The 72,089-nt window shown below is 42.2% G+C and overlaps 1 protein-coding gene and 1 pseudogene across 1 annotated transcript; both read right to left on the bottom strand.

The window, feature by feature from the left end:
* Window positions 1-24,399: 24,399 nt before the first annotated feature.
* Window positions 24,400-71,461, bottom strand: PDXK (pyridoxal kinase). The gene is made up of 11 exons (XM_035546001.2): window positions 71,088-71,461; window positions 46,086-46,140; window positions 38,344-38,448; window positions 35,405-35,488; window positions 33,495-33,541; window positions 31,188-31,273; window positions 30,330-30,375; window positions 27,534-27,645; window positions 26,012-26,148; window positions 25,451-25,517; window positions 24,400-24,694 (listed from the first exon to the last, which is right to left on the bottom strand). Exons 1-11 carry the CDS (start codon window positions 71,178-71,180, stop codon window positions 24,582-24,584), a joined length of 945 nt encoding a protein of 314 aa, XP_035401894.1. The 5' UTR covers window positions 71,181-71,461; the 3' UTR covers window positions 24,400-24,581.
* Window positions 56,244-56,853, bottom strand: LOC118247763 (ubiquitin carboxyl-terminal hydrolase MINDY-3-like; annotated as a pseudogene).
* Window positions 71,462-72,089: the final 628 nt, after the last annotated feature.

Below are 72,089 nucleotides of genomic sequence, written 5' to 3'. Positions count from 1 at the left end.
TCTTGGTCTCTTCTCCATGCCTTGAATGTCATCTATTTCTCCATCTCCCCAAGGAGGAATCCCACAGACTGGCCACAGGCATCAAACTGAGCCCCAGAAGCCTCCCAGATCTTACTTCAGTGGTGATCAATTGTTTGCCCCTTGTAGTGTTGACCAGATCTGACTGCAGGCTGAGTTTGGACCATCTGGCTTGCATGATATGATCATAATGCTGTCCTTAGCTATTAAAATCATACTGTGTAGATACTGAAAACAATCCTATCAGCTTACACAATACGCTCTGCAGGGGCTCTGTGATTGCCACCAGCAACCTTCTCCTCCTACATACCAGACCCCCCAAAACACTAAAAATAAAAGGTTCTTAAAGAGGAATGAGTGCTACAACATCCTCTTGCAAGTAGGTACTCCCATACATTTGTGCAGTTTCTCCCTTCAGAAACATGCTTTCTCTGAAAGCAGGTTCCTACTTGCCCCACAAACCAAGGATAGCCAGGACCCCAGCCTTTGCTTTTGTTCTTTTCCTTGTTCCCTGGTTCTCCCCAACAGGCTGACTTCCTTTCCTTTCCCTGTGACTGGTTTGTCATGAACACATTGCCACAAAAACACAGAATGAACAGCAAAGAAAAGCTATTGCATATCACTGGGCCCTCTCCACCTTTCTGGAGGTGCACCAGGGGGTAAGAGTAAGGATAGAAGGGAAAGAAAGAAAAGGCAACAAATCAGAAGTTATCAATGATCATCACCTGAGGGAGCACAGGGAAATACAGAAAAGTGTCTGGCTCTTCAGAAGAGTATTCTTAAGCACAATGCAGGATGAACATGGCCTTCTCAAACGGAAGAAGAGAAGGCTCTGGGGAGACCTCATTGTAGCCTTTCAGTACTTAAAGGGGGCTTATAAAAAAGATGAAGAGTGACTTTTTACTTGGGCAGATAATCATAGGACAAGAGGGAACAATTATAAACTAAAAGAGTGTAGGTTTAGATTAGATATAAGGAAGAAATTCTTTACTCAGAGGGTGGTGAGGCACTGAACAGGTTGCCCAGAGAAGCTGTGGGTGCCCCATCCCTGGAAGTGTTCAAGGCCAGGCTGGATGGGGCCTTGGGCAACCTGGTCTGGTGGGAGGTGTCCCTGCCCGTGGCAGGGGGTTGGAACCAGGTGGTCTTTAAGGTCCTTTCCAACCCAAACCAGTCTACGATTCTGTGATTCTGTGACTCTAAATGCCTACACAAGCTGGGTAGAGGTAGGGGGGCTGGAAGGAGGACACTACAAGGGCAGCAATTACTAGGCATTGTGAGGAGAAAAAAAAATGTATTCTTTCCTCTCTATTTTTAAATGTCAAATTCAGTAGTCTATAATTTAAAAAGGAGTGTGTGCTGTACCATAAGGCCATTGGACAGCAGTGCTTTCCAAATGCACTGCCTCTGGGCAATAAGAGCCAAGGACAACTTCAATTATTTCTGACTTATCGGCCACAAGAGTCACAGTAAGGAAGAGTTGTGGAGTCACAGGAAACATATAGGTGGCATATGCTTATTATAACAAGATGTTATTGACCAAGGAAGCATATTCAGGAAGCCAGCCAAAAGCCGGCAGTCAGAGATATTGTGAATAAAAGGGGTGCATTATCCAGCTCCCTGCGCTCAGCCGTGGCGTGCTTGCTTGGAACAGAAAGAATAATTCATTCATTTATAGAAAGCCATTGTGGGGTCCAAGACTGGGGAAAAGATGTGTAGAAAATAACTTGTGGCTATTTTAAACTTAATGGTTGGTTCCCCAGTTGCTGAGCAGCATGCTGATGAGAATGACCTTATGCCTGCTGCCTTCTGCCCACCAAGGAGCACAGCAGGGGAACCTCTGAGACCAAATAATTGTCTCCTTGAGCTCAGTGTTTCATGTCAAAAAGTAGCAACTCTAAAATCATTATGTAACCCTCCTGCTTATTCCTGCCTTTTAAATTTCTCCAAGCATCTTCATCTGCAGCTACTCCATTGATTTTAATGCTGGGAAAAGGTGTCAGAACAACTGTAGAGGATGACATCCTTGATACGTCTGGTGAGCAGTACCTGTGCAGTCTTCCTTGCAGAGCAAGATCAATGAGCTTCCCCAAAGACAGATGAGAGCAAGCAGAGCTAATGAGGGTGGCTCACTCCCTCTGCTCACGCACTTCTTGACTTCTTTCCTGAGATTAAAAAGAAGAATGGCACAGCGACTCTGATAAATGTGGTTTTCGTGCTGCCTTATTTGCTGATGGCAAAATGCAAGAAGCTCAGCTCCTGGAGCTTCAGTTCCAGTGAAGCAGGCCCTTGGTTTGCTTTTTGCTATCAGGGAACTCCAATTTTTTAATTTTTATATTTCAGATGACAGTGTGGGAAATTTCTGGGAGCCATTTGAAATGCATATGGCTTCCATTTCACCTTGCTATACATTTTAGTAATGGGAAAGGGTATCGGAAAATAACCTATTCTCATACTTTGTAGAGTTTTCCCAGTTATGTGTATAAACATCCCTGTACCTGATCATTCAGTCTTGATCATTGTTTTGACCAGTGCCCACTGGAACCTGCCAGTTATGTGGGAACACCTCCACAGCTGTGCCTTTGCCTGCAGCTGTGGCTATTGACACTCATGCAGAGGTTCGTGATCAAGTCCCTGGAGAAATTCTCTCCTCTAGAAAACAAAAACATGCTGCTGTTGACTCAGAAGTCAGGAAATGGTTTTGAAAGGGTAATTTGATTTTCCATTTTTCCCATCTTTAAAAAAAAAGTCCTCTCTCCTGATATGTATTTTTTAATCAGAGAAGTACAGTTACTTTTTGTGTTGGTTATCACTTGCCAGGGTTGAATTTGAACTGATGAGAAGAGAGTAAAACACTTGATATCAGCTTACAGTGTATTTGAAAGATCATCTGTCCAAATGAACAACATGCACACACCTGATTTGATCAATTCACATTTTAGAGCACATGTGAAAGTTAGTGTATATATTTCTTAATTATTTTGCACATTGCATAGAACATTCACGTGCTTTGCATTATTTTCACAGTACCTGGTTTGTCATGCCTGACTTGACAAAAGACAACTTGTTCAATATTTAAATTATCTAGATAGTATTTTCCAGTAAACATACTGACCCATTCTCTGCTTTGTAGTGAGAATATTTGCTTTTTCCATAGAACAATTTTCTTTATGAAAATAATAATGTTTTATGTAAAATGCTTAGAGTTACTGGTTTCATTTCATAGAAATGTGCACATAAGTAAGATAAATGCATTAAAATGAATAAAACTGTTAATACAGCAAGAATCAGGAAACATCTAGAGACCTGCACATGGGCACAACTGTATATTTTTAGGAAATATAAGAAGCAGCTACAAAAGTGACTTTAAAACTTACAGAACTTCATCAGGAATACAGCTTTTGCACATCTCCTTAACCAGCCTAAAAGAGCAAGGATGTTGTAAGTGATCAGTGTATATCATAAGGTATTTTTGGTGGTAGGGAACTTTGCTTTGTATGGTGAATATCGTTTTATTTTGTTTAGTTAGCTCTCCTCCTAAGAAGAAATCATTTTGTACATTGAAATACTTCAACAGTATTAAAATATAAATCATCAGGCTGGCCTTGTTAAATCCAATGGCAGATTTCCGAGCCAGATCATAACAGGACTAATATTTCATTTACAGATGGAAAATGAAATCCATTCAGCCTTCAGCAAGCTATAAAGCACCTCTGCTTTGTCTCTGGCATTTGTAGGGACCTAGAAGATAAAAACAGTCCTTAGAAAGAAGAGCAGCAGTGAATCAGGTTTGTGCTGTGTGGCAAAGCGATGAGCACAGCCTGCAAGCTCCAGGCTGCGCGCACAGCCGGGCTCGAAGCAGAGCAAATGATGCTTGCTCACCCTGCCTGGCTGGACTGCCAGCACACAGGGGTCTGCAGAGGGGTCCCGTAGGAGGCCAAGGGCTCAGCATGAGCGGAAATGAGTGGAAATCCACCTCGGGAAGCCTGGGCAGCCCCAGGTGATTAGGCGATGGGAAGCCTAGGGAGCTTTTTGGAAATACCATTCCTCAGGAATTAAGAAAAGCAGGTCTAGGCACAGCATTCGGCACCATGGCTTTGGCAACTTCAGTGGCTGCTGGGGAAGAGAAATGGAGAGGGGTGTATCTGGCAGAACAGGGGCACAGACAGAAACAGCCCGGATGAGGCTCGTTTCCCAGTTAGCCAGTTAGTCTATGGTTTTCTGCATCATTATGATTTGCCAAAGTATGGGCTGGGCTTTTAAAAATAAAAAATTAAAAAAAAAAAAGTTTGAGCACTCTGAATAGAATACATGTTATTAAAATACCACCGGAGGTCACAGAAAAAGACGTTTCAAAGCTAAGCAGACTGTCCTGTTGCAAAAGCTTTCGGGTTTTGTAGCGCTGCCTCTGCAACTGTGACCGAGATACCGCTGGAGAGTGGTGTCTGTGGAGCTCATTGTGAGCAGCTTGGCAGTTACATGTGGTTTCTGGCAGGTGAACAAAACCCTTGTGGTTGGCAGGCCTCTCTCAAGACTGTGGAAGTCGAGGATATAAAAAGAACACTGTTTTCAGATTAACCAGAGAGACAGGGCCACACTAGCGGATGCAGAGCTGGTCACTGCACGGTGCAGGAGGGATGCAGGAGGGATGCTGGCAGAAGCTGGCTGAGGTCCCTCATTCATTGCATCTGCTGCCTCTGTGGATCCAGAAGAAGGTAATCGAGGGCTACTACCAGAAAAGCAGAAAGCCTATGTGAATGTTCTGAAGTAGGTGATGTGATGTGAAACATGTTATGAGAGTACTTTTCATTTTATATACAGCTCTGCAACAAAAGCTTTTACTTTAATCCTCTCGTTTCAAAGTGCCTGGGGTAAAAAACAGTCTCACCCAGGTAAAGCTTCAGTTTAAACCAATTTTATGGCAGCTCCATTGGGTATTTAGGTCCAGTTAATTCCTTATAACATGAGAAAATTTTCAGTAACGTCTGGATTCCCTTCTTCCTGCAGGCACACACACCAAGCTCTGCCTATGTTCTCATAATAAAAGTTCAGAGCAGGTTGAAACACAACCTGCAAAACTGTGAGGGAGGGGGCAGTCTTTGATTGAAAATATAAATAAATATTTTTTTAATGTTAGCCTTTGCTCCAGTTGAACCCACAATCAGTTAATGGTAGCCCCCATCCTCAGCTGAATAGCCCCTACTGAAAACTTCAAGACCCTCTTTTCCCCATAAGAGGGATATATCATTGTCTCTAAATCATTTATTTAATGGACATAAGAGGAAAGGCTTGGTTTTTCATCACTGAGCAAAGCAGAGCACTACTAGGCTTTTGGATTGATCTGTCTTCCTAGTCTTTTTTTATCATTAGTTTTGACTGAGGCACTCAGGTTACTCCAGTTGTGAGAAGAAACAGAGAACAGCATCTCATGAATTTGCTGTCAGTTTATTTGTTAACAAAACCACACAAAGCCCTGCTCTCCCAAAGAAATCAAGTTTTCCTGCAAGCCAGACTAAATCCCTTCTAGCCAGCATCCTCTTCTTTGGGTCATAAAAGCTTCTTCAATCTCTATCAAACTCTTTCACATACTCATGTGAGCATGCTTACACATCCCATGCCCCGTGTAATATTCAGCTAAAAAAAAAAAGTCTACCCAAAGCACTAGATTCCCAAGCATTTGTCTTTAGTAAGCCCATAATGCTGACCAAAAACAGTTTTGCACAGTAAGTTCTGAAGAGCAGCATTTGAATTCAGATTCAGGAAGATGTTCAATCTGTACCAATGCTTTGAAGACAAAAGGTCTCAGCTCTCCTCCGTCCTTCTCTGTTAATGAGCAATGCATCAAGAGGCAGAGCGGTGACCCATGCTACCTGCCGAACTGATTACTGCTGCTAATGAGCAGCTCTGATTAAAAGCTGTTCGTTTCTGTGCATAGCAGATCCTGTAAGTAAGATCCTTAGGAAGATCCTGTAGTAAATTAGATTGTTAGTGAAATGATCATTAGAGTGTGTAGGTCGTTAAAGTCTGTTTGAAAGCTGCTATAATGGGGGTAGAGTTGAAAGTACTTTCAATTAATTTAGGGTCAAATAGTCCCTGGGATGTGAAAGTGATCTGTCACTATCTCCCCCAAATTATGCATCCAAGAAAAGGGCAAGAGCGGCATCAGGACTGATCAGATAGCAAACGGCGGGAGGTAATTAGCTGCCCCAAATTTAAAGAAGAGGCAGCAGAGAGCACCATGCATGTTCACATGAGTGCAGAAGGTATACAGGCGGTGACAGATGGGCTGCCTCTGCTCGGGTCACCACAGGCTCTGCGGTTCAAAGCATGTGAGTAACATTCAGAGCGCCAAACACCTCCCAGGGGCCGGATGGGGCTTGGATCACTTACCAACCCCTTGCACTTGCAAGAGCAATGCGAAACAAGAGGCATAAAACAATAACGAGCTGAACACCTTGTATCTGTAGGCACGACATAGATCTAAGGAGCATGGACAGCAGTAGCAGGGAGTCGTGCAAAACAAATTCAAAGCATTAGAAAGCAGTCGGCATGGGAGGTATCTCCAGTGAGTTGAAAACCATCAAGGAAACGGTGGAGAGCTAGCTGCAGGAGAGGAGCACTGCCTGCCCCAGCTGCCCAGGACGAGCACTTCATGGTGGAGTTGCATCTCATCCCACTGACTGTCCCCAACACTGCCCGCAGCACTGGCGTGAGCGAGGGAACCTTCTGCTTGCAAGGGAGCCAGGTAAGGGGGGGTTTTAACAGCTCGACTTGATGATCTTGGAGGTCTTTTCCAAGTTAAATGTGGATTCTATGATTGATTCTAATGAGCTCCATAGGCGTGCAAGGGAGAGAAACCAGGAAAACAGGGGCTAAAACTGACCCTTCATTCGTCAGGCCAACACTTTTACCATGCTGGTCCGGTGCGCTGAGTTGGTATGGACTCCAGAAAAGCTCCTCGTGCACCATGTATGTTTGAGATCTGAGGGCAGTGTGATTAAAACGCATAGATTTTGACAGATCCGAATGAAGTGGGTAGCTGTATCTCATGAGATAGCCCGGGGTTACAATTGAGGAGTCTGGGAACCTGTCTGAATGGTTAGCAGAGCATTGTGTTGAGGAATGAGAAAGCAGTAACATGTCTGTCCCCTTGCCTCTACGGAGGCACCCCTATCCTGCAGTTCTTTGCCCAGGTAACACATTGGTCCTTCCAATCTTACAGAACAGCAGGAATTTACTTGCACTAATTATCTGGATATGTTTATAAGTTCTCTGCTATGGCTAGATAGTTGCAGGAAGCATCTAAGACCTGAAGAAATGCATCTATAAAATCAGATGCTTGGTTAATGAGGTCTTCAAGAAGCCCAGCTAACAGTTATTAAACAGATAACAAGTTTAACGTTTAAGAGCACCAGTAACTAATTTATGTCTTTAACAAATTGTTACTAATGAGAAATTCCCATTCCTGTTCTTTAACTCAAAGTCAGTAGTGGAAAAAAATAATGAAAGCATATCACAACACCTTTGCACATCTCAGTTTTCAGTATGAATGCAAAGCAGGGAAGCGAGGAGGGAGGACAAGCAAGCATTGCAGGATTTGAAGCAGAATGAGGGGTGACTAGACACAGAGGAAAGTATGTGGAACAGATCAAACAAGACACTGCAGGAAACTTATCAAAGTATTTCAAAATTACAGTAGATAGGGTGATGGTGACTCATGGAGAGCAAGATCTGAGTGCTCCTAATGCAAATTACCAGCGGATGGAAAAAAATACATCCTCCAAAGGCAAAGCTGGTGGCACAGGGCAAGGAGCCCAGGGCGTGGGAGACCTGGGCAGTGCTGGGCTGAGCTGCAGAGACGAAGGCTCCCCATCGAGTTTCCCATAAAGGATGGGATGTCGGCCTGGCAAAAGGAGGTAAACACAGGTCTTGGGGCTCCTCATCAAATTTCCTTCTGTGGGTGGCTGGGGTGTGAGATGGCCAGAGCCAGGATCAGGTTGACAGGAATGTCTGGCAGTTTGGTGGGGCCTCAAACAGTGAGAGGGCAGGTCAAATGATGAGGGGAGGAGGCTCTTGTGGAGGCCGGTTTAACTCATGACTTTTCCAACAGAGAGAGAAACCGGTGCCAAACACTGGGCAGGGAGCAGACTGAGGTGAACACTGACCAAGCGGGACTGAGGCCTATCTATTTTCACCTCTCTTTTAATAAAATAAAATAATAAAGAAATATGCTAAACTCATGACATGAACTACATACAAATCACCTTATTTATTTATTTATTTATTTATTTTAGGGAAACAAGTGTTAAGACTGAACAAGAAAGAGGAGAGCTGGTGGGGACAGAGTTGTCACTATGAAAGCATCTTGGAGAACCAGGGAGGTTCATCAGTGTGCCGTCAATAGAAGTGTCTGTTGCGTGAGTGTAAGGGAGCAAGGCTGCAGAGCATTGATACCTTCAGGTGGTATTGCTAAATAACCTTGCAGAGCAATACTCCACATTCCTTCTCTGTCTTTTCAATGACCCTATGTGGCAAGTGCCAGGTGGTTGTCCAAAGGAGGAATTTGACCCTAAGCTACAAAAAACAACCTGCACCATGAACAACTCTGCCCTGCATTTCTTTAAAACCACTGGGATTCAATTCCCAAGTTATTGTTTATCTTGTCCCTTGCTCCTGGAGCAAGCATGGGACAAAAAGCACCCTTCACCTCAGCACACACCATGAGAGTTCAGCGAGGTAAGAGGTTTTGCTGCAGTCCCAAGGTCAGTATGAAACTGCTCCTGAACTGCTTGCATGTCTTCGAAAGTTTACTTAAACAGGGCACCATGTCAGTAGGCTAGTCTAGAGGGGGTGAAGAGCTTTCCAGACCTGATAGCCCTTGGGGGATGGAATAACAGAGATTTCTGCCCACTGGGCATCACTTGGGAAGCACCTGAAAAAGAACTGCTGCATACAGCTGCAACACTTTCAAGGGGCAGCGCTGGAGGTACCCTGCACATGCATGCACAGGCACTGCACCCTTGCAGCTCCTGCCTGCTCCATCCCCTCTCTCCAGGGCTTATAAAAGATTTCTCCAGGCTGATTCCACAGTCCTGAGGTGGAATAAGAGCCTTCAAGAAAAAGACAAAGAAAACCCCAGTCCTTTAAAAATGAATTAAGACCAAAATCAATTTATAATCATGAAGGTCGTGGGTTAATGCCTTGGATTATGAGTCACTTCATTTTGAAATGGAAACCACCATACATTTCTTCTCTCTCAGCCTTTCCTTGGCTCTTAGCAAGCCCACACAGAGTGTCAGCTAATTAAAACCATGCTTTGAGATGAAAAAAGGGTAAAAGGACTCTCCAAAATCCAAGCTCCGTCTTCCTTCCCAGCTACACTGCAGCTCCGGCACTGTGCACAGCACGTGGAGCCACATGGTGCCCTCAAGGTCAGCACTTCAGGACAAGGTCCACGAACTGCTGAACAATCTGAATTTCTTGACTGCACAGCACCCTCAAGATGTGTGTTCCTGGACTGCCACAGCAGGCACCATGTGAGTTTCGGGGTTTCCCATGTGGGATGCAGCTTCAAACAATTAAGCACATGCTCTACTTGTCAAGGTTGTATTTTATAGAGCGCTCACTCAAGTGAGTTTTTTGCAAAGGACAGAAGGGGGAGCCTTTTACTTTATCGTAATTTGTCCTGTTTTTCTGAATGTCTATTATAACAACAACTTGCTATTTTTAGATGAATTTTGTATAGTCTTGGGCAGCCAGCTAGCTAGAGCCCTTTCAGTTTGTTTTCCCTTTGCTCTCCAGGACTGACAGAAGACCAAAGGATGAGAAGGGTTTATCAGTATCAGCTCAACGTGACTATGCTGCTCTAACGATAACTCGAGAGTAAACCCTGGGCCCGGTCAGTAACACACACTAAGTTTTAAAGCATTCAGATTATCACTTGTGCTTGTTCACTTAAAATGTGCATTCACCACAGATTAACAAAAGTTAAGCAGTAACCAAACTGGAATAAAAGCACTCAGCTTGGTCCACAGCCAAACCCTTTTTCTTCTGAGGTATGGGGGCCTCTGGAGCCTTAAGGAGATTTGCTGCATGTTGATTCTATGAGGGGACAAATGTGTACCTATACACACACGTCACTGAGGTACATGAGTGTCCCAGAATCATTTGTACAGCTATGAGAGACAAAATATACTAATTCCACAGAAAATTGGAGGCTGCAGAGTTGTTACAGGAGAGCAAGAGGTGGTTAAAACACACACACACACCCCTCCTATTGATGACAACCAGCTGGGTGCAGCAGCACAGAGAAATCATTGCCAGCAGGTTGGTCTGGCCTAGCCTCGGCCCTGTGCTAGCCCCTCTTCCTTTAGTTGCTGTTCAGGTGAGGTAGATTTGAATGCTTGTGGTACCTCTGCACGGTCACCCCAGCACCAAACCCAAACAGCAGGGACCTGCCTGGAGCCTCTGTCCCACAGCAGGCAGATGTGTGCCCAGCTTGGTCCTGCTGGGTTCACAGAGTCATGGCATCATAGAATGGTTTGTGTTGGAAGGGACCTTAAAGCCCACCTGGTTCCACCCCCCTGCCATGGACAGGGACACCTCCCACCAGACCAGGCTGCCCCATCCAGCCTGGCCTTGAGCACCTCCAGGGATGGGGCATCCACAGCTTCTCTGGGCAGCCTGTCCCAGTGCCTCACCACCCTAAGAGTTCCCTGCACACCATGACTGTGGCTAGCCACAAAATAGTTCTGGAGGTGATATGGGTGGCTGGAGTAAGCCTGGACACATCTGGGTGACAGGGGAGGTTGGTGGGGGCTTTTGTTCTTTCACAGACTGAAAATAGGAGGATAATGCCTGAGCAAGTGTGCTGTGAAGCCACCAAAGATGAGCAAACCCAGGATTTCCTTGAGAAAAGAGGTTCACTCATGGGCTCCAAAATAAGGAGGGTGAGGGATGGTACCCCAGGCATGCCCTGACACCCCCAAATCCACCCCAGTGACTGCCACGTTTGCCCACCTGCTTGCAAACCCCTCATCTCTGTGACATTCAAGTGTTTTACACACAAGTGAGTTAACCTCATAGTTCTTTACGACACAGAAATGTTATTCCCTCTCTACAGGGGCAGAAGTATGGGGACACAGAGATGGCACTGGCTGCTGAAGATCACATAAATTTTACCTTCACTGGACCAGGACACTCTGCCTCTTTTCTGAAAGGATGCTGAAGAGCCTTCCATCACATCTGGGATGCTGTGTGGTAGCTCATACACATGCTTAACTTCGTGGTGGGGAAGAACCACTAACTTCTTGTGGGACTACTCATCAGCGTCAGTTCAAGCACCGCCTGCTATTTTTTATGAGACTTTGGGAGGGTAGATGGGGATGACCTGGACATAGCCTTTTTACCACGAAGGAAAAAGCCCCGCCGTTCCCACCTTTCCTAGATGATCGTGTGGCACAGGGGATGTTCAGCCAGAACAGCAGCACTGCCACCAAGTGCCGAGCCCGACCACACCGTTCACTCTATGGCATGATCAAGAAGTTACCAGCCCAGATGCAAGTGCAGTGCTACCATAAGAGACCAGGAAAAGGCAAACTATCTCATCTGTAGTATTTTGCAAAGCCATTAAATACATCACAGTAAAGGTCACTTCCTTTTGAACACTTGAGAACAAAACTCGGTGTGTTTTTTTTTTGTTTTGTTTTGTTTTTAAGACTGTTTTTATTCTTTTTTTTCTCTCCATTTCATTTTTGTCTTTTTAACACTGCAGAGATTTTTCTTTTTAGTTTTTCTTTTCCATTTCCTGTTTCCATTTCCTTTTGTCTGCACAAAGCAGGGGGCTCACTGTCAATGTCTTTATAGACCACCAGAACTCCTGAAGAAAGAACCTTCATGCTGGGAGTTGAACCTATCCCAAGGCCTCCCAGCAAGCTCATAAATTGTTGTGGGCTCAGCCAGGTGCTGAGGATGGTCTTCACCCATCTGTGCCTCACCTGAGCAGGTGAGCCTGGGAAGGTATGTGGCAGCTCACCAGCTTGCTCTAGAGAAGGAAAACAAGCCTCTCAGAGATGCTTTGAAGTAACATCCCAATACTTTTTTTTTTTTTTTTTAAGTCTGTGATGGATTTATTTAAAGAACTTTGCAGCCATTCTGACTGTTGTGGCTGTAATAAATCATAGAACCACCTAGGCTGGAAAAGTCCTTCAACATCATCAAGTCCAACCATCAACCTGACTTACTGAGTCCCATCACTAAGCCATGTCCCTCAGTGCCACGTCCCCATGTCTCTCATAATGCCTCCAGGGATGGGGACTCCTCCACACCCCTGGGCAGCCCTCTCCAATGCTTGACCACCCTCTCCATGAAGAAATTCTTCCTAACATCCAATCTGAACCTCCAATAGTGCAACATGAGGCCGTTTCCTTGAGTCCTACTGCTTGTCACCTGAGAAAAGAGGCCAACACCCACCTTGCTGCAACATCCTTTCAGGTAGCTGTGGAGAGCAATGAGGTTTCCTCTCAGCCTCTTCTCCAAACTAAACACCCCAAATTCCTCAGTTGCTCCTCATGGGTCTTGTTTTCTCATCCCTTCACCGGCTTCATTGCTCTTCTCTAAATGATCCCACATGCTCGAGCTATTCATCTCTGCCTCCTCCTGGTGGGAGGGCAGCCTCTGATGAAAGGCCCACCTTCAAAGCAAGTCACACCTGTGTGGGTTGGTTTCAGACCTGGTGATGCAGGGATCTCAGAGGCAGGGAAGGGACTTTGGCTGGTGAAGAAGGGAAAGCTCTCAGGCACGAGGCCAGGCATCGCTGCATGGCCCAGCAGCAGTGCCCTGGCTGAAGCCTGGGGCACCTGGCCTGATGTCCTGGTCCCCAGGGCCTGTGGGATGTTGCAGCCAGCCCTAAATTGCTCTCCCTCCAAACCCTTGCCCCTTCCTGCCCGTGCTGCTCCCGGCATCATGTGTCTCAGGGAATGGATGCAGCTCACAGAGCACCTGGAAAACAGTTGAAGCCTCTGGAATTACTCAATTCCAGGGAACAACATCGGTGACCTCCAAAAAGGGGCCGTAGATTGCTGCGGTGTGTTTGCTCGTACTGACAAGGGCACCAGTTTTTCTGCAGTAGTAATTTAGCCAAACTTGGTTTAAATATTAAAGACAAAACTTAACCTTTGCCAGCATTAGTAGTGTTGCTGTTTGGGGATTTTTTCACACTCGGGCTGCTGGCTGGATTGAGGGTACAGCTTCACAAACCAGCCGTAGGAGCACAGGATGGAGCTACCGGGGCGGTTAGTGCTGTCCCTGCACACGCAGCACCTGGCACCCCTCTTGTGTTGTGTTTGAAACAAAGCTTACTTACCAGAGGAAAAGCAGAAGAAAAGCCCACTGTGTTCCTAGGACAGGGACAAGCAGCCTGCTCCATGGAGAGGGCTCTGCTCCCAGTGGCTGCTGTCCACTGCTGGGACAGAGAGGTGAGGGATGCTGACGTCTTCATCTGCACCAGCACTCCCGGGGCTTGAATAGGATGAGCAGAAATCAAAGGCAGAACAGGGCCTTTATGTAGGAGCTAAACACCCTGTTCAATGCCGACTTACAGCCAGAAGTATTCCTCCCTCTCCTGACAGAGTCACTTACCTCCTATCGCTTTTCCCTCTGTCATTTTGTTCCTTCTCTCTGCCTGGTCCCATCACCACTCCTGAGTGCTGCCAGCTTCACTGCCTTCCCTTCTCCATTCAGACTGCTGAGATGACGAAAAATGTAGTTTCAAGACTAAGACATCAGCATTTGAACCCACAAGAGAGGAAGCACAGACAAAGTTTTTCACCTCTCAGCTCTCCAGGCTGGCTCAGGGAAGCATCTCACTGCACTGGTGACCTCTCGTGCACACACACCAGAGGGAGATGCTTCCTTTTCGAGGAGACGTGGGAGCTGAGTGTCTCGCATGGGACACACAAGTTCCCCAGGGGCAGTCACTTCCCCATAGACCCCACAGAAGACCCCTGCTGCAGAAGAGGGGCCTGTGGCAGCTCTGCCAGATTGCCACAAGAGGAGGCACCGCTCTTCTGAAGGCCCTCCTTACTTATTCTTCTGCTAAAAAACACTACTAAGGACAAAAGAATATAAAAGGGCTGCTGCTCATGATAGGAGAGAGCCTCAGATGGTACAGCGAGGACAACAGGGTTATAAAGGATGCTGGGTTAAGCACTTCCCCTGATGTTTTAACATCAGTTTGCGTATCTTTTCCATCCCATCCCTGGCTCTGCTCTCTGGAGCCAAGAGCTGGCAATGCAAACTGGGCCGTGGTCCCTTCCCCTCCCTGCTGCAACCGGCCCCCGATGCCACCAGCTGGAGGACACAGCCACGCTGGTCCAGCACATTTCTTCTGAAGGCTGTGCTGAAAGGCTGCTGCCGGCAATCAAGCCCATGCTGAAGCATGGGTTGGGGACAAGGTGAACAACCACCCAGGCAGCGGTGACAACAGCTGCTGCAGGGCCAGCACCCACTTCAGGGGGGATATTTCAGCAGGTCCCAGGAGTTAGGAAGGCTGAAATTCTCCAGCTGAGTTACACTGATGATAGCATCTGCAATTAATGCATAGAGAGCACTTTCTAATATTTTGTTCTTTCCCATGATGTTGGATGTCACCAGATAATTAGCAAGGAAATGCCTTGATCATTCAAGAGCACACCTACACCTGTGATTAACATTGAAGTGTCTGGATTTGCTGTGTAAATCAAGCAGAACAAATCAAAGAGCAAGACTAAAACAAGACAGGATCAGGAAGGGATGTGGCTGTTGTTGCAGCTCTCCTCCTGGACTGCTGTTGAAGAGAGCCAACCCAGCAGACTTTCCCCTTCAGAGGCTGGTGGCAGCAGGCCAGGCGAGCAACGCATTCTGCTGCACCTCCTGAAGGAGAAAGGCAAGCAGATCAGCAATGCTCTGCTGGATGCACATAGGGCTTGGCTCCACGTAACACAAGGGAGGTATTTGTGAGAGGGGGGCAAATGCTAGCATGTGAATCCCACAGTCCTGACCTCCAGGCAAGCCAGGCACTCCCAGTTACCTGGAGAAAGACAAACATCACCAGTGGAAAAATAAATAAATAACCATTTAGGAAAGGAAATTAATTTTATTGAAAAAAAAAATTACATTTCACTTGTACACCATGAAAATATTGAGTCATGTATTATTTTCATCAGAAGAGGTTAAGACTTCCACAAGAAAACCACATTCTTTATTACAGTGTTACTCTACGAGATGAGGCTCTGGTGGCATCTGCACTGGGCATTTTCACTAAACAGTAGAGCAGGACTAAATGTGCTTTGGGCAAAAACCCTAAATATTGCCCTCTTCCAGGTGTTACTCACTGTTGAAGACACGACACTCATTTGGTCAATATTTAATAATTTTGAATTAGAGACAAATGTTGGTATTTCTCTAGTCACTTAGATCTTACTGAAATTCTGTTATCCCTCTCCTCCATTTTTAACAATCTTTATTCGTATTTCCCATTCGGCCAGCTAAAAGCACATTGAAATGGCATACATGATGTCACACCTCATATTTTGGTAAGAAAACAAGACTGATAGGGCTACCTGGCACTAACAGTCCCAGTCCCTGGCAGTAAATTATAGCATCACGGGATGGTGCTCAGCTTTCCAGGACCTCTTTAGCATCACATCTTCAGCAACAAACCCTACAGCTTCTTCCCTATCAAGGCATGTATTCACAGTGTCTATTGGGCACAGGAACACAGAACAGGAGCACCTGCCTGCAAGTTGTTTTCCAATGCCAGTTACTACAGGCATATCGCAAGAAGCACGCTGAGCTCCAAGCCACCTGTAACAGGTTGTATCACATCGCTTGGCAAGGCATCTTCTGAAAATCCCTTATGAACTAGAGACCTTTGGTGTTGTGCGATTTAAAAATAAATAACAATGCCACGTATATTCCCAGATAACCTGCATTACTTATTTATTTATTTGACTATTTGCTAAGAGTAAGATCCAGAGATCCAGACCTGGACAGGTCTGATACCATGCAAGTGCTGTGACAGCAGACTTTAAACTTTCTCCACCTAGATGTAAAGTACTATGTTCCCTAGTTGGGTAACTGCCTTATTATATGCTATTTTCTACCCTGCTAGGCATAAGCATCATATAGATAATACAAACAGTCACACTAAATCTAGAATGCTTTTGTACTATAATGGTTTTGTGTCACAGGGGATGGGCTGGACTGAGAACACCAAACTTGGATCACTACATCTGTAGCTCTTCTTTCAAGTACTTAGCTGACAAGGACTTCTTTTCTTTACTGCTAACAGTGCAGCTTTGCAATTAGGCTCTGCTTAGCCAGCATCTCACTGTCTGGAAAAGAGGCAATCTTATTCTCCCCTCTTTTGTCCAGCTGTATCTTCCCAATCCCTGCCTTGCAGCAGCACAAACACTCATCTGTTCTCAGGATGAGAAAGTTCAGGGAGCTAAAGGAGCTGAAAGCTTCAGTTTTTTTGGCTGGATGAGCTCCCCGTTGGTTTAGCTTCTTCACTTCATTCATTATGGGGTCAGGCAAGGACTGGGGCCAGCAGAAGTGATGGGGGAAGAAAGTTAGGGTGCATTTGTATGGTGTAGCTTAACTGGACAAGAGAAAGCTACCAGAGCAGCTGATGTTTCTGTACCTTTCCTTTGCAAAGAACAAGAAAGTAGCCTAAATCATCTGAACAATTCACGTGCAGACTACAGAAGAAGTCTAGAGAAATCTCATGGTGAAGCTAGGTTCCTAGAATGGGGAGGAGAATGAGTCCCCTGCCGCCTTACACCACAGGCAGGAAAGCAGCGTGCTGCTCATCACGTGCTGTAAATTCAAAGTGCATAATCTGTGCTAAATCAGAGCTTTGGAACAGCATTCAGAAACAAACAGCCCAACAGCTTCAGAGCTTTCGTCTCCCACTCACTCAGAGCAACACCTCCACATTTCCCCAGGGGCGGGTGCACTCTGCCACCACCATGGGTACGGTGTACCCACATGTTCCCAGGGGAGGAAAACACAGGCACAGCCAGAGAAGCAGGCAAAACACTGCTGTTCCCTTCCCTAGCCTCTCCCCCTGACAATGCATTATCCGTCTAAGTGATGCATCTTTTTGCTAATTCAGCAAGGCAGAACCAGTACTTTTAACATACCCAGAACTTGGAAACTCTTGAGACAAAAACTTCTGATAAATTCTCCCCCCCCTTTTTTTTTTTTGCAGCAGTGCTTTACTCAGAAGTGTGGTGAGGATGCTGCCTTGTTTCTTAAAAAGATACATCATTAAACATGCTCACAGATCACCAGCTGTTGCGGTAAGAGCACATCGCTCAGCAGAAGGTCACACCCCACAGACTGATTTATGTTGTAGACTCTTGTAGGCTTTCTAGAGAATCCCCAAATGTCCAGCCACATAAATAAATAAATAAATAAACAGAATAGAATAGAATAGAATAAAATAAATAAATAAATTAGACTGAAGTGTATGCTTTAAGCCCTGCTCTCCCAGCCATAAGAAAAAAAAAATCAAGTATAGTAAGATAAAAAATAAACCGTGCTTTTGTTTCCAAACATGCTAGCAGCTTCCTTTGTGACTGAATGGGATTTTGTTGCTAACCAAACTCTTCTGAAAGCCAATGTATGTATCGAATTTAAATTCAGATACTTTCCTTAAATTCTTCATATTAGCACAGCTGACAGACTGGAGGAAAAAAATCTTCATTTTCGCCCATTTAGCCTACTCATCTATCTGTTGCACTCATTCAGCACAAGCAATGAAGTTAGCTTGGCCAGCTTCATAAAATATGAACAAACTAGTGCAGTTCCAGCCTCTAGGCTTGCCTGTTTACATGTTGCTATTAAGGACTTGTGAGATTTCCCAGTCCTGTTTCATTAAATAAACACATCCTTCACCTATTTTTAACCTGCCCTATATGTATTGGGTATATTATTCCGACTCAAAATCTAAATGCCATGCTTGTCACCACTTACCTGATTTTGTAATGGATAAGGTAGCAATATTTAGGGTTTTCTTTTTAAACAATGGTATCTACCATCCTATTGCCTCTCTCTACAATCAAGCGTACGAGCCTTACTGCAGAAAGAACACAACTCATAACTGCCAACCAGAAGATACACAAACACTACAAAAGCCTACAATTTCATTAGAAATTAAATCATTTGCTATTACACAGAACTTTGTTGTTTTTCTGGCATAAAATTCATTGAATTACTACATACACCTCAAGGACAATCATTAAGATGTGTAAACATACAACAGGTTCACCTAGTTAGTACAAAGCACCACACAAACTTTAAATACATAGAAAGTTTGCTCATAAATATTTATTTAACAATTCGGCACTAAAAAAATATTACTTAAAAAGGCATCTTTTATTAAGTTCTCTTAGTTTGTCCAGGGCTGGTGGGGTTGTACTATCCCTACTTTATTACAGCCACCTGGCCCTCTTTCCATGCCATTTTACTTTTCTGGAAGAAAAGCCTATGTGTGGCTGGGACCCAAAGCTTCATCACAGTCTAAAAAAATATAACTCTTTAAGACCTTCTGCTTACATCCTGAAGGCCTACACAACCAGCCCCCAAATTCTGTTCCCCAACCTCACCGCATAGCAAATAAAGCTTCAACACACACACACATACACACACACACAGAGTACATATATTACACTCCTCTACACACAGATTTTTCTAAATAGCAATGCAACCACAAGGGCAATAGGTAAGAAGTACACATGATTTCGGTGGTAACATATGGCACAGCCTTCTCATATTGCTGGTTTTCGCTTAATAATGTCTTAATAATGTGCTGCCTTATTCACTACTCTGCAAATTGTGTATTTATTACTATTACCTGCATTGTAGAGGCACTGATTCAGGAACGAGTGCTTATCAAGGACCAGACTTGGGAGCATCCCATTTGCCTCAAGATCCACTGTTGCTGGAGCACCAAATGGGTGGCTGGTGGCTTTGGGGCTGTCACCTGGTACCGGTCTCAGTAAAGCTGATGGGAGCTTTCCTGGGTTGCTGAAAGCCAAACCATGTCCTTTTCCTTTCTGGAAAATGTGGAAACTGGCTTGGACTCCTCCACCCCCACCCCGCCCCAAGATTGTACTGGCAATAGCAGCTACCTTGCATCCTGCATTCAATGCCCTGCCCTGGCAGTTTAGGGAACACCCCAAGTTTCTCACTGAACCCTGTGGATTTACCTTCAGCCTGCTCCTGCGCAGGGGCATAAATTCAGTTTTACTCACTTATTTAGAGAGAAGTGGTATTTTCAGGGTTGTGACTGAACACCTCAAAGCTTAGTTCCCATGGTTGACGTGTCTTTAATTGATGTGTGTTAGAATGCCAGTGGGCTATGGAACTGCACAGCAGTAAGTTTTCCATTACCAAAAGCAAATGTCTTTCAAAAAGGACAGCTCTTCTCTGAATAATTTTATCCTGGGACTCTAATAGGAGCTGAATGCCTAATCAATGAGTCAACAAGACTGCAATGGGATATGAAAGAAAGGGTTGTGTTTCAGCTTATGAAGAGATACTTTGGTTTCAAAGTGACCAATATCTGTAACATTTCTCTCACGGCTTCTAAAGGCATTATTTAAATGGACAAGGACCATGAGTCAGGAGAAGTGGTTTTCTTTAGTACAAGCCTAACTTCTCCAGTGGGCATAGTCATCTGATGTGGCATCTTCTCCAATAACCAGTGCTCTCATTAAACTGGATACTTGCTCTCCTCCACTCACAAACTGCCATAGCACATACAATGTAGAGCATTGATGGAAGCACTTGTTCTTACATGCAGAAACAGTTGTTTCCTGCTGTATACTCTTGTATGCTCCGATGAAAATTACTCTGTGTGAAGGGGTGTGCAGCTGAATTCTGCACAAGAAACAGACCTGGAAACAAACTGTGAACCTTATTTCATGCCCCTCTTCTCACGTGCTTTGCAGGAATAAAGAGCACGTCACAGAAAGGTCCTGCACAGGCAAGTACAAAGCATACAAGAGCTGTGGCCCAGACTGTCAGCAGTTGTTTTCCCATGAAACTTTTTAAAAGAAAATCTAAGACAAGGACGTTATTCTCTTCTCCAGACCTACTTCCTTACAACGAGATGACTACTGAGCACAAATGTACCTTCTTTCATTAAATATCTATTCTCTGTACTAGGGTATAGCTAACTGAACCTTAATTACATCCACTTACTCAGCAAGACTATCAAACTGTTCTTGATTTGTTTAATTCTGAAATGATTAACGTATTCAAAAATAGGACCTAACAATTTGTGTGTGCACAGTATATTAAATGTAGATGTTTTTATTACAATCTTCTTTGCCACATAGTTTAAAATAAAATATATCAATACAATCACCATAACAGTCTCAGACAACAAATTAACACTATCCAAACAAGATACAGTAAGATACTCCAAAAGGCAGTATGAGTAGCTGGAAACCTTGGTCCTCTGATTCTTTTGTACAGCACATTGATTATAGATTTTTCAATATAAATCAGCAAACAAACATTAAAGTTAACAATTTCATACTGCAGATTTCTAAAATGTTTATACCCAGTGTGAATAGCATTGATTCTAGCACATCTTTATGCATGTGTCTCCCAAAGAGGTAAAAGGGAATTTAAATCATGTAGACTGTATCTGGGCCCAGAATAGAGTAGATTATTTGTAAACAAGTTTTGGTCTTTCCTGCACAATGGCTCCACAAGCGAGTGCACTTGCAGTAATCAAAATGGCTGACCACATACACAGAACAGTTCGCCCCAGAAAAAAGGATCCAACACAAATCACAGTAAGTGGAGAGAAGGAACAGCGGGGAAGCCAACTGGATGCAAACACAAGCCGTTCACCACTCCCATGAGGACACACACTTCAGTGTCAGACGTATACTTGACAGCTAACTTGATATGTACACATGTCCTCCACACGTACACCTGGGAGTACAGACAGCAGTGAAGTAGGCATTCCCCAACCACACCAGTCTCAAGGCTGAGTGAGAGGCCTTGGACTAGTGGGTTACAAACACTCTTTGTGCTGTTAGGACAGTCACGGAAGCTTCTTTATAAGTTATTGACTCCACTCTCTGTGCTAAAGTGCTTCTTCTTCTGTAATCAGTTGGGACCTAAACTCAATTAGACTAACCATTTTTCTTTACCTAAGGATCTGCAAGTGGATCAGACAACCCTGATGAGTCTCCTCCAAGGCCTTATATAAATAGTGGGCAGCTGTCTAATACTGATACACTTTATAGCTGCACCGGGCAGTAGGTGTTCATACTATATAGATATTACCTGCAGGAGGAGAGGTGGGAATGAAGGTTGGACATGACTGTTCTGAGTCTTTGAATTTTGTTCTGCAAGCATTATGAAAAAGTGCTGTATAACTCTGAACCAATAAAAACGCATCTCAGTATTACATATATATACCTTGACATTTAAAAAAGCCTGTTGTAACTACAAAATGTCAGCTACAGAATATATTTACAGATATTTTTGATGCTTGTTCCAAGCAAGAGATGTTAAGCACAATTCTTCACTGAATACATAAACCTGACCTAATTTAGATCAGGTCAGTGGGAGTTTAAAACAGATGCCGCATGAACAACTCCCAGGGACTTAAGCAGAAGCAGCGAGCAGCCAACCGCTACAGAATCCAGCTAGTGCAAAATAGGAACTTTTGCGAATTGAGCACGTGAGTATTGTTATCTTTTTTTCTGAAGCTCCCCTTCCTTTATCCATCCTTTGTACAGTATGGCTATGTCACAGAAAGGTGTGAATTACTGGAGTGATCCTTCTTTCTTTGAAGATGTAGGGAGAGATCACAGCTGGCACATATAAACTGCTCCAGCAAACACCCCACTTTCTCTTTTATGGCAAGATCAAGGCTGATTATGGTTAACAGAGAAAACCTTCTTTGTAAGGTAACTTTGTGTTTCCTAAATTTCAAGCTTTTTACTTCAGAGAAAAACAGCCCTGTCTTTCTTGCAATTCCCTTGTGAAAATCTATTTTTTTTAGTGCCAGAAACAATTGTGCTGTCTCACACTTACTAAAAGGGCTTTTCTGTAGTACAGACTTATAGCAGGTAAGGTTTCTTTGACAGCAAATTCTGACAGTGCATAGTTAATGCTGCTAAAAAAAAAATTAAAAGGCCAATTTTGATTTTCTTTCTCCTGTTGATCCTCTGACGTGAAGAATTCAAGAATCTTGATATTTGAATATCTCTGAGGATGGTGACTCCACAGCCTCTCTGGGAAACCTGTTGCAGTGTGCCCTCACCCTCACAGTGATTTATTTTAAAATGTTTAAGCGAAATTTCCTGTATTTCAGCTTGTGCCCATTGCCTCTCATCTTTCCATCAGGCATCACTGAGAAGAGTCTGGTTCCCTCTTCTTTACTCTTTGCCATACGATGCAGACACACTGATAGTTCATGTCTTTTCACATGGTGGGTATCTGCCATGAGCTCATCTCTGTTATTGACTGCTAATTTTAGTGACTGTTCACATCACCAAAATTATTATTGCTAGGAAGTTACTTCATGGCAGTGGTCACTCTAAGCTGTGGCAGTAGAGTCATGTTTTGTAGGTCTTTTTCTTTTTCCTTAAAATTCTCAAGTCTTTTTTTTTCATTTTTAACTTCAAACTCATGAGGGGAAATAAAAGTATTAGCTGTTGAGAGTGAAAACTTGAGCTTTGCCTCTCATATTTGCTGCAAAATTTGTTCATCTCTTAAATTTCATTTGCTTCAGAGATACTGAAAACAAGGGATTTCAGAAGTGCATTGATTATGAAATCTTACTCTATTAAAAAATCTGCTGAGCTAAAAACAACTTTAAGGATAAAACACTCTTCTACTAGGTGAAGCCAATTAGCTTTGTTACAATGGCAAAAAATCCACAAAATGGTGGGATAAGTGAAGTCTGCAGTGTCAAAAACAATCTTCAAACCAGCTCTACTGGGGACTCCCACTCTATGCAAGTGACACTATCCATTAGGCAGGTATAATGAGGAAGAGGCAGGAAAGGTATCCAGGAGAGACCCGAGTGAGTTTCCTGAGCCTACTCAGGTCATCAAGAAAAACTCAGAGCTGCCCTTTTCTCTAACGAAAAATTGCTTCGTGTAACTGCAAGCCAAAATGCAGTTTCTGTCTATGCAATATCTGTCCATGCCATCTAAGACAAATAAAGCTCATCAGCAGAATTCTGATATAACAACACAGTAGAGTTCCTCTTTGGAGAAGCTAAAACTTCAGTCCCATACAGAAATCAACAGGAAGTACAAGTGGTCAGTATTTGTCAGTGCGTCTGCCCTACTGGCATAAGATGTGGCTGAGACATACAACATACTGAAATTAGTTAAGAATCCCATTTTGAAGGCTAACGAAGCAGAATTTTGAAATGAAAAAAAATTTGGGAGACAAACAATAACATTTCTATGATCTCTCATCAAAGCAGGTTGCAGAGAATTACATCAAGAACAAATTTTGTGCGTTTCTCTGAATTTGGGAAAAAATATGTTATGCTTCCCTGAATATGCAACTTACTAAGCCATACCTATTACCGTTACCACGTTGCTTCATTGATAAGCCCGCCTATAGTGCTCACTATTGCTAAGTGGAAGTGCCCTACACAGTCTGTAAATACATCCATCCACCCATGAAGAACAAACTAGGGTAGTCATCTTTCAGAGTAGGAGCTGCTTTCGCTTTTGTCCTTAAAGAACAATTGTCTTTAGTTAAAAAACAAACAAAGCATCAAGCCTGGCCTTGGAGGTAGAACTACAAACTTCTAATCAGTGCTACTGAAAAAAAGATACTTTTTTATTAATGAATATATTTCAGATTTTTGGAAGAATATCAGGGGGGCACCTGTGGACATTAGAAATTAGCAGCCAGTACCTGCAAAAACTGAAACCGTGCAACTGTTCACAAGACAAGAAACAGGAGCAGTTATCAGTAACATGAATGACACCTCAAGGTCACTTCAGAGTACTTAAATGCCAAACATCTCCAAAGTACTCCTACACACAACCAGAAATTTGTGTGTAGTTTTAACCCTGCTTAGTTTCGTAGCAGCTGAGATACTGAACACCAGAGTAGGTAACCAGATCTCTCCAGGAAAAGGGAGCATGTAGCCAGCTCCATTGGCACTAAATGCTGTCTTGAAATATATTCTCCAGTTAGTCAAGCATTCCGTTAGCAAATTCACATCTGAAGTCTTTGGCAAGGCAGGAACATTGTACTCTCTTGCCCTGGGTAATTACACAGACTAAGTGAATTTGACAGCCATTTTGATACCTGGTAATATGCGTCAATGCATACTAACTGTTTTGTTTTTGTTTTTAAAACTGAGCAAGGCCAGCACATATGTTTGAGAGTGGATATCTGCCTATGCTGGGCGCTATTTCATGAAAGTCAGGTTTCTGTCACAGATCTAAGGCAAATATTACAATTTACAGGAAAGAGATGAGGACATCAATACATTGTGCGTTATTGGAGACATACAGCCTTTATAACACGGTAGCTTTCACTATGATCTCTGGGTTTTCTATGTCCTTTTTGCTTTGGACCATTCTCAGTTCCAGATGGGCTGAGTTTGGTTTGTTTCCTTCTCCAGCTTGTGCTAAAAAGATGACATCAGAATGTCAGTATAAACAGCAGTATGAAAATAAACAAGTTGCATTGTCTGATACCCCATTATATTTTTTCTTCTCCACCCTAAACCCCCTTACTACCCCTGCTAAAGACTTCCAAAGTAGAAGATCAGCACTGTAATTTCTCAGCACCCCTGCTCTGCAGTACCTCTCTCCAGGAGAGGAATACATCTCTGCTGTCAATTACAAAGAGACAAAGACATGCTTTGGAAACCCACAATTCCCATCTGGATCTCCTTAAAAGTTGACAAACATGGGAACTCAAAGGTGAGAGAATTTGAAAAAAATCATTCTTCGCATGACCAATACATCAAACAGACTATTACTAGTTGATAATCCCTTCTCAATGTTAAGCACATGCACTAAAAGGGAATGTGAGCGAGCTATACTTAAAACAGGATCTCCTTTGCACGTGAAACTCAGTGTTTCCTCAAGTTGTTCCACCACTGCTTTGCAAAGCAGCTAAGCACCGTCAGCGTAGCTGTAGTCCCAGTGTAAGCTGAACAGTGACATCTTCAGTCTGGTGTTGTCAAAAACAGGGTTGGAGGACACAGTAAGAATGTGTACTGACAAGACTACCTAGCTCTCCTGTAGATTCTCTAAATCCTCTGAGTGTTTCCACACTGAAGGATACCTTTCTGAGTCAGGAAACTCGGAAAGCTCTATAAATGTTTCTTCTGATGCAAATCCAAACAGAACAAGGGATCAAGGTTTGAATAAATTACCTTTTGCACTCTTAATGGTCCTTTGCAGAACATGTTGCATGGCTGACACAGTCTTTTCACATGCCACCTGCACATTAACATAATATATCCAGGTTGTAGTAAAATTTCAGCTGCCCAGTTTAACAGCAGTGCTTTTGAAATAATAATATTCAGGCAAACACAACTGGCAAGACACAAACAGGGTGACAACTATGTAAAGCAGAGTTTGGAAAAGTGGGTTTAGATTCTCTTAATTCTCCCAAAACAGGTATTAGAAATCATACACCCATATCAAGGACTCTGTGTGCATAAGGGAAAGAAATTGGATAGGGTAAATAGTTTTCAGTGTTTATTAAGTGAGGATAAAAAGATATTTACTAATGTACATGCAGTCTCTCTTTCTCTCTCTGAACATCTTATTTAGCAAAATTATATAACTGAAATGTAATCATCTGAAGTTGTACAAGATAAAATCTTGTAGGAAAATGAAAATTCTGTTTTTGTTTTAAATAATGTAATAGATTAAAAATAATAAAAAGAGGCAGTCTAAACTTGCAGACGGATGAAAAAAATCTCTCATACCTTCAAATTGTTTGGATGCTTATGTGTCCAGGCCAAAAGCATAGCAGCAAACAAGTCTCCTGTTCCAACAAAGACAGCATCCACTTTAGGAGATTCCACTCGAATTCTTTGTGTCATCTTGGTACCATCTGCATTAGCTACAACACAGTTAGACAGTTAAGTAACAGACCCAGCAACTAATACGATAGCATTTACCATGATTTTAAAATGATAATCAGATTTGAATTCCTGTGTTATTTGGAATGTAAAGATGCTAAGGAGCATTGTAAACTTGTATCAATTCTATTTAAATGCGCAACCTTCCAAAACTTTGCTGAGTTGGGACAGCATTTACAATTTATATACTGTACATACTTCACTTAGGTGGGAACAGATGGCTGACACTTTCACTTTCATGAAAGACTAAGAAAGACTAAGAGCAGTTCATTTAGACTGCAGCAGCAGCTTGCTCAGGAAACCACATATTTATGGAGACTGCTGAATCCTAGGTGGGGCATACCCAACCAGAATCTAGAGAGAACTTCAGGGTTTTATGGAGTCACGAGAGCAGCTATACACTGCAGCAGAGATCATCTGATCCACGTGCCATACTGCAATCACCACTGGAATGATCAGGCTTACTCCAGCCCCGGCATGTACCAAGTGCTAAGAAACACCAAGTGGTTCTTTGTGGAGTCTGGATGACATAACAAGAGTTGTCTTTTTTTTTTGGGTCTCAGCAGTCCAGAATGTGATGCCCAGATTGATAACACATAGATGAACAATTATCAAAAAAGAAGAATGATTATAAAAACAAGACTATGCCACATAACTATGTCCTTTGCATGTAAAAAAAAAATCCTGTGAGAGTCCAAACACGCAGTGAATCTTTGTGATGATACAGAAGGGGATGGAAAGAAGAAGTAGAAGGGCATTTTACAACCAATGCATCAGAGCAGAATAACCTATTAACAGGACAGTGTAATTTTTCATAAAAGCTACTAAACCATCCACAAATTCTGTTTTATACCACTACTACTTGTCAGGAACACTATTAGGGGCTTTAGCAGCCCTGATCAATCTCACCTAGGACATACACCCATGCACCCTCTGCCCACTGGTCCAGGAGCTGCACAGAAACTCAGGCGTGGGCACTAGCATCCTCTCCTGAGCTAGGTTGTAGGTGTACCAGCATCCAGTCCTGCTGTCCTGACTTACTGATTAGATTTCACAGATTAATCTCTGAACCGATCTGTTTCATCTCTCTTCAATGATCACTGGACTGTCAATGGGACCTGTCTTGCCATCACCACCCCGTTCTCACTTTATTCAGATATGCTATGGTCACCCTCAGCTCCCAGCCTGTATTCCCTCATGGAGAAGCCCTATTCTTACTGCTCTGTGATGTTACTGTAGAAGTTCACTTAGGGAATTAAGCTCCTTCCATGCACTGCAAATGGATCTGATGAAACCACTTCTTCATAAAGCAGAGAACTCGTTTAAAAAAAAAAAGTATATTTTAATGAAGCAGTTTGCAACTTACATTTTCTGTGGCTTCCCAGGGCAATCAGGTAGTCATTTCCTAGAGGTGCCTGTAGATCTGAGCTTGTGATCACCACAGTCTCTGGTCCCATGGCATGGAGCATATCCATTACCTTCCCATGTGCAAAAAGGAAGGAATCAGTGACTGCAGTGTGTGTTGATTAAACTTTGCATCATTCAGAGTACTAAGGATTTTTCTCAAGCACCTTATTTTGGTATCTTTTGTAAAGAGAAAGAACAATTTCTACTCAAAGAACTCACTTGAATTAGGTGGGGTACTTTGAAATAGAGGAATCAAAACATTCATATTTAAATGCACACACTTGTTAAAATACTCAAGAATCTGTTTGTATTATCTTTGGATGCTCCTCTGAAAAAAACACACTGTTTCAGATCTGACCAAAATTTTTGTCTGCATCATGTTTTCATGTATCAAAAGTAGTATCAAAAGAAGAGAATGAATATACAGATACATGCACTCAAACTGGCATCTTTAAACACTTGCTAGAAAGCCAATAAATCCGAGCCATGATTTTTTTTTTAGCTAAGACTTTAATAGTTAGCAAAAACAAAGAATTAAAGAGCTAAATCAAAGGCACAAGTGTCTGTCTTAATCTTTGTTTCTCATTGTTTCAAACCCAAAATGTACACTGTCATGTACCTTTGCAGATATATTTCCTCCACATGTGTTCATCACTTAAAACCATCAATGCCTTACTTCTGACATCACAATTGGTTGCTACAGAAGTGATTTTCATTTCACAGAAGAAAGAATGTCTTCAGTAATGAGTTTAGCATAAAACACTGATAAAATATTAATTCTTCCGGAAGAATTTAACTAAAAATCCTCTCAGGCTAGCTATGACTCATGAACAGCTGAATGATAAGGACTTGTATCTGCTGTTTTTTAATTCTCTATTACTTTTTTTCTTGTCTCAGCCTCTAAGTTTCTTCAGCTGTCAGATCTCTTTGCATAGATGTTGATTGGGTTTTAAAGAAGCAGCAAGTCCACCAGCATATGCTGACATAATCAACCTGTGAAGTAACATTAAACTCAATTTCACTTCTCATCCACAGTTCACCAAGGACCTAGTCACTGGTATTTCTAGTTGTAGGACTCAGCCCCTTCTACACCAAAAGTAGGTCATATTTAACTAGATGTTAGAAGACTTTATTGTCATCACTAGTTTTGCTGAAGAAATCAATGAAAGCTTATCACCATGGAAATAGATGGCAGAATTCCTACCACCTCCAAAGGGGACAAATTCCAGTATGGATTATTACTTGGAAGGATAGACCTACCTATGATATGAGAAGAGACAGACACATTAAGATACACTATCCTGCATGCAACTGTTTTAAAATGTTTCCATGCCTAACAATAATTCCACCTTCTTACAGGGGATTTAAAAAAAAAAAAAAAAAACCATCATAAAGAAGAGCTAGCACACAGAAGTCGAAGAGACTGGCAGATAACTAACATCTAAAATTGTTTATAACATCCAACTCAAGCAGCTGTAATTTGCAAACCTAAAACTAAGAGGTGCTCTGGTAACAGTGTTGTTTTCAAGACTGTGGTTCCATCAGCAAGGACAAGAATAGAAGAACAGAGTTACAGGTAGCAGTTCGTAGGGTGAAGTACAGTTCATAGCCCTCTCCCAGCACAGTAGAGTAATGTAAAACTGGTGTGGAAGGGAGAAATTAAAAGAGCTCAGATCTTTGGAACTGCTTTCTGCTGTGAAGAGATGGTAATCTACTGACGTTTCATGATATTGCTGAAGGAAAAAAAACAATAAACACCAGGGCTGACAGAGCCCAGCTACTCTCCAGGGTGCCACTGCAGCTGCTGTTTGTTTAAAGATTTTGTATTCTTTGAAGTTCAAAATCAAACTGGAAGAAATAACATCAGTCCATTATGAAAGCACTTGGCTAGTCAGCAAAACAAAGAGCTCAGTTCTTTTTAAGAAACCAATAAAATCATATTTCTATTTCATCCTTCATCACCAAGCCCTGCAGCTTTTTACAGTTCTTCAGTTTGCATAAAAGGGTGAATCCTTACACCTCCATGCAGCACACTTGCAGACAGACCATCTGTCATCCTTGTAGGATGATGACAGCAGCTGTCGGCACTCTGGATGTGTCCACCTTTCACCAGGAAGGACCTGAAGGCCATCACTCCCATTCAAGTTTCTCGTCTATTCACTACTTTTGCAACCCAGGTCTCATGGCCTTTGAGTCAGTTTAAGAAAAAGAAACAAAACACCAGCAAACACTGTCAGGAAGAGATTCAGAGTGTATTCAGTCAATCCACCTAAGAGTTTCCTAGTAAGATCTCTTCCTTGCAAACTGTCTCAATGGGAGTAAGAAATAGCTGTCCTAACACTCAGCACTGCTGCTGCATGACTAGGATGTGGACAGCAGAGGGAGCGACTTATGCGGGTTTCTAATGCCCTGGGTCACTTGGGGTTTTTCACCCCAACCACTGCATTTCCACACTGCTGACAGTGTGGTTATTTGTCAGGTGTGCTGCTGCTTGCCTTCTTCACTGCAGGAAAACAAACTCACAGTGATCTGCTCATTACCACTACGTGCCTTTATTTGTAGTTCTTTCAGGAAGTTTCTTCAGAAGTCTGACACAAGAACAAAAAGTGCTTTGCACATTGAGAGCACAAGCTTTAATGACAGACGGATAGCAAGGATAGAGGCTGAAGCGATTTCAAGGTTAAAGACAAATGATAAACATTGCAGGTAGAATTACAGAATGAGATCTTACACAATCTATCCCTTACCTACTTACCTCTAAAGCGTCTTTTTCTGTGTGAATCTTCCTGCCAGTAAGTAACCTGAAAATGAAACGCAAACCTTGAAAGAGCACATGTTCTCCAGGCAACAGCAGCTTTGTTTACTCTTTGAAAGGATGAAAGCTTGGACTGCACAATAGAGGCTTAAACAATCTGGTGGTTACAGAGTCTGCTGTACCAGACCGCTTTTCAAAGTTATGTGCACAGATACACAGTGCTTCTGAAGCAGGCTTGTATCAGTCTTAACCCATCTCCTATACCCTAAAAGTTGCCTCACAAGTGTCTTCTCTCCATCTCCCATGTAGTTGCTCCCTCCCTTTAGGGGGAGAGTCTTTAATATATCATAACAGATTATCTCCTGACTAAAAAGAGTCACAGCTATGTAGACAGGGTGGGCATGAGGCATGCAGGTTTAAACTCCTAGGAGATATCGGCATGGTGGTATTTCTAAATATAATTTTGGGGCTTTTGAGTCAAACTATTTCAGATTTGATATTCTGACATACAATACAAATTTTCTCAGGAATGGGTAAGAACAGGAAAAGGAAATGAGGTACGTTTTCAGCCTGCCCTAGATACAGGTCTCTGGAGACAGTAAGAAATAATCATGAAAATGAGAGACTGGGAAAAACAAGAGAATTCTGTTCCTCAAGTAACTCCCAGTTTCTTTTCTGCTTTCAGTATGGAACAATGGGAGGTTCGCTGAAAAGCACTACTTTAAAACAACAGCTAAAAAACAAATCCAACATATACATACATACAGCACTGTACTGAGAAAAATGAAAGAACAGATATCAATCTGCCCTGCTTTTATCCTTGAGTTTATTTCGTTATAAAGGAAATTAAGTACTTACTCAGCCTCGAACTGGTTAGGAGTAATTATATCAGCAACAGGTACAACTTTGTCCCTGTAGACTGGGAGGAGGTCCTTGGGCACATACTATGGAAGAAAAGATGGCATCAAATGTCATCAGCAGCCATATCAGATGTGGGAGTAACACTCTCCAGTCAACATAAAGCTACCAGTGTACTGATATCCAGCAAGAATTAAAGTGGCTGTGCATCCTCCAGCTGGTGACAGTGCTGCCAACAGCCCTTTTGTCACTGACAGCGATGGGAACCATCACTAAGCAGGCCTAAACTGGTAGCATTTAAAGGAAGTAGTGTCTAGATGAAGAGCTTTTGGGTTCCCTCTTACCAAGATGACAGAGCAGCATGAGGAAATAAAGTGTCTGAACACAGGGAACTCTTTTTCGTGTCCTTACCTCCAAACTAAACTACTTTGTTGTTGTACCAATGGAACAAAAGTCCTTTGCTGCCTGAGTGTGCACCCACATTGATTGTGTCACACTTGTGGGACTTGAGGAACAAGTAACATTCATGCTATGTGTTATTTTATCCCCTCCTTTCAGTGCAATATTTCTGGGGTGTCCTGTACATTAATATGCCAGAATGGGAATCAGATTCCACTTGCGTGGTACAACTTAATTTATAAAGTAGTTGAGATAAGTACATTAAAAACATTTGCTTGTGTTGTACACAAGTCTAACAAACCATCGCATGCTTTGCTGACTGCAGACTCAGCTCATCAAGTAATGAGGGCCAACACTCCCCCTTCTGCTTTCCTGGTTCATCTCTATCACATCTTCTTCAGCTAAATACAGCCCATTAGCAAAGGGAGACTGGTTGTCTAAGCAGGTGACATACACTAAGGTGTAGCAGGAGCCTACCAGTCTGTATACTCTTCAAACTAGGAAGAAAGTTGAAAAGCATCAGCTGTTCTGGCATGTACTGGAGTTCAGCTAGGAGTTTGAGTTAAATTGCAGGACTCACTTCACCTTCTTGTCTTATTATAACTCAATTTAACAAAACCTTTACTAAAGTTCATAGTTTACAAGTGGCTGATACTCTTCATCAGCACCCCGTTTTCTAAACCAGCATTAATCCTTCTTTTCATCTATGTTTTAATTTTTATGTTAGGCTCATAAGATGTGTAAGGCAGGGTGTATTTATACATGTTCCCATGTGTTACTATCTCCCATTCCAGTTATATCAGTGATAGATACAACCTTATCATGGTGTTGACCATTAGGTGCTACTAGAACATGCATCATATTGCTACTCGGCTCACTCATGTTTTTATGGTGACATGATGATGTCCCAGGGACCCTGCCTTTAGACAGAAGTTCAAGACTAGATCACATCTAAATCAAACCATTTTAAATAATAATTTTATTACTTTTTATGGCAGGAATGAGCTGGTGGGTTGCATGTTAAATTTTCTCCTCTTCTTCCACCTATCTTGTCTTCCACCCAAAAGACATGGGAAGCTCCATAGTTATGACTTCTCCCCAGAGCCAAAGCTTTGCAAGGTGACTCTACAGCTACTAGATCTCTGCCTTGTTAGAAAAAGCTAAAGACAATAAATATTGCAATAGTCATAAAATGAAAGAATAAGACCACAAAAGCAATGGCAAATTTATTACTAAGTGCTATGCCATGTGATTTTTTATGAGCAGGTAAACTGTAAAAAGGTACAAGGACAAAGAGGAATTCATAGTGCATGACTAGCTTAGGCAGAAGAAAATATAAACTATCATTATTGCTGATCTCTTCCCACATTGCACTTTCACTGCAACTATCTGCTAGTGTTGATTAAAAACGAATGTCTCTTTGTCAGTATGCAGTCTGGAACTGGCACACACGACCTTTCTGTCACTACCACAGCCCAATGCCTAACAGCTGTTGGATCTCACATGAAATAAGTCATCTTCATTTAGGTTCAAGTGGTAGGTCAATTTGTGTGATCGCTGACAATGTGAGCAAGGCTACCTGCCAAAACTGCTATCTTGACAGAAAATGAGAGAACACCAGTGAAAAATGAAGGGGAAGAGGTGGATATTTTCCTGTGGACAGGGTCCATACTCTACCTGTTCTCTCAGCAGAGAGTTAAAAATAAATCCTAGGGGTATACAACCATTATTCTCCCCAGATGATAAACTAATGATAAACAGGAACAAATGTAGTTGATGCTGGGATCCAAAGCCACACCGAGGTAAAGTAGCTTAGTCTTTGTGTTTAAAAATTAATAAATCTTTATACTTACACATTTATATAACAAAAAATCGCTGTACAAAGAATTTAAACAACTAAGTACTAACCATGGAGCCTTCTCCATTCCACTTGTCACCCATCACTGGATCGCATACTGTAACAGAGAACAAATCTAGCTTTAGAGATGGGGGGCAGTCATAGAGGCCCTGATGGGGGGTAAAAGTTTTAAGTAGCAGTAGCAGCTATGTTACAGCATTGTCCCTTGATAGCTCATACACTCACACAGTTCTTGCAGCATACTTAACCAAAACTTTTTAATTGGCGGCTGAAAGAGTAAGGCAGGTGTAAAAGAAATCTTAAACAGGTATCAGAGGGTTGTAGTCACCCTCTGCTACCTGCTTCCATGTTGTTACATCTGAAAGCGATGAGGATGAGAGGGTCTGATCACTGGGACAGAAGAGGCTTCTGTTATGGAAAACACACAGAGCCCTCACCTTCACTCCCCAGTCCAAAACTCTGGTGTAGTAATACTACTATGGTGGGAAAGAAACACGGAAGAAGCTAATATTTGTGAAGAGTCCTATTTTTACTTTAGTGTAAAAATATACATGCAAAATGTTGTGTTGTACACACAAAAAGTACATGTATTAAAATGAAACAAGAAGAAAATCCAGGCCAAAGTACATAAATTCATACTTGATGTAGTATTAACACACATTTGGCACAGGTTCTGAATCATCTGCAATATTAACAATGTATCCTAAGTGCCCTCAGTTTCAAAGCAAGAACGGAAACAACCTAGGCTTCTACTTGAAAAAAAATACTGTTCACTGTGTTACAAGAGCTTTCAGCAAGATAAAAAAGAAATACAAATCCCAACATATCAAATCAATGTCCAATTGATACTTAAGGAAGTTTCTATGAGCAACAAGAGAGACATTTGTTTTACATTTTAAAAGTATTTTCCTTACATTATGATCTGTTTATTAAATATAAAGGATCTTAGAAGCTTAGTTATGTTCCCATTATCTGACCACTTCCTTCCTGTTCTATACAGTTAGATATTTCTTTCTGTTCACACTCCAATACAGTTTTTAGTTTTCACTTGCTAGTACAAGACTGTGGAGACCCTGCCAATACAACAGCTTTACTACAGGCTAAAAAGCTATAAAAATCAAGCTCATGGTGATATCTCTGCTACATTTTTCAAAATGAGAACTGTGCTTTATTAATTCTAAGTCCACTATCACACTATGCAGCATTGCACCTTGTAAATTCTGTGAACCGTTCTAGATTCCTGACCACAGGGTTTATTGAACCTGAAGATGCCAAGCTCAAACTCTGATTCACAGTTCTTTATCCCAGTAAATCCTCACTGACTTTGCTGTGTTACTCTGAACTCTTGCTCAATTCAAGCCTACACCAGTTGTATTCAAAAGTCCTGAAACACTCAGAGAGTCCAAAATGAAAAGAGGGGAATCTTTGCTCTTTGAGCACTCCTGGGTAATCTTAGCACCAGTAACCAAAATTAAAAATCTCTTTAAATTATTAAACTTACAAGGCACATTGGGACTGTTCTTCTGGGATGAAGAAGAAAACATGGCAAGGCTGGATGGGTGAGTCTATCCCGCTTTTGACTGACTTGGAAATCAAGAAGAGGCTTCAGCTATCAGCACTTCCAGACTATGCCTCAAAACTACGAACAGCAGCAGCCAGCTGAGATTTTACAAGACTTCCTTTGATACAATCACTCCTTAATGCACACACTCTTTTGGATGGCATAATGCAAGACACATACTGACAGGCGTAGTATCAGAAAGATAAAATCCAACTTCCTCAAAACTTAAGCAATGTTGAAATGAAACTTCACTGGTGTCTCAGCTGGTCCCAGACAGATCTGAGCACAAAATGATTGTGAAATGCTGGGTAGCATCAGAACAACGCTTTCATCCTAAAACATGAAAATGATGGGCACATACAACAATGAAGCAGAAAGAATTACACTTCACATCCTTACCATACACTAGGTTTGAATTCTGTTGCTTCAACTCCTGGACAATATCCACCACCATCGCAAGAAATGATGTGTCCCTTGTATAACCTTTGTGAAAAAAGACACTTTTAAAGTTGATTTTCAATAGTGTTTTGCTGGTGTATCTATCTATTTATTTATTTATTTATTTAGCATAGAAATTTTGCATAATTCTCATTCTTTGGATCCATGCATATGAAAAGAAAGACATTTTAGTATTTTATTCAGGAATAATAGGTGAAAGAAAAGTCAAGACAGTCTCCACTACAAATACAACTTTAAAAATCCATTTGCTAAGTACATCATACATGAAGTGTTCATACAATTTTAAAATGTTTGAATATATATACAAAATAGTCAGGATGTGTTTCCATCACATTAATGCAAGGAAAATTAGTCTTGAACATTTCAGAGCAATGGCCAATATACTAATAAATTCCTAATCTTAGGCTTAGCAGTGAGATAAGCTGGAAATATGTTATTTTTACATCTCAAGGCCCTAAATGCAATGTTAGCATTACAACATTCTCATTTAATTATCAATTTCTTTAATATACCTTTTTTATTTATATATTTACTTATTGTATTTATTTTATGTATTAATTTCATTTATAACACATTAATTAACAAGTGCATTTTCATTTACTCTAGTTCATTTAATAGTATTATTCCAGCGAGGTAGCTTCTTCAACCCTCCAGTTTAGAAGTGCCCATTCTACTAATATATTTAAAAATACATTTTGGAGATTTCCTTTCAGTCGTAAAATTGTTCAATTCTTACATGTTGAGGACAAATGGAAAAAGATTCCAAGATTTTGGGGCAAAATGCTTTGTCTTATTTCCATTAAATGCTGATTATCATTGAAAAAAGACAAGCAAAGATTTTTGTTTTAAATGACCTGTCACAATAAACTAGCTTAAAAACCTATAAAGCCATAGTATGAGTAACATTATTGATTGAGGTACTTCAAAAGCATTACAGAGAACTAGAGTTTATCTGGCACCTCAAATGCTCTACTGTAAATGAAACAAATATATGAAGACCTACAATTAACTGACAGTCACAAAAGTTAATGAAGTGTCATTTTATATAACCACCCTAAAGATAATTATTTCCATTTCAGCCAAGATACCTACAGTAATTAGACATGCAATTATAGTCAAATCCTAACTGCTGACAAATTAATTTAAGTGTTTGATTAATCATATCCAGGTCACTGGAGGTAGCAAAGTATGGCTGTGCAACATGGTGAATAACTGTTCCGGTTTGAAGAGAAAAATCTGTCTTTTGGCCCTGAATGAAGAAAGCTGATTTTCAAGTTCAGCCATAACTCAACGCAAGAATACAGAGGGTGTTATTAGATCATAAGAAATGAATGTCATTTCCACCCATTCCTTCTCTTTCTCTACACTTCTCTGTGTCTATACTTTGTCTATACTGGCTACACTGAACAAGTTTTTTAAAGAAACCAGAACAAAACACTGACCCATCTATACATCTATACCCACAAGTCATATTTTATAAGGCATTTAAATATTTTTTGTCTTCAAAATTTTCAAAAGATTTCAATTTTTCTTTCTACTGTTTTTAATCTCTTACATATGCTTTGGCAGTTTAAGACGCTAATAGGAAAGGAGCTGGGGACTCTTCTAAGAGTTGAAAGTAGAATAAAGAAGGAACATTTCAGCAAAAAGAATATTCAAACATTATTTACCAATGCTGTATAGTAACATCTCCTGAAAACTCCTACAATACAGTGAGCTTTTCCTGGAAATGTCCTCTGTGTGACAACTTTCAAGGAAACAAAGGATGTTCTTTCAGTTTGCAATTACAAAGAACCCATTTATGCTGAAATTAATTTCTTAACCTTAGCTCAGCCTATTTTCTTATTTAGTCTCCTTTACTTTGGAAAGATTCCCTGAAACAGAAGGGAAAATAACTTTCAGTCACGCCATACCCTTCAGGCCAGAATGACTGCTTTGGGGTTATAATCCATCCAGTTAAACTCTCCAGTTTTCCTTTTGTATAAGGAGAGTGCTTTCCTACATGTGGAATCTGTGAAATTAATTAAATCTGGCAATTTATTTCTGTTTACCTTCAAAAAGTGACAGTTCACTGCAATAAAAAAAAAAGATACTGTAATCTAAACCAGATGCATAGCTCTCACTGAGGTGAAACCCCATAATTAATCTACACCAAAGAAGCAGGAATTGGATGAGAAGCAGTTTGTAATAGAAACTACCGATATAATCTCCCCATTCTATACAACGTTCTACAACAAGCTTTCTTTGCCTATATTTATAACACTTTCCACCTAGTAGTGCATAAAGTCATTATGTCCTCCAGAACCGTATGCACTTGGAGAAGGTAAAAGGAGCTACGTAGCAACAAGAGCAAAACAAAAATTCATGACAGAGAGAAAAACAAAATCCACCCCTCCTTATGCTTTGCTCTGTATCCAAAGCACAATCCCTTGAAGATCAAGTAGAAAAAACAAGGACAGACAACTGCATATAAGTCATTCTATTATACCACAAAGTGCTACTAATGCAAATTTAGGAGAAAGGGTTAAACCCATGTCTTCAGAATGATTTAAAAAATAATACTCTGACATTCCTCACCCTTTTTTTCTGTAGTCACTCCCAAAACATTAACTATGTACAAGACTGGCCTGTACAAGTCTGTAAACTATACCCGAGGATCAATTTACCCACCCAATTACAACCTTCTGGCTGGAGAACACTGGCTTTTTCAAACTAAATAACATGAGCAGTTAGGTCTATAATATACAATTGAAATCACAGGACGAATCTAAGGAGGAAACATGTAATTGCTTGGTTTGGGATAAGGAGGGATATGGTTTATATATTTCTACACTCATTTTACTTTTCACGTGAACTCCAAAGAAACAAGCTCTTCTTACCTGTGAGTACATAATCATACTGATTGACCTTGTTCAGCTTAAGTCCTTCATACAGTTCATGAAGTTCATCTGAATTTAACACCTGACCCTTCCAGTGTGCATAACCTGCAAAACAAAAGCCAGATAATTTTTCAAGCGCCAGGTTTTCTAATTAGGATCACAGAGATCAAACATACGGAGGAACATCATATGCATCAGGAGGCATTTCTAACTTTCTCTTCTGTAACGCACTACTGCTCAATGAAAGCTGCTGTTGGCAGAACAGTTCCATCCTCAACTTCTTCTTAGCATCTCTGTCTCCCAAAGGAACTGGTATCATTTACTCTGGAGTTTCACATCATCCATTTATCAGCACTTCAAGCAGAGTACACATAAGCTCTTGCAAGTTTTCACATGTAGCCTTTACAACTTTTCCTTTCCTGTCGGGAAGGGGACAAACATGTTTGAGACTTCACCGAGGTAAGGCTGCCAGTAAAATCTATTGTTGTTATTTTATGTTATTACAGAAAAAAAAGATTGACAGCAGGATGCCACATTTAATTATCAGCCATAAACTGCACTATGCAGACCCCAGGTTTCACTCAGAAGAAAACAGGCTTGTAGGTATGGGCTTGTGGGGTCTATCTGAACACAGGTATGCAGCACTTTGACACCTGACATGGCTTTCACTGGCACCTGCGTATACCTAATAGAGTGACCACAGCAGAATAGCATCATGAGAAGTTCTCTAACTGTACAATTTCATCTGACAGAGTGCCTTCCAAAAATAGGACAATTTTAATGCTGAGAATGCTGGAAGAGGCAAACAAATATCAGAAAGACACTACAAAACAGACAAATAATATCCATACATTATCCTTGAAGGATCTCTAGGAATTATAAGCAAGTATTTTTGGCTGAGAAGTGGGTGGAAAGCAAAGTTATAGGGAAAAGCTGAAATGACTTCAGCAAACAATTGACCAAGCTCCAAGACAGCAAAATTGTCAATAAACAAATAAATAAATAAACAAATTTCACTGTCAGATGCTAAACATTTATTGAAAAATGTAAATGCACCTTTCACCTTGTCATCAAAGCCTGCCTATCTAGATGGCAGGCATAACTCCCTTGTATATATATATGCATATATATATCATCACTCCCTTGTATATATATATGCATATATATATATATATATAAATGGCATTTCCTCCAGGACATTAGATGAGGTACCCAAAATTTAAATCTTCCAACCTTCATAAATTCAGGGTTTGTTAAAAAGTTCATCTTTTTATTAACTTGGATTACAAAAAGTGAAATGTTACACTAGTATCTTCTTTCACACCACCATGTGAGGAGATGATGGTATTTTGTTTTAATTTCTGCTCTTGGAGTTAGAAAATTCTGTGATAAAAACTCTTGGCTTTGATTATCACTCTAAACTGTGTCATTAGAGTAACTGCCAAAAGGTGCCTAGAGCCTAGGATAAACACATTTTTCAGTTTTCGTTCTTACAAATGCAAATACACCCACAGCAGGGTGAGCAGATGGATCATTTTGCTCTCCTCATCTCACAAAGACCTAGTCCCTAAAACATGACTCTCTGCCAGCTGGTGAAGGGACTGACTCACATCAGCCACTTGTATTCTCTCCTTCGCAAATGTTTTTTTAAAAAGTCTTTGTGAAGAAAGGGAGAAAGTGGATTCCCACACGCAGACAGCAGTTCCACTCCAGAATACAGTGATATTCAAAGCAGCAACGTCTTACACATAGGCATGCCTCTAGCTCCAAGCATACAAGGAACCCTTGACTACAGATGCCTCAAGCACTTGGCTTGCTTAGGCAACCATTTGTACTGCCACATCATGGCTTTAGAGAGAAATAATCTGCCCTCTCCTCTTCGCTGAATCTAAATTTCTCTTAGCACTCAAAATCCAGTCCATACAGGGACATGACATGGTCCTTTGTACTCCACTCTGCCCATAATTCATCAGTAAAGTTTAGCTTGTTTCCACAAACATGGAAACTCACTGGCCACATAAGGAGAGAGCAGTTTTCACCAAGAATCAAGGTCAGCCAGCAAAAGTGCTGCCATTCATCTTACAGTACACACATACAGCCACACAAATTGCTGCAAATGCAGACAATTATGATACTCTTGGAAGCTGTTCCTACAAAGCAACCCTGTCCATTCACTATTTAACTATAAGTCACTCTTCCTATGTCAAGCTACCTTACATAGTCAGTGTGCAGGGTCCATGTCACATGTCACTGATAATCCATTGAGGGAAAGAAATCAAGTATGGAAACAAAATGTCAGGTAGCAGCCTGCTTAGCTCAGGAACTGGGAAATTACCTAAAAGGGGCAGGGAGATTGTCTGAACAATGAGAATTGTCTCTAGCAATGGCTTCCAAGGGTACCTAAAGGTCCTTTTTCACAATCTGGTAACAAGTGCAATACAATCTAAAATGCAATCACACAACAGCTGGAGGAAAAAAAGCCCTACAGGAGAACTCGGGGAAGCCCCAGCTCCTCAGACAGAAGAAAAAAGGCAATGCCTTCACTGGATCTGCAGGGAACTGGGATTTCACTGGGAGCTGAATTATGTTTGAGAAGAGAGAAACGAAAATCAAAATTGACAGTGACATGGAAACCACTCTAAGCCCTTTCCCCGGGGAATCTTCATATAACATGATGAATAAGGGCGAAATCCCATGACCCTGGTAGGGTCCATGACCCTGATCTTACTCTCCTGGTAGAACCTAGAGCCAAAAAGCAGCTTCTGCAGAGGGGCAGAAGAAAATGCCAGCTACCCATGTTTAAAAACGCTTTCAGTGACAGAAGAATGGACACCTTGGGGTCCCAGAAAGAGGGAGAGGGAGTGCTCTGAAAGGGCAAAGGCCTGGGTAAGGTCAGGCAAAAACCCAGACAGATACTGTGAGGTCAAAAATACATGGCATTGCCCTGAACCCAAAGAGACTTAGCAGGGAATGCCAGCAGCAAGCTTCAACATCTTAAAGCCCAATGGCTTTAGGGAAAACCACCAGAGTGGTTGGAAGTAAGGATGATAATGAGGAATCACTGTTCTTCTTGGTTGGACATGAGGGCTTGGCTAGTGAGGAGCACATTTGAAGGCCCAGAATTGCACTGCAAGCCTTGCAAGACCTTAAGGAAATTCAGCTTCCTAGAAAAGTTATCCCTATGACTGCACCACTAAATATGCATATTTGGCAAACAGCAAGAGAAAATTGTAAATCTTCTGTTTAACTGACCACTTGCTATAACTCCTGCTCTGTAATAGGAGCAGAGTGGCACTTAAAACAAAAGTTCAAGGTCTCACAGTATCTGGCTACCTGCGCACATTGTACAAAAACCACAGCCAAGAAAACTTTAGGATGAGTTTCAAGTTTGTACTTGGCAAAACAACTGCATCCCATTTGGAAACTACGCAGGTGGTTAGGTTTAGCAGCTGGATCAATCTATTAATCTTTTATCTGGGATGTTAAGGTCAGATTTTGGCTTGTATCTTCCACAAAGGAAGAAAGATGGGTCCTACTTCCTTCAGTTGCAAAACCACTAAATAATTCTACTCAGTGCCAGAATAAGAGAGCAGAGAGAATGCTGCCAGTCACGATACAGCTCTCCAAAACTGCACTTGGCAAAACTGCATCTGGCTTGAGCTGACTGCATTAGTTTTCTGGATTAATAAAAATTTTAAACACATAAAAAATTTTAAACACAGAGTTGAACATAAACCATTAAACATCTGTATACCCCTTCTACTTATCTGTATTATAGCCTTTTATTGCAGTTAAATTTTTTATGCTTGTTTTTAAGCAGCTGAGGGAATGAAAAACTTGTAAGATATGATGCTTCCTGCCTCTAAAATGATAAACTTCCCTCTAAAATGATAAACTTATTCATTAGTCTCCAAGCAAATGTCTTGCTTCACCTGTATCTAAAAGAATAAATAAGAGAAACAGCTAACACTACACCCAAGATACATTTACATACTTTTCTTTCTAACCTTCCTCCAAAGGTACTTTTTTTTTCCTTTAGAACGTATTTATAAGCTTCTTAATTACTTTCAAAAACAATGAGAAAAAGAACAGAATAAAAATCCCAGGCATACCAGAAGAAAAAAAACAAAACAAAACAAAACAAAATAAAACCAGTTAAGTATAGCAAGGCGTGTAAGATGTCTTTGTTCTCCAACGCGAAACATTCTGTTCTGAGGTTTGAGTTCTCCTGTGGTGCTCCCTGCAAATCTGTTCCGACGGGCTTCAATAACCAAGTATTTTACACGGGGAAAAGGAAGAAAGATGTAGTGTTTAAGGCACGTGGTGGGCAAGCAATCTGGTTTCAGCTGTGCCACAAAATTTACATGCAAACTCTGCAGATAGCCTGGTCTAAAAACATTACTTAAATCTTCAGCTATCAGGAGGGCTTCAACAGAACCAGAAATAGAGTACCTAATTCCCCCCTGGACAGAACTAGAGGATTATTTACAGCTGGTCAATGTGGGAGGAAAATATTACCACTGTTAGGCAAAAGTGGGGATTTTTTTCTTTTTGTCCCACACATCACAGGCGTGAATGAGTGCATATGGGTGGCAGACCGTGAAGAATCACATCAACAAGATATAACTATAATTTCTCATGTATCAGACCTACCAATCAATCCAACCACGCACTACACACCCACTAAGTGGAAGACAAAAGTGTTTTGCTTTAAAAAAAAAAAAGGGGGGTGGGAACAGGCTATTTGTTCTGGAACAACTTCAAAGGTAAGATTTAGATGGCTAAGTAAGCACATTATATGCTTATCATTAACAAAAATACAAATCACTTAAGAATTAAAGATGCACCCTCCAAAAATAAACAATGATGCAGTCAAAAAAAGACAACCTAGATTTTTATTTTTGCATATTAGGCAATGAGATGCTTTTGCAAACAAAACAGTAATAGAATAAAAAGCCCAAAATCTCTGTAGGTTGCATGACAGCTTTTTTTTTTTATTTGTACAAGAAGCACGATGCCATTCAAGGGTGAGTCACCTAATCATAGCATAAAAGTTCCTCACCAAGCAATATGACAAACTGTTCTCCCAGGGGAGCTGACTTAAAACACATTTTCTGAATTTCAGGATTATCAGAGACTAAAGAAGGCTGAATTTTCTGAGCAGAAGTCAGCAGAAATAGCCCTGAGGTATCTTAATCATTTAAAAACAGGGCAAAAAAAGAGCTATAATGATTCACCGAAGAAGGCCTGTTAGTCATGAATTCTCCCTGTGTTTTATCTTTCGCTGACATGACCAAGTTTAAAGATGGAGATGAGGAAAGAAAGAAGGCCATGTCCAAACACCACGTCACACACTTTGCTACCTTTGCCCCCTCTGGCATGTTGCACTCTTTTAGAAACCAGCGTTCCCAGCTAGACTTTGAAGCACAAGTTTACTCCTCAGCTTTAATCATGACCACAGCAAAGTTTCTCATAAGATGCTGTTCTCCTAAGTAAATCACCAGTTTTCTTCCCAGTTTATCCAGCACATGATCCCTGTGTGTTGTGGCACTGCTCCAGACGCAAGTCACGGCCCAACAAAGCACATCCTGTTCACTAGTCCCAGCAGTAGCACAGGCTGCACGTACATTGACTTGTGTGCAGGCATGCATAAATAAATGTTCAGGCTGGACAAAAGTCTCTGTGAGGACACCACTGGATGTTCCTCTAGCATAGGGAAGGTGCAAAGCCCTCTGGCTTTGCAAAACTGGGCTTAGAATCTACGACTTCAGAAAGGGTGGAAAAGATTTCATGGAAAAACGAGTGCTAGAAAACTAGACGTCATAAAAGAGAATACGTCCCCTTCCTTTCTTTTCCATTCCTTCTTTTTTCATCCAAATAACCAAAACTTCTAAATAGAACCTCCTTTTATTTACTCTTGACAAGTGCCAAGGACTTACTGTATTTTGATTTTCTTCTGAAAACTTTGTTTCCCAAAATCAAGAGATTGTGCACCAGTCTTTGTTGTTTTGCTTTTCTTTTTTTTTTACCACATTTACTAAGACAATCAAGACTAAAGAAAAAAAAAAACAAACTGATAACATGACTCCTAAATTCCAGAAGACAAATTAAAAGTTCCAAATATTTTAAAGGCTTGTGATCTCAGAGACATTTTTAGTTTTTGGAAGTTCATTTAGGCCTTCTTAAAAATAAATAAATAAATAAATTGCTAATTTATTGTTCCTTCTACAATCTTCATTGTCTGGTCATCCTACTGGTAATGTAATTTACCTACCTTTAGACACATTCAGTCTTTGGTCCAATATAAGCTCTATAAAGCTCTTTTAATGCCCTATGAAATTGTTTTATTCTTAAAACTGAAAGCCAACAAATGACAGGTGCTAACCCATTTTCAGTTTTTAGTTATTACTTCAGGTGAAAAAATTGCTTAATTCCTGGATGATTACACCAGTTTTACCCAGCTATCAAAAATGAAACAAAAGAAAACAAAATAACAAAATCTCAAACTCCAAAACCAAATATATTAATGAAATAGGTTGATCAAAACATCTCTTAAAGCATGATCAAACCTTTGTACTGTGCCAAAGGTTGCAAGCAGAATAAATAGCTTTTTGCCTGAGCCAGGAAAGAACCCCCAAGTCTTTGTTTAATTATTACTTCTTTCATGCCTTTCCTCAACAAGAAGAGATGGCTTTCTACCTACCTTTGAAGTATTTGTTTCCTTTTTCCAGGGTGAAACCCTGCTGATATGAAATTCCTTCCATGATAGGAACATCTTACAAGCTTTTGAAAGCTGCCTGGAAATGAACATGCTACGAGAAAACAGAGGCTTCCCGATCTGCTCTCTGTTCCTTTCTGTTCCAAAATTTAGCAGCTGATTAATACAGTTGTACCTCTAAGAGACTAGGATATTATCTAAGTATTTGTCTTTTTTTTTTTTGTCAGAAACCACTTTGCTCTTTTTTAAGTCACTGAAGTCAAGATTTGTTCCTTGATTTTACTTAGAGTACATCTCCCCTCAAACAATCTGCCACCACCATTACAGTAGATGTGTCTCCATTGATTCAAAAATAGCAAGGCACTTGGAGCTCCTTTATGGGTGAAAAGTTTTTTTAAATAAAGAAATTTCATCTTTCTTTTGAAAAATAAAGTTTTCTAGCACTATGCATATTAAAAAGTCTAAAAGTATGATGCAAGTACATCATATTTTGTTCATGTTCAGGCTTAGGACTCAAGTAAAAATACACCCAAATGTATTAACACCTCATCCCTCCCTCCAAAATGTGATTTTAGGATAATTGCTCACCTTCTGGATGGGCACAAAGAGTGGGAATGTTTTGGTTAGCTCGGTATTATTCTGATGTTTGTGGTTGGTAATGTGATTATGAGCATCACATTACATACAGTACAGAATGCAGTACTGAAGACTTCCCTGTTCACAGAACTGGCTGTGTAGCTGGCCATAGTTGTGTTATCTCACTGTCTGAGCTAATTATATTACTGCCTAATAAAAGAAACTCACACTCTGAAGTAGCGGAACAGGCCATTACCATGTCATATCATGCTCTAATCCCAAATCCACAGACTTCTGAGAGACTTGAAAATTACATTTATGTCTGATATCCTGAAAATGGGAGTGAAAGAGAACTCCTTTCCACTGTCATGCGATAAGCTGAGCCACACGTTGAGTACAGCCAAGTGATGGTGCAATGGTGTCTTTAAGGTACATGTAAATATTTTACCTGTATGGTTTGAAAACTGGACTGAGTTCACAGTGTCAACTTCAAATCCCAAAACCTGTAACAAAACACAGCAATATTTCTTTTACTAATACAGCTTTGTCAATATGTTACTGGAATCACAAAACATAAGACAGCATTCTTATTTCTCAGAGCACATTTAAAAATTTTTAGTGCTGTTTCACAGTGAAAGCTGAGTCAACATACATGCAACATAAACAAACAATGCAGTACTTTAGCACAGAATGGAAAAAGTGACATTGGCAACAACATCAGAAAAACAGAGCCCTGAATCCTCAGGCAAGAGTTCATCTGGGGACAAGGATGGAGAGGTTGTCCCAGCAGCAATGACAGAAGCCACGAAGAAAGCCTTGGCTAGTTTTTCTTGGCAAGAAAAGCAGTCTGAATTTCAAGGTAATAAATGAATGCAAAATATGGAGGGAGGATGCTGCTCATATTTCAGAAAGCCAATCTTTCTAAAAAAAGGACAGAAGAATCCTTAAATGGGATCAATGTGATAAGCAATACTTGGATTTCACAAGTAGGTTCTTTACAGCTTAGTGCTAAGAGAATAGAAAGAAATCAGAGAGAATTAATTTGGGGAAAATTAGGCAATCAAAGGGAAAGAGCTTCTAAAAGGACAAACTAAAAAAAAAAACAAACCCTAAAGCATGCTCCAAACCCATCTGCTACCTTGCATTACCAGCAATCCAAATACTGAAAGAAATAATTTGCTAGTGCTATCAACAAACATTCCTGCTGCCCAAAAAGAGATAAATATTTTGAAAATAAGAACACCAAGTCAGGAGAAAACTAACGAGGATTATTAGCCTGATAATACCTGTTCAATAGAATTAGGGATTACTGTTCAAGCCATTTTTAGACATTTTTGTCTACAACCAGAGAAATTCTAATGCAACAGTGACATAACAGTCTGACATTTAATATTTGCTTTTACATCCTACTTGCTCTGAGTAAGAATTCTCCTCAAAAGAAGAGCTGCTATATATGGCTCAGTGAGTCATACCAGGAGATAACAGTAACGATGCATCACTGTTCATGATCCATTTTCAGGCAATTTGCTGAGGAGGGGGGAATGAATAAATGAGGCTTTTACCAGTCACGTTTTTTCCTGAGAAGCACATCTCTCTCCCTTTTCATCACGAAGGCAACCCCTTCACATGCATTAAAAACCTCTGTGTGTATTGTACCAGACATGAGATTTCCTCAGTGCTTGTACTTTCTCCCTCACATAAAACCATTAAGTAACAAGCCCCTTATTTCAAACCCTGGGTCATTACAAGATGGAGGTATGTGCTGCAATGGATAGCTCCTTCTGCCTGCAGGCACTGCATTTCTGTCGTGCTACAGCTCAGTGTCTAAATGAGTCTTACTAAGTCTCTTACTGCAACATTTAATAAAGCTTTCTGTTCATTCTTAACTAGGTAGCTAAGTAATCTTACATTAATGACAGACAGAATGGTGGGTTGTCTCAGCCTGATCAAGTTAAAATTAAATTCAGCTTCTACTCTTGTTCCAGTTTCTTGTTTCCTCTTGGTGGATTTTATTTTAAAGACCAAGGAATGAACGAGGTGAGAACATGGCAATACTACTACAACCTTAACCTTGATGTCTGCATGTGCATTTTTGCTTATTAACAGGAAACACGTTTAAATTACTTATTTTAATTCACTTTTTTAAAATCGATTAACTTTGGTTACTGTCTTATCTACACAGAGAAACAAACCTACATTCATGTTTCTGAAGTAAATACATACATAAATGTCAGATAAATCGTCATCTCAGCACTTCCTCTTATTTTATAGGCAATCAAAATGCAGTAATTCAGCAAAAACTGCAGGTGAAATGGCAATTAACTATAAGGTTAGATCCATACAGCAGTTTTGCTGTGTTCAGTCAACAGAGCACAACTTCAAGCTGGTAATGGTTTATCATGGTTCACTGAAGTGTGCAGCTGTCTCTGTGCTTGGCTTGATAAATACGGCAGAAGCCACATATGTGCCACTTTGCCAGCTCCACCAGTGTGACAAATGCCTTTACTGACATACTGACAGTTTCACCTCATACCCGCTGATACGCCACATTTCTACTGTTTCCTGAATTTCTTTGCGTATCAGCCTCTTACGTACACAAAACAACCCAACTTTGGATCTTAAAACACTGCCTGGTCTCTGTGTGTGTATATGCACGCATGTGTTCCTCTCACTTCTGTGTAAACAAGCTGAAGGAAACCACTGCTTGGATTTTGCCTACATCAGAACTAACACCTTCAGAAACTAGGCCCTGGAGCGTGCCCAGAGAAGGGCCACGAAGCTGGTGAAGGGCCTGGAGCACAAGTCCTGTGAGGAGCGGCTGAGGGAACTGGGGTTGTTTAGCCTGAGGAAGAGGAGGCTCAGGGGAGATCTTATTGCTCTCTACAGCTACCTGAAAGGAAGGTGTGGGGAGCTGGGGGTCGGCCTCTTCTCACAGATAACTAGTGACAGGACTAGAGGGAATGGCCTCGAGTTGTGCCAGGGGAGGTTCAGGTTAGACGTTAGGAGACATTTCTTCTCAGAAAGAGCAGTCAGGCATTGGGACGGGTTGCCCAGGGAGGTGGTGGAGTCACCGTCCCTGGGGGAGGTCAAGGAAAAGCTGGACGTGGTGCTTAGGGACATGGTTTAGTGAGTGACATGGGTGGTAGGGGGATGGTTGGACCAGATGATCTTAGAGGTCTTTTCCAACCTTAATGATTCTGTGATTCTATTTGATTAGTGTGAGGAGTGAACTTACTACGGAATGCACAATAATGCTTCATTTATTGCTTCCCATACGTGCTTGTAAATAGTGTGTACCTGGCGTTGCTTCCCCTGTCCCCCTCTAAGAAGGGTCCTATGGTGACAGTCCTGCCACCGGTTTTGGAAATGTGGGTTTCAGCAGATACTTTTCAAGTGTCCATGCTCCAGCTACCAGGGAGACACATCTCCCACATTATCCTTATCCCCTTTTTCAGATGACCTGGCCTCTCACAGACCCTCCAGCAGAGACCACTTTCTGCTTTCCCTCACCTCCTTCTACTGTCAGTCCGTAAAAATATCATTTGCCCACAGAGCTGCAAATCCTGGGCGAATCTAAACCCACAGCCTGTTTGGGTAAGGATGATAAGCACATTTCAAAGGAAAAAGATAACTGAGTTCATCCCAAATCTCTCAGCCTCCAGTTTAAGCGCATGTCAGACAAAGTTCTTCTTAGTTAAGAAACTCAGGTTGCCTCTATCACGTCATATAGTGATGTTTACTTTGACACAAGTCTCAGAGGGAAATGGGCAATTCCAACATTTTTTAAGTATCTTCACCAAAGGAGGCAGAACTGCTACATTTCTAAAATTAAATCACAAAACATCAAGAATAGAGGAGTCTTGTGTTTGGAAGGCATGGCTGGCAGAGCTGAATGACAGATTTCAGGAAAATATTTGGAAGATTAAATAAAATACACACACTGGACCAGAATGCATTTCAAGAAAGAGCTGGCATGAAAAACATACTCCAGCATTATGAATGAGATCCAATGAGGCTGAGCGCTTCCTCACAAATAACTGAAGGAAAGGGCCAAATGTCATCCAGTCCTGTCAGCCCCCAGTGCACAAAGTGCCCTTCCAGCCTCAGGAACAGCAGATGCATCACCTGTGCAGCACCAGGTCTACAGATCTACAAGACGACACATCTCCCAGCTAGCAAGGGGGTTCAAGAGAAAAATCAACACAATAGAAAGGAAGATACTTTAAAATACACAAACAACATTTTAAAATGTTGACTCTTTTTGGAAAAAAAGAGCCAAAAGCATCGCTTTCCTAAAAGCACAGAAGTAATTTAAACTTATATCCAAGCAAATAAAAAGACAAAAAAAAAGATTTCCCTGAAGTCCCAGATAGATAGAAAATATCTTGTTGTATAAATATATACACAGTTAGTTCCCAGTTCTGGTTCACCTCCAAAAATGCAACCTTTTGGATTTGCCAATGTTAATGCATTTCTTGGTGAGATAGAGCTTTGTTTAAAATTTACTTTCTGTCTTCCTTTCCATTCTAAAAAACTTTTCAATCATATATACGCTGAAAGATGCTATCCCCTCACTGCAAAGAGCTAGTAACACACTGCAAAGAGCTAGTAACAAAGACTGTTAGAAATGACAGATTAGAAACATACTTTTCCTTCAAGAGGTAAAAGTTGTGCCTGTTGTATAAGAGAGGATTGTCAAAACAAGAAAACTATTCTATGTTACAGAAAACGTGACCGTAGCAAGAGATATTAAAGATTTTGAATGTAACATCTCAAATTCAGCTTTAACAATTGTTAAGCTTTGTTTTTATATTTGTATAAATCACATTATGTACCAATGGTCTGAAGACAAATACAAGCAACCATTTTAAACTCGTAATCCTATTTGCTATATGATTGGTAATATCACTTGAGACAGAAAACGGCTAACTTTCAAGATTAGCTGGGCTGCAGAGTAAATACTAATATAAATTCTCATTTAATAGTTTTATTTACTCTGAGGAATGCTTTTGAGAAATGATAAAAGCTGTTTCTGCATAAAATCTGTATTGCAATTTTACCATGCTTCTCTGGAGAAAAAAAAAATTAAAAAAAAGTTTTCAAAAGTATCACACTTCAAAGTGTTCCAAACTTACCCTTTTCTCTCTTTGCATTCAGTTTGGGAAAAAAAAAAAAAAAAAGGAAGGAAGACAAATTTGTGTGTATCCACGTGTAAATGACACCAAACGTATCATCACCTGTTTCCCATCCTGAAGTTTTGGTTCTAAGGATAAAATCCAGCACAATGGTATATTTACACTATTAACTATGCTGGCTTTGTCAGTAAAGACACTGCGTTCTTCATTGTTAAACGAGCAATGGACCAATTTAACTAGAATGCTTTAGTTTGTATTTAATTCAGACAATCTTAGAGAACAATGACCTAGTTCTGCTGGAATGAAATTCAATTAAAAATACCTCTCTACTTTGCAGCATAGTCTGTACGTGCCTTCAACGGTGTTTCATTTTACAGTCTAAAACTAAGAACACCAAGCAGTACTGCAACTCAAGTTGGAGGAAAAATCTGCAACAACGAGTGAAAGGCAGAAAGAAAAGCAGTGTGAGGGAAAAATAAAAGATTATATAAGACTATGTAAACTGCTTACACTTTTCTTCCATATTACTCATGTCCCCTAACAAATGTTCACAGGTTGCTACCTGTATTTCACAAAGCAAAACAGAGACCTCCACCCAAAGTCTGCAGTTTCTTCAAAGTTCCTGATTTTGGAAAATGTTAGTTTTACCATACCAGACAAACACAGCAAAACCAATTTTTCCAAGTGACCCCATAAACCAGAAAGTTTGTAAACCACAAATCCAGAGAAAATATCAGAAGTCAGAGCTGTAAACCAAGCTCTGTGTATCATTCATGAAAATTCATTTGTTGTGAACATAAGGTACCTTATTTCTTGTGTGTACAATTAGAGCTTCATATCCAGATCTGAGTTACAAATGTGTCACTGGTGAAAATCTCGCTATACAAATTGTTTGTTCGCAACTCTAAAAGGTGATTTTATTTCCAAGGGAAATGCAATTTGGCAAGAAAATGGCATTGGCTAAGGAGAAAGAAAAGACAAGATTCTGCTAAATAAATTCTGCTAACCAGACGCTCAAGCTAAGAGAGACTTTTGGACTCCACTTTTGAAAAGAGGATTTGACTTCAATGCACCTAGTTCTCCCCAAAATAAATTCAGCATTAACTCCCTTGTATATCAACTCTTCTAGTTTTAACTAGATATTCATATTATACAGAAGGCTTATGGAAAAAGGATGAGACTTTCAACGAGCATTTAAATGATGAAAGGTAGATAACGCCCCATCCTTTATGCCAATGGGTGGAAATGGACTGGTGAGTTAGAGCAAAGCAGCAGTAAATATTAATAATAGTGAGAAGGTTAACACAGATTAGACAAGCAAATCAAACCCATCCAGATAGAGCCTAAAAAGGTAGCTGGTGAGTTACGTGCAGAATTCCTAAGCACAGATTGACATATGTAAACTCCACTGTACTACTAATTTACGTTCCTGCACTGGGCAAGATCTACATGCAGGTATATTTTCAGAAACAGTCACTAACTTCAGCTGCTTTCCTACCTGATGGCTAAAAAACCTGGGATGCCTGGGAATGATTCACAAAGTCATAAAATCCAGGCAAATCTCACTGCTTTCACTTCGTGATGGTGAGGCAACTCTCTCGCAAGTTAGCAAATACTCTGACCTACTATGCTCCACGAAAATCACTTGCTTGAATGTAGAGTGATTGGCTCTGCAGAGAAAACACATTCTTGTGGAGACGCTGAGTAGCAAGGAAGCATCACAGATGGTAGGATGTGGTTTTAAACCAGTTCTAAAAGAGTATACTGTGTTCAAACATCTTAGCGTATGCACTCCTCCTCCTGGTCAAAACAAACTGCTAGTGCTAGTAGAAGGTTTCTCATCTGTCTGGGCTCTTGATCAAGATATGCAAGTTGTAAAGTACAACAGGATCATCACAATCTAACCTCTAGATCTTGTATTTCCAAACCCTTTCTAACCACGGTGCTGCTTTTTTGAGAAGGAAGACATCTGGAGGACGTGGTCTATCAGCCTGCTATCTTAAATATAGCACTACTACAGATTTCAGTAATGGGAGTTGTGAAAAATAAATCCTGTTCCAAATACTGAATGTGTGCCTCCTTAAAGAATTAAAAATGCATGACTTCTTATAGCCCTGAGAACTGGTCAAGTGTTAAGCTCATCTGAATCAATATTATCAGCAGACAGTGACAAAGTAATGGCACCATCACTCTGCAAACCCTCGTGCTTAAGCTAGCATCACTTGACCTCATATGCAACATCCAGCGTCCCGTTCCTTACACACTTGTAAGCAAGCATACAGCTTGGAACAAGACACTGCTCCCTCCCTGACACCAAAGAACAGCTTGTGGAATTTATGATGTGCAAAACCAACCATCCTGCACTATACGTACTCCATCTGTGTGCTGTAAATGATCTGTACAGTACCATATAATACGTATGGTATTGTACTTCATTTTTCAGAACAGAGACCGTGCCACCTGCTGCTGCAACAACTACATCAGACTCAAAACCCCTCTATTTTTCCCCACAAATTCACGGCTTTTTATGAAAGCCTGCCAGTATACTCAAAACAAAATGTAATGTTGAATTTTCAAAAGTTAATGGAAGCACATGACATACACACACACACTTTTTATTAAGCGTCAGAATGTGAAGTTTATGTCAACACAAACATCTTAACTATGACTGTGAATTTTAATTAACAAACACTTAATAATTATCTAATTACAGTCTTCCCTGCCTCCACAAATACAGCTGTCATAAGGAAATTCAACATTAAGGTGAGTTGGCATAAGGCACTTGAATAAACGGTCCCGAGCCAAAAAAGAAGCTAAAGGTAGATGGGTGCATGAGCAGAACGCGTGTGATGCCCCATGCGAGGGGCCAGCACCTGAAAACCATTAAGCACGAGCCCATCAGAACCAAGATGTAAGTGCTGAGAGCAAAAGCTGCCCTGCTCAGGACTGCACAAGGCACGTCTCATTAACCTCAGAGGGCCTTTCTCTCACACAGCAATATAAAACCAAAGTCTAAAGAGCCCTGCTACATGATCATGCCTTCTTCCAGAGGCCCTCCCTCCTCATCCACATTTAGATCCCAGCTGGCTTTACTGCCATGAACAGGATACGCATACGGTTGTTCTACAGTTTTATAAGATTTCTCCACAAGCTTTATAGCATAAAGACATACTTAAACAAGTGGGGTTACAGAGTTTTAAGTAGACAGAATTTATGAAGAATTTTCAAGAAATCTTGGGGTGTGTCCTTAAACTGCTGGCTTTCAACCAAATACGTGCATAATCCACAAACTGAATTTGCCAGTAATACCTGTGCTCTTTTACAAAATCACTCTACCACATAAACCAAAACCATGCCATTCCATTTTTTTAGAGATATTAATACTGAGCTTAATTGAAAGTCATTAAAGCCATTAACAGCATTAATATTAATGCCACAGTTTAAATTACCCTGTCAAACTGGTTAATTGAGTTGGTTTTGTGTATTTTTTTCCCTGCTAAGCAATGGCAGCACTACTTTCCAGTAACAAAGTCTCTGTACCAGGCCATGAAACATTCTTAAGTATCCAATGTATTACAAGTGGTTTGCATAGACGTGCTACAGTTTGGGACTTTATCTCATACAGCCATCGCTGTCGTTCCAGTGAACATCATTTCCCCGTTGTATTCCTTTAGACTTGGAGCAGAAACACAGTTCAAAAGGCTAAACTTCTGTCATCACATTAACTTGGAGCAGGAGAAAGAGAAAGGATTTTCCAGTTGCTGCTTGCACCTCTCACTGTCTGTGTGCCAGCTCTTTCACTTAATTGCACCTCCTTCCATTTGATACAGAATCATAAAACATACATTGTACTGGATATAGGAAATCAGAACACATATTCAGTTGGGGAAAAGGAACCTGGGGAAAAGAAAAGGCATGTCCTGGCAACTAGTGAAGCAGGCATAATGGCTGGCGTGGGTTGATAAACTGAACTGAAATTGCTATTGACTAACCCAATCTTTTTTTCTCTTTCTGAGCTTTTAATAATCCATACCAAGTAGATAATGAGAACTCTGTCGGTATAATAGAGCCGTATTTTAGTACAACATTTGACAAGGCACTGCAAAGAAAAATCATTAAGACATTGGAGATACTGTTCCAAGATAAAAATACAAGAGCATATAAACTGGCTCAGAAACAGAGATGCTGGAGGTAATTGTTGATGATTCTTTAATCTGGAGCCAGGTACCAACGAGGCCACTTAAGATCCTGGGGCTAGAAACAGACCATCACAAAACAGACAATAAAAAAAAAAAAGTACAGCAGATGACCTTGAGAAAAAGTTATTTCATAAAGGCAGGCACCAGAAACACAAGAAAGCCTATAACAGATATGAAAAGTAGCATTGGGATAGTCTCTGATACTCGTCAAAAAAGAGACTACTTTTAAATATACTTTAAAATAAAATACACTATGCAAAGACTAACGATACAAAAATACAAGTATATACAAATAAACTACCTGGTTAGAACTGTTCACCCTCACAGTAAGAAAAAAATCCCTAAAAAAAAACCCAAACCACCATGCCTTTCTCTACCTGAACCTCAACTCAACTTCTTGCATTCTCAGGTCAAACTTGATGCATCTTTTATGCTGTTTTCTTCCCTTCCCAAGTTAGGTTTCCAGTTACAAAAGAATGCACACGAGAGGAAGCTAGGCATGAAGTAGCCTGGGATATTTTATATATGTTGTCACCGCATTTATTTGATAGTTCATTGTTTCTCTATGTCCACAAGTTCCCACGTTCAACAACTAAGCACGTGCCAGCCAAACAAGATGATCACTTCATGTTGTCTTATTTCTGCTTCTGGAGCAACATCCCCTTTTCCCCTCTGACCAGCTACATACCAATCTGCAGGATTTACAAGCTGACTTCAGCACTGCACATGACAGAGGACATACTGAAGACTGGAGCAGAAAATGAATGTCCCTCTCTTCTTCCAGAGCAGACTGCAATTTTTGTCAAAGTGCTCCGGCAAAATCAGTACATGTGAATTGAGAATTCACAGATGGACAGATCTAGCTGTAAGATCAAGATCATCTGAACAGAAAAGACTGGAACAGCCTGAAACTGCAGTGAATTTGTTCTCAGATACTTTATTCCCTGATTTTTCTAAACATGTTCACTACACAAGTATGTACCTGAAACATAATCAGGCCAAATTCAAGAGAAGGATAATACTGCCTTAACGATGCCCCTTCAAATGAGCCTCGAAGACACAATAATGCTTCAGAGCAAATTCACCAGATCACTTAGTTTTTTACTTTCCACCCTGACAGATTGGTATGCATTGTTATCTACTCAATATAAGGTACTAAGAAGACAATATAATATGTCTCCAACAAAATTCCCTCTAAGCCATTTTGTTCAGCACTACCAAATTCCTTGTTCTACATCATCAGCATTTTTTCAATGGTTTAAATGAAATGCATCAGTTTAAGGAAGGAGATTGATCTACAGTTCATAGTAATTCTATATATAGCCAATCGCTTTGCAAGCAGTGCTTTACAGGAGTGTCCTCAGTTTATAGCACTGGTTCTTCAAAACCCTTACTAACTGCTGTGCCTTCTACATCCACGACCTTTTTGTTATAGTTGAATCACTTCAATCTATTGCAGTGGTAAACAGTGAATGACTCTGGAACTCTGGATCCTGGTTCACGGAAGTTATTGCAGAAAGGGACCTGGTAATATGATGCCCAGTCCCTCCGGGCCTCATCTGGTCTTTGTGAGGTTTACATACTCAGGATCTGAAACAAGGTTCAGATACTTCATTATGTCTTCTAGGAGAGTGTCAGGTATAAAGCCATTATCCTCAGGCTCATACATTTGGAAAACCCTTCTAGCTTGTTCTGAAGGACCTTTAGGAGCATCAAGGGCCATATCCTTGGCAAAAAATACTGGGAGGTATGCTTCACTGCCAAGCATCCAGACGGAGAACTTTGGAGATTTCAAATAGGAGCCAACCTTACAATATCTCAGAGATTCCATCAATATCAAAAAAACTACTGTTGCCTGTTCATGTATTCCAGAAAATTTCATTCAAGGTTACTCAAATACCCTCCTGTGCCTGCAAGTGTGCAAGCCCATCAACATTACGCATTACGCCAGTTCAGTTCAGGATCAGCCCAGTTGCAGAGTCAAAGGATTTGTAGTACAGTTGCTCTGTTAACCTTCCTACACACCGGAGGTCATACTTGCCATCTGCGGTGGGGTCAAGTGATGGATCGGCAAGACACTGATTTATACGGGCTAAGGTAACGGAAGACAAAGAAATATCAGTCTGTTTACCCCCTTATTATTCCAGTAAAGAACAAACAAACAAAAAAAGGAGAATGTGACGGTGCTTTGGGTATCTGACTGCCTTCCACCCAAGAAATACATTCTTCCTCTCCTTTCTTAGCCCCTCTTTACCATTAGGTAACAGTGACTTTTGATACTGACATCTGATAGAGCAGTTGCACTTCATCTGTGAGTCACAGGACAAGGGGTAACAGTCTCAAGTTGAAAGAGGGTAGCTTTAGATTAGATATTAGAAATTCTTCTTCACTGTGAGGGTGGTGAGGCACTGGCACAGGCTGCCCAGAGAAGCTGTGGGTGCCCCATCCCTGGAGGTGTTCAAGGCCAGGCTGGATGGGGCTTTAGGCAGCCTGGTCTGGTGGGAGGTGTCCCTGCCCATGGCAGGGGGTGGAACCAGGTGGTCCTTAAGGTCCCTTCCAACACAAACCATTCCATGATTCTATGATCTATGCTTCTGAAGAATACTAAAATCTGCAGGTTCACTGCAAATTTCATATTCATCATCTTCATGTTACTTCCTTCTATACTTGGATGCAATCTGACAAAAACATCATACTTGTCACTGCAAACTCTTGCCAACTGGAATCATGCACAATGTGCTACACAAGTAAGTTTACAAACACTGATTAGGAGAGGCAGACACACACAGCAGCAAGAGGTCCAAGTGCTGAGGCACGGACTTAATCTCTTGCTGATTTTAGTGACTGAGGTGTGTGCGGGTGTGATGCAACAACACATTACTTTCCTTTGATTTTTATTTAATGTTTAATCCTGTTGCTCATGTTTTGTACAGATAATTCTCCAACTGTCAGTCTGTTAACAATGCTTGGCAAGCATGTTGTGTGCATTCAAGGGAGAGGGTTGGAGCTATCTCGCAGGACAGGGATTTGTTTTACCCAGCACGTACGCTCTACTTGGCCTTCTTAAGTAGACTGTGAACGGATCCCACTCTCCTACCACAATATCAGATGTTAAAGTGCAAGATAACAAATACTTGCAAAAACAGAACAGAACATGACTTCCTGAAAGAGGCATCATTTTTTGTAAAGATCACAGCAAGGTCACCATGGGGACAGCATGAAGCTTCTAGAGAACAGTTGAAGGTCTCACCAGCTCCTTTGGAGCAAGCAGACGTCTGAAACAAGCGTACTTTGAGGAAGTTTCTTTTGGAGCCGATGCCAGGTGCAGGAGCCCGAGGCTTGTTCCTCCTCTGACGCCTCAGTTACACCAAAAGAACTGTCCATGGGGCCATGCAGTGAACTGGATCAGGAAACTAGATCAATTTATAACCTGGATGGCTTCTCAGAGCAGTTTAACCACACGGCCTCACAAAATGACTTTCCTTGAAGAATTGAAGTGGATGGAGAAATAGTGCAGGTGGAAGAAGCAACTGGTGTTGGTAAGGGAAGAGCGAGTTTCTAAAGCTGGCTTTGCTACTTACTCCAGCAGATCATGACACTATACCCTACAGGAACAGGTAACCTAACACTACTGAGTTGCCATATATTTATTTTGTCATCGTATGAATGAGAAGCACAATATTACTTCCAGTAACTACTGTAAGAACATAAACAAGGACTCCTAATTTAAAGCTCCTGGCAATATTTGACTACAAAAGGAATGAGCTGTGGCACAGGTGGTAGCTTGTGCTGGTCCACAAACAGCATCAGTGAATAATTTCTGTGCTACAAGAAATACTATCCCTGCTGGCCTCAGTTCTGTTCATTTTTTAAACATTTTTTCTGTTTCTCTCAGCTGCTGACAGTGTCTGATGGTTTCCACAGGTAACACAGTGCCTGGCACCTATGAGAAAGGTGCTGTATTCTGCCAGAGAAGTGAGAGCAACCACAGTGACGAGTAGGATGGATAGGAAAAGAGTTCCCTCAGCCTGAACTTCTTCAGTAGTACTCATCACCCACAACAAATGCTGTAAAATACATGAAGTTACACAGATTTAGAATACATACATATATATATATATAGACTAGATTTAGGCTAAACTGCTAAACGCATCACCATAAATTCTGGCATATAATTCTGCAAAAATAGTATCAAATTTTGAGAATTTAGCCAACATTTGTTTCTATTACAGCTCATTTTTTTTTCTTCCCACTTTACAGAAGATGGGGAACAGAAATACCATGTGCAGGACGTACAAACAAGCACCGTAAGATTCAGGAAGAAAACTAAATGATTTAGTGTTAACACTAAATAAACTAACAAACAAAAGTAGAGCCCCTTTGAGGTGAGCACCAAAGCAAATGAAATAGCTGTGTCATCCTTGCTTGAGATTTCCATATATCCTCTTCTGAGAAGTAAAATACTACTGGGCCCTACAGTGGGGAAAAGGGGAGCAACTGTGATCAGATTGGAAAGCTTCCACTGGTCAGGAATATCATTTACTTCTGCTTTCAGGAACCACTGCACCTACAGATCAGAAACTGCATCCCCAGCTTTTGTTCTGCCACAAGGCAAACTCTACCATTTTCAACACACGCTCTAGCACTAGCTAAAGCCACCACATTCCTCTGGCACAAAGTGCTTTGCATTCCTAAGAAAGTGAAGTAAAATCACTACGGAAGGATTTCTGCTGCTAGTAATGGCAGCCCAATCCAGGGGATATGCTTAAAATTTCCATAGGCTGACAGAAGGTGAAGGGAGTTGCTTTTTAAATGAACCACGTAAGAGCTTTTCGTATAACAGGTCTCCCTTCTGCTCTATTCATAGTTGTTCCAGATGTTATGAGAACTGCAGCTCAGAGTTGTCACAGATGAATTAGCATCAACACATACGAGTCCAGAACAAAGGCCTGAAAAATATCAGGTAGTTCAGCACAGCCAAATTTCAGCTCTGTAATGCTTTTTGCTATGACAAGTTACCCCAGTGCTGCCAAGCCACAAGATGATGAACTAGTCTGGCTTCTGTTGGGACACGTATTATCCATCAACATGGATCTTCTTGGCATGTTTCAAGTGTTATGCTCATCAACAGTTTTCTCTGGTTGATTCATTTTTTTCTCCCCTGTAGGGTACTATATGGATGCACATGCTCCCACAGACAGTAATTTCAGAAGAACTGGCATGTTCTGTACCAGGGCTGCTGTCGGACTCCTCACATTAACCTTGCTTCACCAACTCAAGCCAGTTCTCCACACAACACAAACAACTGAAGTGGAACTTCCACTTGCGTTTTTTCTGTCTTAAGAGTCTAAAAATACCTGCCTGGTATGTGTTCAGTTGGCCATGGGTAATGCTGTATCCCTCATCTAAAATGACTAAAGAGGCTCCTCAAGGAAAGGTGACAAGTATTTTGGGATGCAAACAGAAAAGATGAAAAGAGACAGCACTTTACTAAAAGGCAGATTTTAGAAAAGTATCAGTAGCTTTGCATGTCACCTGTTTTTCTCGGGTGTATCTTTCTACCATCTTCATACGTACAATTCAAGATTCATTTTATTACTCCAAATTATACTTTTATGTTTAATACACTTTGGTACATTTCAACTAATGTGTAAATGAAATTAACTTCAACTTGAAGCTCAATTTTTGCAGAAATGTCACCAATATTGACAGTTATCTGTCCTTGTTTGTTTATACAGGAAAAATATTCTCTCAACTGTTTCATTTGGAGCAGAAAAAAAGACATGATAACTGCAAATATTCAAACAATCAAAAAATCCAATCTTTAAGGATAGAATATAATGCCATTTCCTAATAAGAAATGCCTTAACAAAGTAAACACTTGCTACTGATTCTCTGCGTGAGTACATGATATTCTCCATACAAGCAGTGCAGATCCACCTCTAGGCAAGGTTTTCCAGTCCTTTTGTACGATTTGCAGTTGCTTGAAGGCTCCATTTTCCAAAGAAAGTGGGAAAACCAGGGGAAAGCAATTTTGCTTGCTGTGAAGTCAAATATTTGCATGTTCTTTTAGACACCAAATGGTCTTCATCTTTCCACTTCCTCATCTTTCCACTTTGCTATGTTGCGTTTGATCAAGAGATTACATTTATGTCAAAAAAAATCTACTAGCTCTTCACTATAGCACACATCACAGTGTAAATATTATGTCAAATATCAGCACATGTACCTCTACAGTTGCAATTTTCACAATGTACCATGAAAATGTTAGCAAACTATAATAATCAATTGCAGGAAATAATCTCCTTTTAAAAAGTTTAAAGCAGCAACTAGTAAACTGGCCCCAAACACACACTGCAAAATAAATTTTAATGCATCTTAAAATGCTTTTTTCAGTTTTTCACCTGTAATATATAACTAACTGGTGTGAACATCCCTCAGCATTTCTGTATTTCCATGATAGACAACAAGAACTACCAAGTCCTCTACATAAACTCTCCAGCAGAATGAATGGTAAGAGATTAATGACTTCTATTACGCAATCTGTAATGCTTTTTTTTGTGTGTGTTACACACTGTATAGGTTGAGTAATTAATGACGCACATAAACATTTTATTTCCCATTAACTTAAGCTAAAATTAGCATCATCAACTGTAAATGACAAACAGTTAACACTGAGATAATTTGATCATTTCATTTGATTATTCATTTGAACTCAATGTACTTTTTTGTTTTTTTGTTTGTTTTAAACATTATTCCTAACACACTTTTAAGGCCAGATAGTAAATTAATTTCACTTTCAGCTGTGGAACACTGAACAACCACAAGAAATATTTTGCTATCTCCCTGATGTCAGACATTAGAAGAAGGAAACAATCCTTTATCGACCAAGTCAAACGATTTTGTCAGTGGAGAAGTTCAAATACTGTTGACAATACACAAAGCTTTTGTGCTTTCAAAATATGTCATTTCAGTTTCTAGAGATTCTTGGGGACAAAAAGCTTACTTAAGTGATTTGTAGGAGCAGTTATGGATACTACCTCAGTCTTCAAGCAGTGTTGCGAGCTGAAAGAGTGCTCCCCCCCTTTTTTTCTTTCAAGGAGTTTTCCACTTTCTTGTCTTTTCTCAGTCCTGTCCTACTGTCTTTCCCTGCCAGCTTGCCATGCTGGTCTAACGTCCATCTCCTACAAACTTCTGAGAAGTTCATCAAAGCTCTCAGAGGACATCAGAGCTCCTACAGGGCGAGAGCCATCCTCTGTTCTTTATCTGCAAAGCAATGGCAAAGCTTTTTCCTAGAAATCCAAGCTGCCAGATGGAACCACCTTGTTGGGATCTTTTGGATTACAAGTCTTTTTCAGGGTCTCACTCTGAACATGGCCTTCACTGGATTTTTGCAACTAAATGTACTGACATTGACATATCAAGAAAATGCAGTTTACACAGATACGAATAAGACTTCCTAAGGGAAGTGGCCTTTTTTTTTTTTTTTTTTTTAAAGCAAGCAAACAAACAAAATACCTTGTATGACCCTTGATTACCTTACAGGAACATCAAGGCAAGGAAGCTTAATTTGAAGTATGAATCTGAAGCCGCAATTCTCGTTTCAGATGTGTAATTTAGGACAATTTTTGGACATTATAAATACAAAGTATATTCTTTTATCTTTGGATTTACTTTTTGTTTAAGGGTTATTTTTTTCAGCCTTTGATCTGTAACAAAAATAAGGGTGAGCCAGTAGGTACATTTCCCAGTATTATTATGTAAAGATCTTTGATTCATTCTTCTTCTGACTCACAGAATTAATGCAAAAGGAGAAAAGGAGTAGTTTTTGAAAAACAGAACAAGCAGTCACCTCTTCATCTCCGTCTCCCCCTCCTTCTGCAGATACTTTTGACTACATTGTTTCAAAAAAAAAAAAAGCCTGATTTTTTTTTTTTTTTTGCTGAGGCACCAGATAATCATTAGAGATAGGTTTATAACGGTTTTGGTCTCAGCACGTGAAAGCACATTATACCCATGGCTGAACAATGCAAATTCAAGACTGCCCTTAAGTATCAAGGAAATTACCATCTGTGCTGGTCAAAGTTGTTCTCCCATCCTTTTTTACAATTAAGGAACTAAAAAATGCAGCCCGAGTATCTGTGGAAGAGAAGCACTGAGAACTAGTCTAAGAAGAATGAGAATTGCTTGTCCTTATTAATACCCACACAGACAACTATTTACATTCTGCAGAGGAAAAAAAAAAAGAAAGAAAAAGGAAATCACTGAACAAATTTCAAAAGGCCTTCTTATTCTGTATTGGAGAAGCTGTTATGGTGGTGTTCTACAATTCAGAGAAGCCAATTTTGTCTTCCAGAGCTAAATAATGTATAGCATTTCTCCATGCTTTTAGCTCCATCTCCAAGGTACAAAAAGCAAGTCAAGAACTAAATACTCAAAGCAGAGACAAAACCTCCTTCTCAAAGTCTGTGAGTGTTAGGGCACACAAAAACAAAACAAAACAAAAAAAAACAATCATGTTCCATTAGTGCAATCAAACACAAGGTAAGAAAAGAAAGCACAAACCCCCTTGGCTGTCATTGTTACTTACACAAAAACAAAACCCAACAGTCTCTGGCTTACAGACAGGAGCACAATCTCACCCAGAGGCCACCAAATGCTTATGTCCAGTGCTCAGGTGAAATTGGCTGGGACTTTCTCTGAAGCCTTCCTTGTCCTTCCAAACCTCCTTCTGGAAACTCAGGGAGGCCCACAGGACTGAATGCACGGACTGAAATACTCATTCACAAGAGCCGATTTTGCGATGGGTGTAGTAGGTGAGCCAGATGAATTTTCATCTGCCGACTGAGATGTTCCTGATGACCAGGAGGTACCTCTGCAGAACAGAGATGAGCTTGCCCTTGCAGATTCACCCAGCGGTTTGAGGCAGCCTCGCACACCCTGCCTGCCAGCACTGCACCCTCTGCTTACTGCCCTGTTCTACCTACGCTCTCTAGAAGGTCAGGTAGCAAAAGTAAGTCAAAATGATAGTTAAAGTTAACAAGTAAGAGATCCCTCTAGGGAAGAAAACACGCATGGTAAAAGTAACGTTGGATGGCATAGTGAATACATATATTTTTATTTTATGTCATGAAAACTATGACAAGTCGTAGTCAAGTAAGTGAAACATTCTTTGGTAGTCTAAAACCATTTACCTACTGACAGTACCAACTCCCTAAGTTAATGTACATTTTACCACCCTTCCTCTCTCAAATGCTGGACAAACCTAAACCTGATACCAATGATGCTCAGGTTACATAACTGTGAAATAACTTATGACTATTTTAAAAATAATTCAGAACCACCATCAGAACTTTTAAAGGTAAATAACAACAAGCAAGCAAAAATATTGAGACTTTTGATGAGGCAGAATTCAAGGCACAGCTGTGGACATTTCACCTCCTAGTATTTAACTACCTGGAAAATCTAAGCATGCATTTCCTCTAAGACCTAATAGTTAATCTCGAACCTCAAACTACATAAATAATTGTATTCCATCCTGAAATGGTGTAAAGGGTTCTAGTATTTCTCACTCAGCTATATTATTTCCATTAATACAACTCTCTGTTTTGCTGTGTTTGCTGTACAGAAAAAATTTACTACATACTGGACAGACACAGACACAGATTTCTAGGTTGGAAGAGACCTCAAGATCATCGAGTCCAACCTCCGACCTAACACTAAGTACTCCACTAAACCATATCACTAAGCTCTACATCTAAACCTCTTTTAAAGACCTCCAGGGATGGTGACTCCACCACCTCCCTGGGCAGCCCGTTCCAATGCTTAATAACCCTTTCGGTAAAGAAGTACTTCCTAACATCCAACCTAAAACTCCCCTGGCGCAACTTTCGCCCATTCCCCCTCGTCCTGTCACCAGGCACGTGGGAGAACAGACCAACCCCCACCTCGCTACAGCCTCCTTTAAGGTACCTGTAGAGAGCGATAAGGTCGCCCCTGAGCCTCCTCTTCTCCAGGCTGAACAACCCCAGCTCCCTCAGCCGCTCCTCGTAAGACTTGTTCTCCAGACCCCTCACCAGCTTGGTCGCCCTTCTCTGGACTCGCTCGAGCACGTCCATGTCCTTCCTGTAGCGAGGGGCCCAAAACTGAACACAGTACTCAAGGTGTGGCCTCACCAGAGCCGAGTACAGGGGCACAATCACCTCCCTAGACCTGCTGGCCACGCTGCTTCTTATACAGGCCAGGATGCTGTTGGCCTTCTTGGCCACCTGAGCACACTGCTGGCTCATATTCAGCCGACTATCAACCAATACTCCCAGGTCCTTCTCGGCCAGGCAACTTTCCAACCACTCATCTCCCAGCCTGTAGCTCTGCTTGGGGTTGTTGCGCCCCAGGTGCAGGACCCGGCACTTGGCCTTGTTGAACTTCATACAGTTGACCTCAGCCCATCGGTCCAGCCTATCCAGATCCTCCTGCAGAGCCTTCCTGCCCTCGAGCAGATCGACACACGCACTTAGCTTGGTGTCATCTGCAAACTTACTGAGGGTGCACTGGACGCCCTCATCCAGATCATCGATAAAGATATTAAAGAGGACCGGCCCCAGTACCGAGCCCTGGGGGACACCACTTGTGACCAGCCTCCAACCAGATTTGACTCCATTCACCACAACTCTCTGGGCCCGGCTATCCAGCCAGTTTCTAACCCAGCAAAGCGTACGCCAGTCCAAGCCCCGAGCAGCCAGTTTCTTGAGGAGAATGTTGTGGGGAACGGTGTCAAAAGCCTTACTGAGGTCAAGGTAAACCACATCCACAGCCCTTCCCTCATCCACCAAGTGCATCACTTTGTCATAGAAGGAGATCAGGTTCGTCAAGCAGGACCTGCCTTTCATAAACCCATGCTGACTGGGCCTGATCGCCTGCTTGCCCTGCAAGTGCCGCGTGATGACCCTCAAGATAATCTGCTCCATGAGCTTTCCTGGCACTGAGGTCAAACTGACAGGCCTATAGTTCCCCGGGTCTGCCCTCCGGCCCTTCTTATAGATAGGCGTCACATTGGCTAGCCGCCAGTCAACTGGGACCTCCCCCGATAGCCAGGACTGCCGATAAATGATGGAAAGCGGCTCGGCCAGCTCCTCCGCCAGTTCTTTCAGTACCCTCGGGTGCATCCCATCCTTCCCCATCGACTTGCGCACATCCAAGCTCCTTAGCAGGTCGCCAACCATTTCCTCATGAATAGCGAAGGCCACATCCTGCTCCCCATCCCCTTCCACCAGCTCAGGGCACTGGGTATCCAGAGAACAACCGGTATTGCCGCTAAAGACTGAGGCAAAGGCGGCATTAAGTACCTCAGCCTTTTCCTCATCCTTAGTAACTGGGTTTCCCCTCGCATCCAGTAAAGGATGGAGATTCTCCTTAGTCCTCCGTTTCGCATTGATATATTTGTAAAAGGATTTTTTGTTGTCTTTAACGGCAGTAGCCAGGTTGAGCTCCAGATGAGCTTTGGCCTTTCTAATTTTCTCCCTGCACAGCCTCGCTACATCCTTGTAGTCCTCCTCAGTGGCCCGCCCTCTTCTCCAAAGATTATAAACCCTCTTTTTTCTGCTAAGCACAAGCCGCAACTCTCTGTTGAGCCAGGCCGGTCTTCTTCCACGCCGGCTCGTCTTTGGGCACGTGGGGACGGACCGCTCCTGTGCCGTTAAGATTTCCTTCTTGAGGAGCGCCCAGCCTTCCTGGACTCCTCTGCCCTTCAGAACCGCCTCCCAAGGGACTCGGCCAACCAGCGTCCTGAGCAGCTCAAAGTCAGCCCTCCGGAAGTCCAATACAGCAGTTTTACTGGTCCCCTTCCTGGCCTCGCCAAGAATAGAGAACTCTACCATTTCGTGGTCACTCTGTCCAAGACAGTTTCCGACCACCACATCTCCCACCAGTCCTTCTCTGTTTGTGAAGAGAAGGTCTAGCGGGGCACCACCCCTGGTAGGTTCACTGACCAGCTGCGTCAGGAAGCTATCTCCCACGCTCTCCAGAAACCTCCTAGACTGCTTTCTCTGTGCCGTGTTGTGTTTCCAGAATATATCTGGGAAGTTGAAGTCCCCTACGAGGACAAGCGCCGACGATTTTGCAACTTCTGTCAGTTGCCTATAAAACTCCTCATCCGTCCCCTCATCCTGGTTTGGCGGTCTATAACAGACCCCGACCAGGACGCTAGCCTTGCCGGCCTTCCCGCGGATCCTAACCCACAGGGATTCAACCTTATCATTCCCAGCCTGGAGTTCCACAACATCAAAAGATTCTCTAATGTAGAGAGCCACGCCACCACCCCCTCTGTGCTGCCTGTCCCTCCTGAAGAGCCGATAGCCAGGCATTGCAGCACTCCAGTCGTGGGAGCGGTCCCACCACGTCTCCGCGATGGCAACCAAGTCGTAGCCTTCCTGCTGCACGATGGCTTCCAGCTCCTCCTGTTTGTTACCCATGCTGCGTGCATTAGTGTAGATGCACTTCAGCTGAGCCATCGCCTCCTTCCCCAGCCTAGCCATTGTTTCCCCCGGCACGGCTCCAACAAGTCTTGTTTGAGCCCCGTCCCCCTTCTTGCCTAGTTTAAAGCTCTCTCTATGAGCCCCACCAGCTCCTGGCCTAGGATCCGTTTTCCCCTTGGAGATAGGGACCCGTCTGGGGCCATCAGGCCGGGTGCCGAGTAAAGCTCCCCATGGTGAAAAAACCCAAATTTTCTGTGCTGGCACCAGCCTCTGAGCCACCTATTAACCATGTGAGCTTTCCATGTCCTCTCCGTGCCTCTCCCTTCCCCCGTAGGGATAGACGAAAACACCACCTGCACTCCCGCTCCCTCCACCAATCGTCCCAGCCCCCTATAGTCCTGTTTGATAGCCTTCAGGCTTCTCTTTTCAAGATCATCACTGCCAGCCTGGACTATCAAAAGCGGGTAATAGTCAGAGGGGCGAACCAGGTTTGGAAGCTTCCTGGTAACGTCTCTGACCCTGGCCCCAGGGAGGCAGCAGACTTCCCTATGCGTGGGGTCAGGCCGACAAATAGGGCCCTCCGTTCCCCTGAGGAGGGAGTCGCCCACAACAATCACCCTTCTTTCTTTCTTGGTGGAGGCAGTCCTGAGGCACGGAGTCAACCTCCTCACCTCAGGCATCCTCCTGGGTAGACTTCCTACCTCGTCCTCACCCACCGGTCTCTCAAGCTCCAGGGCCTCAAACCTATTGTTCAAGGGCACCTGAGAAGGCAGCGCCGGAAGGGGAGGGCATCTCCTGCGAGGTCGAGAAGGGACCTGTCTCCATTCCTCCTCAACTCGCAGGTCCCCTCCCTCTGCCCGATGGCAACAGGGCAGGGGGTCCACCCCCCTTTGGGGCATCTCACCCTGGTCCCTCTCCCTCCGGTCCTGCAGGGAGTCACTCCACCAGTCTATCTCCCGCTCGCACTCCCTGATATCCCTCAACCTCTGCACCTCCTCCTTGAGTTCCGCCACCATGCGGACCAGGTCGTCCACCTGCTCGCACCTCACGCAAGCAGTCCCTCTGCCTCCCGCCGATGGCAGCAAGAGGCTCAGACACTCGACAGAGCAAGCCTTTCCATGCACCTACTTTTTAAATACTATAGCTTTTAGTGCAAGGAAGCCTGATAAAGTATAAACAATTAGTTAAGAAAGGATGCCGAAAAGTTCTCTGCTGTGCACATTGCTACACTGGATTTTTCCAGTAAATAATAACTTTAGACTTCCACCAAAGATCAAGACATTCAAACACAACTGATCTTTTTGCAGAAGTCTACAAACAGCGAGGGAAACCAACCTGTTTTCTGTTTGGATGCTGCTGTCCAAATGCAGATTCCTGAACTGCTCTTGTCAGGATTTCAGCCTGTCAGACAGTGTGCACACACACATCTACATATATCTTGCCTGGCAAGCTCAGTGCTGATGAGCTCCAAAGGAAGCCTCATTTAACCATCATTGATTCAAAAGACCAAGGAAAACAAGAGAACAAAAAATAACATAACCATGCAGAAGATTTACACCCATCCTCAGAACTGGCATTAAGTCTCCTTGTCATATAAAAAGTTCAAATTAAGAGACTTAGGCTTATAATTCCTTTCCTTGGTTCAAAAAGTAAAAAACAAAAACCACCACCATAAAAAAAAAGAAAGCTTCATTTGGTGGCAACTTGCAACTTCTCTCCAATATTGTTCCACCAATACCAGGGTTTAAGTAACTTTCTAGCAAGCACAACTTCATCAAGGGTTGCCTACATACAAATTTCCAAGCGCAGCTTATAGTGGTAGGAGTCCAGTTATTTCCCACATACCTTTCTCCTCCATTCCAGCAATTTCTTGTTAGGCTATACACTGAGGAACAATACACAGTGTAAGTCTGATAGCCTCCTATGCAAAACCCAGCTAAAACATCAAAGGGCACTTTGTAACCGCTGTAGTATTTTATTGTGTCACAGTCCAGGAACTAAACACACTTTACAAGACTCAACTTGCCAAGTCATAGGGAGGCCCACATGCCAGAGGAAGTCTGGGTATCAGACCAGTAAAGAGACCCTTTAACCCAGAATGAAAACAATGACAACAGTTTAAGAGACTGGAGATTTCTGGCATAAGGAATATTGCGTGCCTTTCTGTCATCATAAAAATAGGTTGTGGAGGGGGGAGCATAATTTAGAGATCATTCCATTAGGAAAGGAGGGATAGCTGGCCTGCAGATCATGGCAGCCTTTCAGGCAGGGGGTCTCCACATACACAGATTTCTCTACAATACGTGGACTTCATATGTACATCACCCTTGACCGTATACTAATTTTCAAGAGACAATTGGATGATGATGATAAGGGGTTGCGACGCGTAACGTGTTGCAGGCCTGGTCTCAAGCACACCATTTATCAGAGTATACCATCTCCTGTGTCTAGTCAAGTGAGATTACACCACTGTTTGTTAAGTATGTACGAGGATAACCAGTGTCACAACACACTCTGTTCTGGCAATGCGATTCTTAGACAGCAAGCTGTGTACCCACGTTCCTCTCAAGGAACAAGGATCTCTTTATGATAAGGCTCTAGATTAGTTCCATATGATAAAGGCATTTCACAACAGAGAACAGCAAGACACACAAAGGCTTGTTTCAAAGCACACCAACATTTTCCCACTGTCAGCTAGGCTTTAGCAAACAATTCTACGATTTCTATAATGCTCTTGTATACATGGCCTGATTTTTCAGTGTTCCTCTGTGAAGCCAGGAATTGGACTCGATGTTCCTTATGGGTCCCTTCCAACTCAGAATATTCCGTGATTCTGTAGCTCTGAAGTCAGCACATGACAGACACAAAGGACAAGATCCACTTACACCCTCAACACCCTGGCCACGAAAGCCCCTGTATCTGGCCCAACCTCACGCTGTCCACTTAAGGACCACTTAAGGTCCTTCCATTCTACTGAGAGGTGAAGGACTTTCCAAGCTCCACCACATGCAAGGACTATAAGGGGCTTTCCTTTCTCCTCCTAGCACATGTCACTGGCCACCAAGCCCAGCTCCCCATCCCTGCATGGGACACCCAAAGCAGAGCTCTGTAAGCCACAAGCCCACAGCACCCGAGTGGGTGGCGGAGCCACACGCAGTTCTGTGATCCTGTCAATCACAGAACCACAGACTGGTTTGGGTTGGAAGGGACCTTAAAGACCATCTAATCCCAAACCCCTGCCATGGGCAGGGACACCTCCCACCAGACCAGGCTGCCCAAAGCCCCATCCAGCCTGGCCTTGAGCACCTCCAGGGATGGGGCACCCACAGCTTCTCTGGGCAGCCTGTTCACCTGCCTCGCCGCCCTCACAGCACAGAATGTCCTCCTGATATATAACCCAAATCTGCCCCCTTTCAGTTTAAAGCCGTTAGAGGCCGCCAGGGCTCCCGAAGCTGCCGCCCTGCCGGCCGTTAACGGCCAGCGCCGGGACAACCGGCGACAGCGGCGGGGGGAAGCAAGGACGGGGGGGACACAGGCGCCCGGCCGCCCCTCGACCTCCCCGTCCTCCCCCCGCACCTGCCCGCCCCGCGGAGGAGGAGGAAGAGGAGGGGGAGAAAGAGGAGGAGCGGCGAGGCTCGCTCACCTGCAGGGGGAAGGTGGCCGCCTTGTTGCCCACGTAGCCGCGGACGACGTGGCTCTGGATTGAGAGCACCCGGCACTCGCGCTCCGGCTCCATTGCTGCTGCCGCTGCTGCTGCCGCCGCTGCTGCCACTGCTGCCACTGCTACCAGTGCTCCCACTGCTGCCGCTGCTGCGCCTCCCGCCCGCGCCGGGCCGAGGTGGCGGCGCCGGGGGAGGCAGCGGCAGGAGCCGGAGCCGGAGCAGGAGGCGGAGCGCGGCCGTCACGCGCTCGCCCGCCCCCCTCCCTTGCCGTCCCCCCCTCTCCCCCGGCGGCCGCGCTGGGGCGGAGGCGCGGCCGTCAGGCGATCGGCGCGGCCACCTAAGGGCCGCCTCCTGCAGCACTGCTGACAGAGCGGCGGCGGGTTGCCGCCCGCCCAGTGGCAGGCGCCCGCCCCCTTTCCTGTCACGCAGGGCCGCCCGGTGTCGCCTCACGCTTGCCGCACGCTGCCCGTGGGCACCTCGACGCCCCACGCGTGTTGTCCGCACCCCTGGGTGCGTGAGCGAGGGGTGGGTGGCGTCCGCCATTCCGCGCACCTGCCCCACGCTGTCCGCCATTTGGTGTTGGCGCCCCGCCATGCCTGCCCCGCAGTCGACGCCCCACCAGTGAGCTGTGAAGGCGAGGGCAGCCCACACGTCCCACTTGCCCTACAGCTCCTCAGGCATCCCAAAAGTGCTGTGAAACTGCTGACACCACAGGTTGACCCCACACGCAACACACCCTCATGGCATGCTTGCCCAAGCTGTAGGCGCTCTGACAGACCACAGCGCTTGCAGTCAGTATTTGAAGTGAATGCGATTGTGTGTTATTGATACAAACAGACAAAAAATCTTTCGGAGTGCTGCCAAAGAGTAAAAGAAGATGTGTTGGCTGGCAAGTGCCACAATACATCAAAGCTCTGCAGAGATAGGGCTTGATAACGTGTTTGGGAACTTCATCTTCCTTTGACCATTTGTCATTACTGACT

The sequence above is a fragment of the Cygnus atratus genome, chromosome 1, assembly GCF_013377495.2.
Source record: "Cygnus atratus isolate AKBS03 ecotype Queensland, Australia chromosome 1, CAtr_DNAZoo_HiC_assembly, whole genome shotgun sequence".
NCBI lineage: Eukaryota > Metazoa > Chordata > Aves > Anseriformes > Anatidae > Cygnus > Cygnus atratus.
This window is presented reverse-complemented; position numbering and strand designations above follow the sequence as displayed.

Excerpts from the sequence above, each read along its gene's own strand:
- PDXK (XM_035546001.2), bottom strand. The coding sequence starts at position 71,180 with ATGGAGCCGGAGCGCGAGTGCCGGGTGCTCTCAATCCAGAGCCACGTC. Across the intron at positions 46,141-71,087 it reads CGGCCACCTTCCCCCTGCAG|GTTTTGGGATTTGAAGTTGA; the intron begins GTGAGCGAGCCT and ends GTTTTGTTACAG. Across the intron at positions 31,274-33,494 it reads GGAATGGAGAAGGCTCCATG|TATGTGCCCAAGGACCTCCT; the intron begins GTTAGTACTTAG and ends TTTCTTCCATAG.